We start from the raw sequence: 72,089 nt of genomic DNA, 5'->3' as shown, positions 1-72,089 counted from the left end.
TACAATGAGAAAATGTATTTGGCATGCTAATAAATAAGCCTGTTATATATCCTAATGAGGTCTATTTGACCTGATTACCGAGTTGATCTGAGAAAACAATACTGATTTGCTGTGCTGGCTAGCAACCACTTTCTCTGAGCATGTGATCTGCTGAACAAACATAAAAATGTAGTGAAAATAAGAATTATGCAAAATCTGAAAATAAAACCTAGCTTGAATATTTACGCATGTAATAATGTTGAATTACGTCAGCCAAGATAAGGTTGAGAAATATTGCAGCACAATGTTTTTGGGCAATAAAAATGACCAGAATCCTCAAAACATGTTTTTCGGAGAGGCAGCTGTGCCTCTGTTCTTATAGGATAGAATGGGATGAAAGTCTGGGTCCTGGAACAGCAAAGACTGAGGAAGAAAAATAAACTTGGATCTTGCCAAATATTTGAGCACTTTGTTATCATAATGCAACAACCTCCCTTTATCACCACTATTAGAAAGCTAATGAAAATGAAATGATGAGTAAAAATATGGCTCGCCTTCCCATAATAGTCATTTAATAATGAATTGATGAATTATATATATAGTTTCTTTTATGTTTGCTGGTGATTTATGGTGATTTATGGTCACATGGTATACCTTAGATTGGCCCACTATATCTGCTGGTCATGACATGGCCATTCGTTATACACTCTGTCTAGCAATAGGGGGAGATTATTGATTTCAAAACTATAATATGGTTAATTGACCTATTTTTGCATTATTATCCATGTCATATTGGTAGGTTACATAAAGTTGTGGTCAAGACAATGTAGTAAACACAATTAAAGTGTAATAACTTAAATTAAAATGTAAAGTAACAATGTAAAGTAAGCAATTGTTATTACATGGTAATTACTTAAGCAGTAGTGTAATTTGTATTTATTAAGTAACATTAAGGCAGTTATCTACAATTTAAAATCGTACATTTCATAAAACTTTTCACAACACATTGTCTGCCCTCAAGCCACTAAGCTACTCTCCTACCACATATCTACAATACAAAATCTATGTGTCCATGTGTGTAAAGTGTGTTACTACAATGCTGCTTCACACAGTTATAGGAACAATTTAATGTGTTACTAACATATCTATCTACTGAACATACCTGCTGATTCCTTGTTTTGCATTTTGCAACATGGCCACATTTAGTTTTTATTTTCACTTTCTGCTTTGAATTATGGTATGCAAATGCCCTGTGTCAATCACAAATACAAAACAAATCTTTGTACTCACTTGATGTCTTCCCACACGTCTTCGCCATAATTTCGTAATACAAGTAGTTCCAAGGCGTGATTGACAAAACCATACTAAAAACGGATATAAAACAGAAATGGAGAAACATAAATCAGAAAATACAAGTATGTCAAAAATGTAGAGTGATGATAGTGTTATGATTCCACTGTAAATTGGAATGACTTGTTCAACAGCAAATAATGTTTTCATTGATGCAACATGAATATTAGAACGATAAAATCACACTCGCATCACGAATTTCAGTGTTAATTTACAGTGAACAGATATTGTAGCCATAGGCTGATAGCTCGTTCTCATACGGAAAACGCACCACTACACATCAAAATAACCATGGCAATCAAATGTCGCAGTGAAATCTAATATGTTGATGTTTACATACAATTTTTACGACCAGTTCTTCACGATTCCTTATCAATGTAAACTGTTATGTCTAAATCAACACGGCACCTTCACAGTTTGCAGATGTTACGTTGTGGCTCCATTCTTGAAAACATTCCTCATCAAATTTACATCGAATGTGTCCAATGGGAGCTCAAGGACAAAAATACTCACTCGGCAACTGACCACTGAGAAATGAAGAAATGAAGAAATGAGGGTTGCTCGCTGAAGACAGTGTTGTTAATGAAAACAGTGTAAAAGAAAGACTACACAACGAAACCAACCTATTTAAATGCCACAATCAAATGATATAAACAAATCCTAGGTAGAATAGATTATAAACTGGGTGGTTCGAGCCCTGAATGCTGATTGGCTGTATATCAGACCGTATACCACAGGTATGACAAAACATGTATTTTTACTGCTCTAATTACGCTGGTAACCAGTTTATAAGGCACCTCGGGGGTTTGCGATATATAGCCAATATACCACGGCTAAAAGCTTTATCCAGGCACTCCGCGTTGCGTCGTGCTGGGAACAGCCCTTAGCCGTGGTATATTGGACATATACCACACCCCTGAGGTGCCTTATTGCTTAACTATATCATGGCATTGTTGAATACTCGTTTCTGATTGTCTTGCAGGGAATTATAGGGCGTGCATTATTTCCCTATAATGCACAGTATACTCGAGAATCACGTAATAAGGAATTCTCCTCAACCACACCCACTAAATACATTTTCTTTCTTATTGACCCCAATTGTAAAAGAGCCAACTCTTTTACAATGATTAATAGTTATACAGAAATAACAAAACATGCCGAAAAGCTACTGTGTTGTTCAATGTACATGTAACCAGGTCAGAAATCCCGACCTACGGTTCACAATGTTCCCAAGTAGGGAAATAGAGCCTGCAAGAAGAGCTCTGTGGATTCATGCTATTCAAATCAAATTGTATTGGTCACATACACATGGTTAGCAGATGTTATTGCGAGTGTAGTGAAATGTTTATGCTTCTAGATCCGACAGTGCAGCAGTACCAAACAGGTAATATATAATAATTCCACAACAAAACCTAATATCTAACAAATTCCACAACAAAACCTAATACACACAATGTAGTAAAGGAATGGGATGAGAATATGTCAGTATAAAATACAGTGCCTTGCGAAAGTATTCGGCCCCCTTGAACTTTGCGACCTTTTGCCACATTTCAGGCCTCAAACATAAAGATATAAAACTGTATTTTTTTGTGAAGAATCAACAACAAGTGGGACACAATCATGAAGTGGAACGACATTTATTGGATATTTCAAACTTTATTAACAAATCAAAAACAGAAAAATTGGGCGTGCAAAATTATTCAGCCCCCTTAAGTTAATACTTTGTAGCGCCACCTTTTGCTGCGATTACAGCTGTAAGTCGCTTGGGGTATGTCTCTATCAGTTTTGCACATCGAGAGACCGACATTTTTTCCCATTCCTCCTTGCAAAACAGCTCGAGCTCAGTGAGGTTGGATGGAGAGCATTTGTGAACAGCAGTTTTCAGTTCTTTCCACAGATTCTCGATTGGATTCAGGTCTGGACTTTGACTTGGCCATTCTAACACCTGGATATGTTTATTTTTGAACCATTCCATTGTAGATTTTGCTTTATGTTTTGGATCATTGTCTTGTTGGAAGACAAATCTCCGTCCCAGTCTCAGGTCTTTTGCAGACTCCATCAGGTTTTCTTCCAGAATGGTCCTGTATTTGGCTCCATCCATCTTCCCATCAATTTTAACCATCTTCCCTGTCCCTGCTGAAGAAAAGCAGGCCCAAACCATGATGCTGCCACCACCATGTTTGACAGTGGGGATGGTGTGTTCAGAGTGATGAGCTGTGTTGCTTTTACGCCAAACATAACGTTTTGCATTGTTGCCAAAAAGTTCAATTTTGGTTTCATCTGACCAGAGCACCTTCTTCCATATGTTTGGTGTGTCTCCCAGGTGGCTTGTGGCAAACTTTAAACGACACTTTTTATGGATATCTTTAAGAAATGGCTTTCTTCTTGCCACTCTTCCATAAAGGCCAGATTTGTGCAATATACGACTGATTGTTGTCCTATGGACAGAGTCTCCCACCTCAGCTGTAGATCTCTGCAGTTCATCCAGAGTGATCATGGGCCTCTTGGCTGCATCTCTGATCAGTCTTCTCCTTGTATGAGCTGAAAGTTTAGAGGGACGGCCAGGTCTTGGTAGATTTGCAGTGGTCTGATACTCCTTCCATTTCAATATTATCGCTTGCACAGTACTTCTTGGGATGTTTAAAGGTTGGGAAATCTTTTTGTATCCAAATCCGGCTTTAAACTTCTTCACAACAGTATCTCGGACCTGCCTGGTGTGTTCCTTGTTCTGCAAGATGCTCTCTGCGCTTTTAACGGACCTCTGAGACTATCACAGTGCAGGTGCATTTATACGGAGACTTGATTACACACAGGTGGATTGTATTTATCATCATTAGTCATTTAGGTCAACATTGGATCATTCAGAGATCCTCACTGAACTTCTGGAGAGAGTTTGCTGCACTGAAAGTAAAGGGGCTGAATAATTTTGCACGCCCAATTTTTCAGTTTTTGATTTGTTAAAAAAGTTTGAAATATCCAATAAATGTCGTTCCATTTCATGATTGTGTCCCACTTGTTGTTGATTCTTCACAAAAAAATACAGTTTTATATCTTTATGTTTGAAGCCTGAAATGTGGCAAAAGGTCGTAAAGTTCAAGTCTAATCAAGTCATTGTCTAGTTTGTCTATGTCTGGCCTGATATGGTTCTCAATCAGAGGCAGGTGTTAGTCATTGTCTCTGATTGGGAACCATATTTAGGTAGCCTGGGTTTCACTGTGTGTTTTTGGGTGATTGTTCCTGTCTTTATGTTTGCACCAGATATAGGCTGTTTCGGTTTTCGTTACGTTCATTACGTTCTTTGTTTTAGTAGTGTTTGTATTGATTCGTGTTTTACGTTTGTTTATTAAACATGGATCGCAATCTACACGCCGCATTTTGGTCCGACTCTCCTTCACCACAAGAGAACCGTTACAGAGAATGATATATTTAAGCTTTTATTTATTTAATCACATTTCCAGTGGGTCAGAAATGTACATATACTAATTGAGTGTTTGGTAGCATTGCCTTTAAATTGTTCAACTTGGGTCAAACATTTTGGGCAGACTTCCACAAGCTTCCAACAATGAGTTGAATTTTGTCCCATTCCTCCTGACAGAGCTGGTGTAACTGAGTCAGGTTTGTAGGCCTCCTTGCTCGCACACGCTTTTTCAGTTTTGCCCACAAATTATCTATAGGATTGAGGTCAGGGCTTTTTGATGGCCACTCCAATACCTGGACTTTGTTGTCCTAAGCCATTTTGCCACAACTTTGGAAGTATGCATGGGGTCATTATCCATTTGGAGACCCATTTACGACCAAGCTTTAACTTCCTGACTGATGTCTAGAGATGTTGCTTCAATATATCCACAATTTTCCTATCTCATGATGCTATCAATTTTGTGAAGTGCACCAGTCCCTCCTGCAGCAAAGCAGCCCCACAGCATGATGCTGCCACCCCCGTGCTTCACTGTTGGGATGGTGTTCTTCAGCTTGCAAGCTTCCCCCTTTTTCCTCTATGGCCAAACAGTTTAATCAGACCAGAGAATATTTCTCTAAAAAGTATGATCTTTGCCCCCATGTGCAATTGCAAACCGTAATCAGGCTTTGTTATGGCAGTTTTGAAACTGAGCGGCCTTTCAGGTTATGTCGATATAGGACTAATTTTACTGTGGATATAGATACTTTTGTACCCATTTCCTCCAGCATCTTTGCAAGGTCCTTTGCTGTTGTTCTGGGATTGATTTGCACTTTTCGCACCAAAGTACGTTCGTCTCTAGGAGACAGAACGCTTCTCCTTCCTGAGCTTTATGATGCTGCATGGTCCCATGGTGTTTATACTTGCATACTATTGTTTGTACAGATGAAAGTGGTACCTTCAGGTGTTTGGAAATTGCTCCCAAGTATGAACCAGACTTGTGGAGGTCTACAAAACCAGGTCTTGGCTGATTTCTTTTGATTTTCCCATGATGTCAAGCAAAGAGGCACTGAGTTTGAAGGTAGTCCATGAAATTAGCCTATCAGAAGCTTCTAAAGCCATAATTTTCTGGAATATTCCAAGCTGTTTAAAGGCACAGTCAACTTAGTGTATGTAAACTTCTGACCCACTGGAATTGTGATACAGTGAGTTATAAGTGAAATAATCTGTCTGTAAACAATTGTTGGAAAAATTATTTGTGTCATGCACAAAGTAGATGTTTGAGCCGCTGAATTGCAACTCCACTTTGTCCCTATAATGACACTTTGCTTGCCTTATTGGTGTCACGAATCCCGCTTCCTGAGTCTGTGTTTGCCTGTGTTTCTGTCCTGGAGTGTGTTTCCGGTGTCCTGGAACGAACCCTGTCTGTTTCACGGGCGAATTAGCTTGTTGGGAGATCGTTGTTCATCCGCACCTGTATCCCATCAGTAATCTGCACACCTGTCCTGATCATCACCTCTCCCCTTCAAAAGCTCTGACCTGACATCCATTCCCTGCCGGATCGTTAGCCATGAACAGTATGTAGTGCCATAGTATCAGCCTCAAGTTGGATAGAATTTGTTTTGTTGTTTTTTACGTATTGTTTGCCTTAAACTTACCTCCGTTTGTTCTGTCTTCAGTTACTCACCCGGACCATTTACCCCATTCCCGCCTGGTCGGAGGATTCCGCTAATCCCATTGGATCCACCTATTTACTCCCATAAACTCACCACCGCTGCCCCTTACGCCACCTGGATATATCTACCCATTCACATTCACTTGTAAATAAATACTCACCTTCTTCCTACTCTCCTTGTCCTGGTCTGCTTCTGGGTTCGATTTTGAAAGAACTTGACAATTGGAGGGAATAGCTACACTGTATTCGGTCATGTTTCCAGTTGCCTTGCCATGATTAAATGCGGTGGTACGTGCTTTCAGTTTTGCATGAATGCTGCCATCAATCCACGGTTTCTGGTTAGGGAAGGTTTTAATAGTCACAGTGGGTACAACATCTCCTTGTAAACTCGCTCACCGAGTCAGCGTATATGTCAATATTATTGTCTAGGCTACCCGGAACATATCCCAGTCCACATGATCAAAGCAATCTTGTAGCGTGGAATCTGATTGGTCAGACCAGCATTGGATAGACCTAAGCACGGGCACTTCCTATTTTAGTTTCTGCCTATAGGAGGGGAGCAACAAGATGGAGTCATGGTCATATTTGCTAGAAGGAGGGCGGGGGAGGGCCTTGTGTGTGCCGCGGAAGTTAGAGTAGCAGTGGTCGAGTGTGTTACTCGCTCGTGTACTACAATCGATATGCTGATAAAATGTAGATAGCCTTGTTCTCAGATTAGCTTTGTTAAAATTCCCAGCTACAATAAATGCAGGCTCAGGATATATGGTTTCCAGTTTGCATAAAGTCCAGTGAAGTTCCTTGATGGCCGTCTTGGTATCCACTTGCAGGGGGATATACACGGCTGTGACGATAACCGAGGGGAGTTCTCTTGGGAGATAATACGGTCGGCATTTGTTTGTGAGGAATTCTAGGTCAGGTGAACAAAATTACTTGAGTTCTTGTGTTGATACAATTACACCATGAGTCGTTAATCATGAAACATACACCCCCAACCCCACCCACTGAAAATCCCGTTGGCCGTATGGACTCCGACAGCATGTGCCCAGCTAGCCATGTCTCCGTGAAATAGAGTATGTAATAGAGTATGTTACAATCCCGGATATCTCTTTGGAAATCACCTCTTGACCTAATTCTGTCAACTTTCTTAACTAGGAACTGGACATTAGCGAGTAGTATACTCGGAAGCCGTGTGTGGTGTGCGCACATCCGAAACCTCACTAGAAGACCGCTCCGGCACCCTCTCTTCCGACGGCGTTGTTTTGGGGCCGGCCTCTGGAATCATTTTAAATGCCCTGGGAGGTGCAGACAAAGGATTTGCCTTGGGAAAGTCGTATTCCTGGTCGCACTGCTGGTAAATTGACGTCTCTCTGATATCCAATAGTTCTTCCCGGCTGTATGTAATTACACTTAAGGTTTTCTGGGCTAACAATGAGAAATAATAAATAAATAACACAAAATAGTGCACAGTTGCCTTAGGACTATAAGCGAAGCTGCCATCTCTATCAGCGCCATCTTAAATTGAATTCAAAATAATTTGTACTTTTAATACTTATTCGGCGTGGGAGAGTGGCTATGTGTGTGGAACATTTAACTTGTTTAGTATAATCCGTTTGTAACTCCACTCATTACTTGAAGCTGTATAGTCCATTTGTTTGTGTTGTTGGTCTTGGCTAGCTTAACGTTCTGGTTACTAGCTAGCTAACACCCACTCACTTGGTTGCTAGCTCCAGCATGAAAAGGGCAATGGTGGAAAAAGTATCGAATTGGCATACTTCAGTAAAAGTAAAGATGCCTTAACAGAAAATGACTCAAGTAAAAGTCACTCAGTAAAATACTGCTCGAGTAAAGTCCAAAAGTATTTGGTTTTAAATATACTTAAGTATCACAAGTATAAATGATAAATTCCTTGTATTAAGCAAACCAGACAGCACCATTTTCTTGTTATTTACGGTAGCCAGGGGCATACTCGAACATTCAGACATAATTTACAAACAAATAATATTGTGTTTAGTGAGTCCATCAGATCGGAAGTTGAAGTCGGAAGTTTACATACACTTCCAGAAAATGGAAGAAAATGTCATGGCTTTAGAAGGTTCTGATAGGCTAATTGACATCATTTGAGTCAATTGGATTTGTACCTGTTAATGTATTTCAAGGCCTACGTTCAAACTCAGTGCCTCTTTGCATGACATCATTGGAATATCAAGACCTCAGAAAAAAATTGTAGACCTCCACAAGTCTGGTTCATCCTTGGGAGCAATTTCCGAATGCCTGAAGGTACCACGTTCATCTGTACAAACAATAGTATGCACGTATAAACACCATGGGACCACGCAGCCGTCATACCGCTCAGGAAGGAGACACATTTTTTCTGCTAGAGGCTAATGTATTTTGGTGTGAAAAGTGCAAATCAATCCCAGAACAACAGCAAAGGACCTTGGGAAGATGCTGGAGAATGTTACGGCTTTCTTCCGTTGAAAGAGAGTCGGACCAAAATGCAGCGTGGTAAGTTAGATACATATTTAATGATGAAGAAAAAACGAACAAAACAACAAACGTAACGTGAAAACCTAAACAGTCTAATCTTGTGCTAACACACACAGAGACATGAACAATCACCCACAAACACACAGTGAAACCCGGGCTACCTAAATATGGTTCCCAATCAGAGACAACGATAATTACCTGACTCTGATTGAGAACTGCCTCAGGCAGCCATAGACTTTACTAGACAACCCTACTCAGCCACAATCCCAATACCTACTAAAAAGGTACAAAAGTATCTATATCCACAGTAAAACGAGTCCAATATCGACATAACCTGGAAGGCCGCTCAGCAAGGTAGAAACCACTGCTCCAGAACCGCCATTAAAAAGCCAGACAACGTTTAGCAACTGCACTTGGGGGCAAAGATCGTACTTTTTGGAGAAAGGTCCTCTGGTCTGATGAAAAATATATAACTGTTTAGCCATAATGACCATCGTTATGTTTGGAGGAAACGGGGAGGCTTGCAAGCCGAAGAACACCATCCTAACCGTGAAGCACGGGGGTGGCAGCATCATGTTGTGTGGGTCCTTTGCTGCAGGAGGGACTGGTGCACTTCACAAAATAGATAGAATCATGAGGCAGGACAATTATGTGGATATATTGAAGCAACATCTCAAGACATCAGTCAGGAAGTTAAAGCTTGGTCGCAAATGGGTCTTGCTGACCCCAAGCATACTTCCAAAGTTGGGGCAAAATGGCTTAAGGACAACAAAGTCAAGGTATTGGAGTGGCCATCACAAAGCCCTGTACCTCAATCCTATAGAAATGTTGTGGGTAGAACTGAAAAAGAGTATGCGAGCAAGGAGGCCTACAAACCTGACTCAGTTACACCAGCTCTGTCAGGAGGAATGGCCCAAAATTCACCCAACTTATTGTGGGAAGCTTGTGGAAGGCAACCCAAAACGTTTGACACAAGTTAAACAATTTAAAGGCAATACTACTAAATACAAATTGAGTGTATGTAAACTTCTGACCACTGGGAATGTGATGAAATAAATCAAAGCTGAAATAAATCATACTCTCTACTATTATTCTGAAATTTTACATTCTTAAAATAAAGTGGTGATCCAAACTGACCTAAAACAATTTTTAGGTAGTAACCAAAAGTGTTAAATCAAAATATATTTTATGCTTGAGATTCTTCAAAGTAGCCTCCCTTTTCCTTGATGACAGCTTTGCATACTTCTGGCATTCTCTCAACCAGCTTCATGAGGTAGTCACCTGGAATGCATTTCAATTAACAGGTGTGCCTTGTTAAATGTTCATTTGTGGAATTTCTTTCCTTAATGCATTTGAGCCAATCAGCTGTGTTGTGACAAGGTAGGGGTGGTATACAGAAGATAACTCTATTTGGTAAAAGTCCAGCTGAAATAAGCAAAGAGAAATGACAGTCCATCATTACTTTAAGACATGAAGGTCAGTCAATCCGGAAAATGTAAAGAACTTTGAAAGGTTCAAGTGGAGTCGTATAACCATCCAGCTCTATGATGGAACTGGCTCTCATGAGGACCGTCACCGAAAAGGAAAACCTAGAGTTACCTCTGCTGCAGAGGATACATTCATTTGAGTTACCAGCCTCAGAAATTGCCGCGTTCAAGTAACAGACACATCTCAACATCAACTGTTCAGAGAACTCTGCGTGAATCAGACCTTCATGGTCAAATTACTGCAAAAGAAACCACTACTAAAAAGGACACAAATAAGAAGAAGAGACTTGCTTTTGGCCAAAAGAACATGAGCAATGGACATTTGACCGGTGGAAATCTATCCTTTGGTCTGATTAATCTAAATTTGAGATTTTTGGTTCCAACTGTCTTTGTGAGATGCAGAGTAGGTGTGAACCACCACCACGAAGCATGGAGGAGGTGTGATGTGTGGGGGTGCTTTGCTGGTGACACTGTCTTTGATTTATTTAGAATTCAAGGCACACTTAACCAGCATGGCTACCACAGCATTCTGCAGCGGTACGCCATCCCATCCGGTTTGCATTTAATGGAACTATCATTTGTTTTTCCACATGAAAATGACCCAACACACCTCCAGGCTGTGTATGGGCTATTTGTCCAGGAAGGAGAGTGATGAGTGCTGAATCAAATGACCTGGCCTCCACAATCACCCAACCTCAACCCAATTGAGATGGTTTGTGATGAGTTGGATCGGGTGTGCCGTAGGCACACCATAGGGTGTGCCGCCCTATGGGAGTCCCATAGGGCGGCACACAATTGGCCCAGCGTCGTCTGGGTTTGGTCGTGGTAGGCCGTCATTGTAAATAAGAATTTGTTCTTAACGGACTTGCCTAGTTCAATAAATATTTGTCTAATAAATATTTGTCTAAATATTTGTCTAAAGGTTCAATAAATATTTGTCTAATGTTTAGATATAAGCCTATACTTATCATGTCACATGTCCTCTTTGAAGCAAACATTTGATCAAATGTCCACTAATAAAAGCATTTATTACTGTTTTTAGATCGATTGTAGATCTCTTAAGATGTTCCAAAAAGGACAAAGAAAGAACACAATCGCCGTCGTTTAGTCAAAGCTGCTCTGCTGTTGCACTGGTTTTGACTCACAGGTCAACTTGGATGGGCCTTGTATTTTCAGTACACTGCACAAAACTAGTGCTCTATATAGGTAACCGGGTGCTGTTAGGGACGGAATCAGTGTTTCTGTTGCTTTTAAAAAAAAATAGGGGTGGACAAGTTTTACCTCCTGTTTACTGATCCATGTTTTGTGTGCAGTTGTGCAGCCTATAATGACCGAGGGCTACATGATTGTAATAATAGAACATAACAAAATAAATGTTGTCTTCTTCCTTACCTGACCCCATTCCACTTTCCTAATTGCATCTGATCTCCTCCTTTAGGCCTACCATCACATCTGTCACAATCAAGTCGGTGTCTGAAATGGCATTCTGTTCTCTATGTATTGTAGTGCACAACTTTTGACCAGGGTCACTAATGGCAGGTAGCCTGGCAGGTAGCCTAGCAGTTAGGAGCATTTGGCCAGTAACTGAAAGGTCTCTGGTTCGAATCCCTGAGCTGGCAAAGTGGAAAAATCTGCTGTTCTGCCCTTAAGGAAGGCAGCTAACTAACCCCCAACAACAACTGCTCACTGTCAATTAAGGCAGATAATTAATTGCACCCACCTGCTGTCCCAGATCTATATCAGTCCCTGATTAAAGGGGTTAGAATGAAAAAACTGGCTTTGAGGTCCAGAGGGAATAGAGTGCAATTTTGAACATAATTTCCTTTGTGTGAAAATACAAAACAAACTTTGAGCAAATGTTAGATCCTCGCAGTGTAATATCAAACTACAGGTAACTGCCAAAATAATGAAAACACTTGAGTAAATAAGGGATACAAAGTATATTGAAAGCAGCTGCTTCCACACAAGTGTGGTTCCTGAGTTAGGTAAGCAGTTAACATCCCATCACGCTTAAGATCATGTATAAAAATGCTGGGCAGGCCATTATTTTGGCTACCATGGCTATGCCACATAGGATGACAATGCCTCCATTCACAGGGTAGGACTAGTCACTGAATGGTTTGATGAGCATGAAAACTATGTAAACCATATGCTCAGTCACCGGATCTCAACCCAATTGAACACTTAAGGAGCGGCGCCTGAGACAATGTTTTCCACCACCTTCAACAAAACATCAAATGATCAAATGTATCATGAAAGAATGGTGTTGCATCCCTCCGATAGTTTCCAGACACTTATATAATCCATGCCAAGGTGCACTGACGATATTCTGGCTCGTGGTGGCCCAACACCCTATTAAGGCATTTTATGTTAGTGTTTCAATTATTTGGGCAGTTACCTGTTCTATAACTATGCTCGCAGGAAAACTGAAAATATATTCCAAACATCAGAGTAGTAGAACAAAACTGTTAATCACAATATTTATTGTCGCTTGGACAATACAAAACTAATCACAGTAATAAATATTAATTGGAATGGAAGCACATTCATTGTGTTCTAGCATTGCCGTGACATTAGTTAATGTGTAATTCTCTTTAAAGAGATAGTTCAACCCAATTCCAAAATTACATATTGGTTTCCTTGGCACTTAGCCTGTATGCAGTCTAAAATCAAGATGAGAGGCGAAAAATGCAGGGATATTGACTTGCATTTGGAGACCAGTTAATCCAAATTAAAGCATGGATTGCTTTCTTAATTTGTCCATAGACTGCTTATAGGGTAAGGAAACCAATATGTAATTTTGTAATTTGGGTGACTATCCCAATGTGTGATTAATACCTGTATGTATTTACATGGTAGTTACATAGGCAGTTGTAGTATAATTACAGTTTTAAGAAATGACGTGAATCTGGTGAGGTGAATAAACCAGTGAAAGCATACAAAATGTACATCTAGCGATTTTGTAAGAGAATAATCAACATTTCTACATCCCCTAAAGAAATCTACAATAACGGGTGCTAGCTGTATTTAGACCTGGATACAAATATTAGTTTTCTTTCAAATACTCTACTCGAGTGAGCTTGCATGGCACGATGGAACCAATGGAATATTGCTAAAAGTGCAAACTCTGCCAATTTGGCGCTCCAGGCAGGCTCAATCAAACGTTCAAAGATTTCAAATATTAATTGAACCCAGGTGTGGCTGTGTCTCATCATCTATCTATGTTTTCTCAACCATGAAGTTTGTATTGCTGTAGCATGGTTCAGCAGTCTCACAGTCACTTGTGGTTTTGCCCGACCATTGATCAAAATCCTCCAAGAAGTAACAAACACCAGGAATATCCGGCGGAAAGTTTGGCGGAAGATCCTGTCTGGTCCGGGGAATGAAGACGAACTCTGGACAATCTTTCAGCAATCTGGAAACCCAAAAGAACAAATGAACCATTATGAATGTAAATATAACGTTTTAGTGTGTGCTGCAGATAGAAATGGGGGCTACGGGGCTCTCTATTCAATCAACATTGGATCCTGTTTCCTGTGCAAGACCACATAAACTATTTATCTTGTACTGTGAGAATGTGTGTATGAATGTATTGTATAACACTGTTGCTGTCTGAAACCAAAAAGCAACTCAACTGGATAGGAAGTTATACACGTTCTCTTGAAACACACGAACAATGTTGTTTTGCCTTTCTTACCAAAAATATATAGTAACATATCAACCAATTACACTGTAATTACACTGTAATTACACTAGTTACACTAATTACACTATAACATCTTGTTACAGCTTACTTTAGTAACTGCATTATAATAATAAAGAGCACCACAGTTAATATTAATATATGTTGTTAATGTAGTAATTACAGTGCTACCAAATACCCAGGTAATGTTTGGACACACTTTTTAGAGGCCCCAATGCCAGGGCTATTCTATTACAGTCCGAGAGAACAACCATACGCCTTCTGGTTTTCATTCTTTCCTTTCAATCGGGGACAGATTCAGACTTGGGAATGCAGGTGGGTGAACTTTCTGGCCAATCAAGTGTTTTGTGAAACTGTTTTCAACTGTGTCCCTAAAGAGACCACACTGAACATCCAATAATGTTTGTAGTAAAGACCTTGGCTTTAGTGACTATGACAAATGTTGGGCAGCCAAATTAGGGTTCAAATTCTATGACCAAATAGTACAGATTCAGGCAAGACCTGTAGCCAACATAGGGTTTAATGATCTATCGTCTGATGAATGCCAGTACATCTTTTATTATCACAGTGAGTCAGGTAGTTTGTCATTTGAAGAGCACCACACAAAACATCATTTACTGTGTGACTTTTGTGATATACAGTATGATTAAACATTAAAATATTAAAATAATACATTATAAATACATACATGCTAATGACAAGTCCAATGATGCATTATAACCACATCATAATGATACATGTGATCATCAATGCAAAGTGTAAACACAAGACTTTTCAAAATATAATATTTTTTAAATAAAAAACATTAGCTAGTGGCTGAGCTTACGGAGGTCTGGCAGTGAAATTAACTATAACATATTTGTCACACCCTGACCATAGTTTGCTTTGTATGTTTCTATGTTTTGGTTGGTCAAGGTGTGAGCTGAGTGGGCATTCTATGTTTCATGTCTAGTTTGTCTATTTCTATGTCTGTCCTGATATGGTTCTCAATCAGAGGCAGGTGTTAGTCATTTTGTCTCTGATTGGGAACCATATTTAGGTAGCCTGGGTTTCACTGTGTGTTTGTGGGTGATTGTTCCTGTCTCTGTGTTTGCACCAGATAGGACTGTTTCGGTTTTCACATTTTCATTATTTTGGTAGTTTATTCATGTATAGGTTTTCCTTTATTACAATAACATGAATCATCACAACGCTGCATTTTGGTCTGACTCTCCTTCACACCAAGAGAATCGTTACAATATTTTGGAATTGCAGAAGTTTTAAGTCACCTGTGGGTTGTGGGGCTAGCGTTGATTCTTCCAGGTACGCTACAGGACTCAAACTTATTTGCCAATGTGACGTTGTTGCCAAACAGACAGTAGCGCGGCATCATCACGCCAACAACACCGGCCAGAACTGAGCCAGTGTGCAGGCCAATTCGCATCTGTAAATAAAAATATATAATTTGTGCTGAGGGGAAAAACTACAACATTAAATCAAAGCTTCATTGATTATATTAAGTTTTCCTTTGAAGTGACAGCTATAAGGTGAAATCAACTAAAATCCAATATAAATATTTGTATATTCGAAAAGTAAGATTTCCATAACACTCTTTAAAGAACAATCAAGTCATTGCAACTCATATCTTTTCGGGAAATCACATTTTGACCGTAATAAATATAATTGAAATGTAATTTGTGATAATAATTCAAGAACATTTCCCTTGCTGTGATGCTTTATGTGAAATAACCTTATCCACATGTCCTACTTCTGAATGGATTATTTTGCCAAATTATTATTTAGATTTATTGATTGAATTTATATAGCAATTCTCCAGATGCTCAAAGCGCTTTCATAGTAGGGAGGAAACTCACCTCATCCACTCATGTGCTCAGGTGCTCATGTGGCACCCACTTTGGTCATGCAAGGCAACCATTTGTGCCGGAAGGCTCAGCACCCATCAGAAAGCATGGTGTAGAGGTGAGGAGTGACATATGCCAATTAGGAATGACAGGGATGGTTAGGTGGCCATGATGGAAATTGGGTCAGGACACCCCTACTCTTATGAGTGAAATTGTAATGACCGTAGAGTCAAGATATCCGTTTAACATCCTCTCCGAAGGAGTAGGGCAGTCCCATGACAGACAGCAGAGAGCGATGGATTCGAACCCATGCTTGCAGCGTTATATATATATGTGTGTGTTCTGTATGTGTGTTCGAGAGGCAGTGGCTTTAGACCACTTGACCACCCAGGGCACAAAGTTGTGTTTTAGAAGTTACTTGAATGTGATTTAGGCCTGCTTTTTGGAGCATGCTAACCAAAGGGGTATACAAAGTAGAGGTCGAACGATTATGATACCAATTCCGATACCGATTATTGGAGGACCAAAAAAGGCCGATAATGATTAATCGGCCAATTTGTTTTGTTGTTGTTGTAATAATTACACCAATATTGAATGAACACTTAGTTTAGCTTAATATAATACACCAATAAAATCAATTTAGCCTCAAATAAATAATGAAACATATTCAATTTGGTTGAAATAATGCAAAAACAAAGTGTTGGAGAAGAAAGTAAAAGTGCCATATGTGCCATGTAAGAAAGCTAACGTTTATGTTCCTTGCTCAGAACATGAGAACATATGAAAGCTGGTGGTTCCTTTTAATATGAGTCTTCAATATTTCCAGGTACGAAGTTTTCGAGTTGTAGTTATTATAGGAATTATAGGACTATTTCTCTCTATACCATTTGTATTTCATTAATCTTTGACTATTGGATGTTCTTATAGGCACTTTAGTATTTATTGCCAGTGTAACAGTATAGCTTCCGTCCCTCTCCTCACCCATACCTGGGTTCGAACCAGGAACACATCAACAACAGCCACCCTCGAAGCATCGTTACACATCGCTCCACAAAAGAGCCCTTGCAGGGCAAGCGGAACAACTACTTCAAGGTCTCAGAGCGAGTGACGTTTGAAACGCTATTAGCGCGCACCCCTCTAACTAGCTAGCCATTTCACATCGGTTACACCAGCCTAATCTCGGGAGTTGATAGGCTTGAAGTCATAAACAGCAGAGCTGCTGGCAAAACGCACGAAAGTGCTGTTTGAATGAATGCTTACGAGGCTGCTGGTGCCTACCATCGCTCAGTCAGACTACTCTATCAAATCATAGACTTAGTTATAACATAATAACACACAGAAATACGAGCCTTAGGTCATTAATATGGTCGAATCTGGAAACTATCATTTCGAAAACAAGATGTTTATTCTTTCAGTGAAATACGGAACCGTTCCGTATTTTATCTAACGGGTGGCATCCATAAGTCCAAATATTCCTGTTACATTGCACAACCTTTAATGGTATGTCATAATTACGTAAAATTCTGGCAAATTAGGTGGCCCAAACTGTTGAATATACACTGCCTCTGCGTGCAATGAACGCAAGAGAAGTGACACAATTTCACCTAGTTAATATTGCCTGCTAACCTGGATTTCTTTTAGATAAATATGCAGGTTTAAAAATATATACTTGTGTGTATTGATTTTAAGAAAGGCATTGATGTTTATGTTTAGGTACACATTGGAGCAACGATACACACCGCATTGATTATATGCAATGCAGGACACGCTAGATAAACTAGTAATATCATCAACCATGTGTAGTTAACTAGTGATTATGATTGATTGATTCTTTTTTATAAGATAAGTTTAATGCTAGCTAGCAACTTACCTTGGCTTACTGCATTCGCGTAACAGGCAGGCTCCTCGTGGAGTGCAATGTAATCAGGTGGTTAGAGTGTTGGACTAGTTAACTGTAAGGTTGCAAGATTGAATCCCCCGAGCTGACAAGGTAAAAATCTGTCATTCTGCCCCTGAACGAGGCAGTTAACCCACCGTTCCTAGGCTGTCATTGAAAATAAGAATGTGTTCTTAACTGACTTGCTTAGTTAAATAAAGATTAAATAAAGGTGTAAAAAAAAAATACAAAAAGAAATTGCCAAATCGGTGTCCAAAAATACCGATTTGCTATTGTTATGAAAACTTGAAATCGGCCCTGATTAATCGGCCATTCCGGTTAATCGGTCATCATCTATGAGTTAGCCAGCTACTTTGGATAAACAACCAGAAATAACTATTGATTTTCTAGTTCATTAGGAAAGCTAAACTTCTCCTAAAGACCTGGCTAACTCCTTGATCCTGCTTTGTAGTGTACCCCTTGTTTTTTGTTCAATGACACTAATGATTAACTGTAGCAAAGTCAACGAATCCAATTCATGGATCACTGACTCTTTGGGTCCATAATCTGTGTTCTATGTATTCATAAGATGGGGTCAACTACCTCTAAGTTTTCAATGTAATGTAAAATGCCAAATAATATATCAAAATACTGAAAGACAGGAACAGCTGCAGCTTTCTCATTGTAATCTCCAAATTTGAGATGTTGATGAGCCACTGTCAGTTTGCTAGGGAGGTTACTTAGCCGGCCTGACATCTGCCCATCCTCTTGACTCTGCAGGTAACACAATACACAGTCTCCCGCAGCATCTCTGTCTCTGCCCATCAACAACATTTATATAATGAATGATAATAATAGCAAATCATTTCCAATTCGCGATTGTTTATAATGATCTAAAATTATGAGAAATATGCGATGTTTTAGGCAAGAAACAAGCTGTAAAATGCCAGAGGAAAACAACTCTGATGCCAATGGAATATCTTTTGTATGGCTCTGATATTCAGAAGCTGAGCTACAACCTTCTAAAGTCGAAGAGTCAAATAAATTGGACTTTGCTTGAGAAGTCATCTTTTTTTACCCCTTTTTATCCCCAATTTCGTGGTATCCAATTGGTAGTTACAGTCTTGTCTCATCGAAACACTGTACACTGCAATGGGACAAGGACATCCCTGCCAGCCAAACCCTCCCCTAACCCAGACAACGCTGGGCCAATTGTGCTCCGCCCCATGGGTCTCCCTGTCACAGCCAGCTGCAACAGAGCCTGGACTCAAACGCAGAATCTCTAGTGGCCACTGCGCCACTTGGGGGGCTGGGAAGTCATCTTATACAATGTGTGACTCTATCGCGATCAATTGATCTAATCAATTTCTGAAAAAGACAATATGTATAATTAAATTGAGAGTTTATATAAATTGTCATAATAAAACATATTTGGTAGCGGAAGAACCTTTGGGGAAATCGAGCCTAGAGTTCCACATGCATTATTATTATTATTATTATTATTATTATTATTATTAAATAGTCTACCTAAAAGATGTGATGAGTTCTGTCAAGGTCTGTCAAGTTAAACAAAATAATAAAATCAATTATAAAAGCTGGTGGTGTATTTAATATAGGCTATCTCAATAAACAATAACTAATCAAATGTAAAAAGGGGGGCCCTAGGGGAAAATGTTGGGAACCCTTATTGTATTGTGTACATTGTATCCATTACCTCTATTTCTCCTGTTTCAGAACCATTACCATTCTTCAGCCCCATGTACATCTCTGTCTGTGTGTGTGAATAAAATTACTCTGAGGTTGCCTCATTCCCCTCTTAATGGGGCAGGTGCTAGCGTGTCATAGATCAGCCCAAATGGAGAGTTGCTCACTTTCAGATGAACAATATTGTCATTCTTGATATAAATAAAAAACAGCTACCAGGGAACAACTTTGTCTACATTTTGAGCAAATGGCATAACAGTAGAAAAGCCTGAAAATCTGTTTTGTGTACAAAACTGTCCAGGCAACTTCCGGTGCTACTCAGTACCGTTTTGAAAGGGGCTTTCCATTGATGGTTTCACACTGTGAAGAAGGTAAGCCGTAACACTCACCTTGATTGGCTCGCCAGTGGGCGTCCTGACCTCATCGGACAGCTCCATCATCTTCAGCGCCATGAGGGCAATCTGCACTGCGTGAGTCTCGCTCTCCTTGTGCAAGCCACCAGCCACACAGTACGCATCACCGATAGTCTCCACCTAGATACAGTAGAATAGAATAGTTTAATATCCTATAGGCAAACTACATGACATACAGTTGACTTCATTATCACAAGATAATATCTTGTTTAATACTATTAAACTTTTTTTATTTAAGACCTGCCCCCATGGTCTACAGACCCTGTTCTTAATTTATACATTGACTGTATAGAGAGAGAATAATAGTTGTATGGTGTATGCATAGTACTTTATGTTGAAGGATTGTTTTTTTAGCCCTTTTAATTCCTTGATTTGTGCGTTAGACCATTCCAATTCATAACCTCCTAATGAGAAGCACAAGTAATGGAAAACATGTCAAATCAAGTGAGCAAAAACTACTGTACCTATTTTAATTTGTCACAGTCGGGTAGAGATGTTGACACATTCGAACACAAACACATTAAAACAATCAACAGGTCCAATTTAATCAGTGTGAATTAGCATCAAAATAGTTCTTCTGGGAGGTGTTTATGTTTTACTCTGGAGCAGGAGAGCACCCGACAGTTGTGTGGTAGTGGTTGAGGTGAACAACGTGAGGTAAAAGTCGATGTCCCAAATGGCATTCTATACAGTGAATTGTAGTGCAATATAAAGGGAATAGAGTGCCATTTGGAAAGCAGACAAAATCTATTTTTGGATCGGGAATGGAAACAGAGGTCCTAAAGGAACCTCTGACTTCCCAGTACTTTACGAAAGATCCGTCAGACATGCTGCTCTCCTCTGTTATACTTCAGTGACACACTGATTACATTAACCAAACTCCCCGCAGATTACAAGACAGTTGGCTGAGAGCAAGCAAGTTTGGCCATGAGACAAGTACAGTCTGTTCTTTAAGAAATAATAAACCCAAATAAAATGGTGGAATTGTGTCATTTTTGTCCAATACTTGTGGAATCTATGAGAGAACACAACGAAAATAACTTTTCTACCATGAACTTAAAGTACTTTTGTGCCTAAATCACATAAGTCTCATTCTGACAAGGTCAAAAACAACCATGATCTTTCCCCTTTTTGGAGCCTGTACATCTGTTTTATATGGACCCTACTCTTATTTTGGAGTAGACCTTTTAATTATTGATGACTTAAGAATACACAACTATTATTCTCTCTAAATTGCTTTGGTCAAGACATAACTGTTGAGTATTGTCTATATTAATACATTGATGAATTATTGCTAAATTATGCAAAAGCATGAGGTAGACAACTCTCAAATGATTCATATCAGTAAACACATTCCAATGAAACGCTATCGAAGAGCAACATGAAGCATATCTTACCTTAACACCTCCATGGCTAATTCAATTCAAATGAAGCTGTATTCATGATGGGATCAACATAATATGGGAATGCCAGTAAGGGTCTGTAGTCAACAACATAAATAGTTGTTCTAAAAATAAACTGTTGATATTAACATAAGATTATATAGAGGGCCTTATTAATTCAATCCAAAACTGGCAACAGGGGTTGTGGAATAAGACTATAGCAACATTTGGGCACATTTGGAGTCCATTTCTCAAAAATGTCAATTTTAGCTGTATAAAAAACCTAATCTTGCTTTCTTACACTGTAAGGCAATTTTTGCTGTTCCATTTTAACTGCTGTTTTACTGAGTATTATATTATATTATAACCTGGTACTTTCTGGTACTTAATTGGGAGGAATTCCACACACTACATTGTACCACTACATTGTACCAAATGGTGGGTGGTGCGTAGTGTTTCAATTAATTCAATCTATCCCCATAAACAAATGTATTCTGTGGTTATTATTATGAATTTAATTTCACCTTCATCATTCCATGTAATTACCAGGCACTTGGTAAAATAAAGCATAACCACAATGTTTAGTTGTATCCGGTAAATCTGATTTTGATTGAGAAGTTCCCTGAGTTTCCTTGGGCCTTGCTGTAACACACCTTGTATACATCCAGCTCCCCGCAGTGGTGGTCAAAGCGTGTGTACAGCTCATTGAGCATAGTGACCACCTGCATAGGTGTGCAGCGTGAACACACGGCCGTGAAGCCTACGATGTCCGAGAACAGCATGGTGACATGCTCAAACTCCCTGGCATCCACCGTGTGGCCTTGCCAAAGTTCCTGGGCCACCGTCCCCGGGAAAATGGTGAAAAGAAGATCCACCGTCCTCTTCTTCTCTTCCTCCAGGGCGAGGTGAGCGTGCTCCAGGGCCGCCTTGGCCTTGCCTAGGCGCTTCTTCAAGCCATCCTGGGCCTTGGCCTGCTCGCCCACCAGGACCACGTCGCGCAGGGCGTTGTGGATGGGGATGTCAGACAGGTAGAGGCCACGGCCAGTCAGCTCCTCCAGCTTGTCTACGCACGGCGAGCCCAAGAAGAGGATGGCATTGGACTCTGAGATGCAGATCATCTGGCCTTTCAGGTCCATGAGCTAGAAGAGAGGGAAACAAGACAAGAGATAAATGGCTTTGTCCGGGTACTCCATGCTAAATGGTACATACACAGTCATGTCCAAAATTATTGGCACACTTGATAAAGATTAGCAAAAAAGACTGTATAAAATAAATAATACAAATAGTGAGCTACATTGTATTCTAAAATACAATTGTTCAGAGAAAGAGATTTTGTTTAACAAGTAATTAAAAAATATATATTGGCACCCCTTGTTTTCAAAACTCTACCACCCTCCCCTTGCGAGGATAACGGCACAGAGCTTTTATCTAAAATGTTTTATGAGACTGGAGAACACACTGGAAGGGATCTTAGTCCATTCCTCCATACAGAATCTTTCCAGATCCTTGATATCCTTCATCTGCTCTTATGGACTGATATTTTCAAGTCAATGCCCTCTTCAATTCAAACCACAGGTTTTCAATGGGGTTCAAGTGTGGAGACTGAGATGGCCTTTGCAAAATGTTGATTTTGTGGTCAGTTAACCATTTCTTTGTGGATTTTAATGTGTGCTGGAAGATCCACTTGCGGCCAAGTTTCAGCCTCCTGACAGAGGCAACCAAGTTTTTGGTCAAAATGTCCTGATACTTGGTAAAGTGGGCCCAAGGACCAATGGAAGAAAAATAGCTTTGCTAACCAGTATTGGCACTTGAATTGGAACCAGTGCTATGGTCAGATGACATGAAAATAGAGCTATTTTGACACTCACCAGTGGTGGGTTTAGCATCAAAAGAACGAATCATTTGTAGAAAATAACCTCATTCCTACTGCAAAATATTGTGGTGGATCTTTGATGTTATGGGGATATTTTGCTTCCACTAGTTCTGGGGCCATTGTCAAAGTCAATGGCATCATGAACTATCAAGTACCAGGACATTTTAGCCAAAAACCTGGTTGCCTCTGCCAGGAGGCAGAGGACTGTTAAGAATACAAGATCAAGTGGATCTTCCAGCAAGACAGTAATCTCTAGCAGCACATCAAAATCCCAAAATCAACAGCCTGATCAACTCTATGCAAAGGACATGTGTTGCGCTGCATGAGGCGAATGGTCACACCTAATTCATTTATTTCTGTTGACAGATTTTCTTTGTAGTTCTACGAATGGTCTGACTCACTGGAAGAAATAAAGTGTTAAATAACTATGAAGCTTTCAGAGATTCCCACCCTGTGAAAAGTTAACTTTGTACATGTTTTGACCTGACCTGACTTTCTTTTTACTGCTCTCAATAGTTGACCATAAATAGAGATTGTTACACAATTATATCAGCATCCTCGTGAGAGATTTTGATGGGTGAACTGATTTGACATAGTGCCTCCAATTCAACCTGGTCTCAGAGCATTTCATATTATTCTGAACGTAAATCCAAGACACATTTAATATGTTATGTTTAGTATGGTATATATTCATTTTTGGATGTCCATCACCCATTTTGTATGACATATTATGAATTACAATTCATATTATATGTTACGAATTTGCAAATGTCCTTTTTGTTACGAATTTGCAAAACGTATGACATGTTACGAATTCTAGCTAGGTGGCTAACATTTGCTGGCTGGCTAACATTAACTAGGCTAGGGGGTTAAGGTTAGAGTTACGTTTAGGAGTTAGGTTAAAAGGTTAAGGTTAGGGTTAGCTATAATAATTATGGTTAGAGAAATGGTTAGATAAAAGGGTTAAGGTTAGGGTTAGGGGAAGTGTTAGCAAATATTCTAAGTAGTTGCAAAGTAGCTAAAATTAGTACCTAGTTGAAAAGTTGCTAATTAGCCAATGTTGTCTGTGATGAGATTTGAACTCGCAACCTTTGGGATGCTAGATGTTTGCGTTATACGCCTACCCATTCACCCTGACCAACCTCCCTACTTTTTTTTTGCCTTAAGTAACCATCCGTCTTATGTAACCATACCAAAATAACCATACCATACCAAAATTAATATCATATTAATTTTAGTGTCCCGGATTTAGATTTACTATGTTACGTCTAGTCTATGAGACCCGGCTGTCCAATTCCATCGTGGGCTTATATTGTTCTCTACCTCAGGGGGAGCATTCCGCTAATTAGCACATACTAATTAACAACTTGGCATTTTGCCTTTCTGAAGGGCTATTTTTAAAATCAAACCTGCATTTAGACAACCTTCAATACCTTGTTAGGCATTCGTCTCAACTCCAAGGGGTCATATCCAGCAGACCTGAGTTCAAATGGTTTTGCAAATCAAAGACTTTGAGTGTTTGCTTTGAGCCCACTCTGTGGAGTCAACAGAAAGTGAATGTTTCAAGGGATACAGTATTTTCCACCTAACTTTCCACTGAAAAACAATAGTGGGACCTCCACTCAGGGGTCTTTCTATGGCTGCTATGTTAGGTTAGCTTGAGCCTGCCTGGACTGCCGAATAGGTGGATTTGCACTTGGTTCCATTGAACCAGGCGAGCTCAATGAAGCATCACTCAAGACTTCAAATACTATTTGAACCCAGGTCTGATATCCAGTCAAAATAGGGTCATTACCCTCCCTGTGTCATCGGCCATGGAGCCCCCTTGGTGCTTTATCCGAATGATGAACTGTGTGTTCAGCATAGTCAAGATGCCTTGGAAGGTGCACCTGATCCGGGGCGTGACGATGGCAAAGTGCTCCTGGAAGGCAGCAGGCCGCCTCAGGCCATCCTTCCGGCTAAGCCTCTTCCGTAGGCCGTCACCGATTTGCAACAGGCCCAGGTCCTGATCCAGAAAGAGGTGGAAAGGGAAGGTGGAGGAGAAGAGTGAGGTGGGCATGGTCCCAACCGACGTGGCCCTCATGGGACTGGGGCTCAGGCTCTTGGCATCCTTCACCACCACCGAGTAGAGCAGGCTGGGCTGCCGGGGCCCAGCTTGGAACTGCAAGGGGCCTACGCTCTCCTTGGTGCCTCCTTGAAGGTCCATCTCGATCTCCATGTCCATGAACACCTCCACGGTGGTGTCGTAGAGCAGGCGGGCGGCCGCCTTGATGACACCAGGGAAGAAGCACTCCGTGGTCTGCCCGGGGTTGAAGTAGTAGACGGTGTGCAGACCCAGATCCTTGTCCAGGCACAGTACCGACGTTGATTCGTTGTTTACATTATCTGTTATTCTGTCTAGGTTGGCTTGCAGAGCGGCTGGTTCTGGCGGGTTTGGGACGATGCCCTGTTTCAACAGGACATTGAAGCTGTTCAGGAAGTCACTGAGGGCTCCCCCCACCACCTGCAGAATATGGCTGTCCTCGTCGAAGCACGTTTGGAACAGCTCCTCGCCAAGGGAGACTTTCAAAGCGTCCATGTGAATACCTGGTCGTAAAAGGAGAGCAAATGTAATAGAATAGAATAACATGATGTAAATAAAAAATACAATACAATACTGTAGATTAGAATAGAAAACAATAGAATATAATATTTTTATTGTCCACACAAGGTAAAAATGTGTCTTTTGTTTCACAGAGGCATGCATATAACAGATGTTAAAAACACCCACAACGGAATAAAAGCAACTCATGTTCAGTGTTGTTTGAATTTGATCAGCTTCACAATACCTGTTTTGAGAGAATAATTCTTCATGATCTCCAGTAAATGCTCTGGTCGATCAAAGGTCCTATCTTGACAGATGTCTGCATAACACACGGAAGGGCTGTGGACAGAAATGACATCAGTGTTATATTAGTAAGCACTGCACTCACCACATGAATGAATGGGTTTAGATATCCTATTCCATGAAATCCCATGTATGTTATGAAAAACTGTTTCTTAACCAAAGTTTTGACTATTTTTCCTATTCCTTGTATACTCTTCAAAGCCATCTTGCTGATTGATCATATACAGGTCGTTATGCATGGGGCATCCATGCATGGCACGCAGTCAATAGGTATTCAATAAGAATAATAGCTGACCGCATTCAATTGAACACAACTGAACATTGTCATTTCTTATAATCATGACCTTTGACAATAATTTAATATCAGGGCAGCATAGTTTAAATCGTTAATTTCGCCAGCATTTATTGGACTTAGATCTTACCATTTCTTGTCTAACGTATGCTGTTTCATCATTTGCAGAAAGGCAGCATGCAGTCTTTGAAACTGGAAAACAACAAGTCCAGAAGTTGATTGACAGTATATGCGTATAAGAAATCTTATAGTTTGGCCCATTGCAATCACATTAACACAACAGCAAACAAATAATTTGGTTCGAGATTAGTTCCGTTAGGTTACTGTACATGTTCCACGGTGTAAACTGCTCTCTTCTGAGACGACACTCAACAACAGTGCACAACAGTCAATTCTGATTATATTTTTTAAAAATTGATTTATTGTAGCACAATCTCAATTTACCTCGGGACATGCTAACTTGCGGATGCTCTCCCCTAATGAATGAAGATTTACTCTAGTCTTGCTTGTCTTCCTTTGAGGTAGCACCTCCGATACATGTCCATACACATCCTTGGAAATTGCCAGTACATCCCCGGTATGGTCACTTGTACGTTCCTCAAAGTCTCCGGGTTCGTCCACACGACCAATACCCGCGAATGGACATTCTCCAGAGATTTTCAGGTCTTTCAATTTTGTGCAAAACATTCTTAGTGGTTTATCCTCATCTCTTGGTTACATGCAAATGTCTACATTTTGGACACGCAACTCCTGTCTCAGTTAGAAATTCCATTCCCACATCATGGCATTCGCAAGGGAGCGAGGAGAAAAAATAGATTATTTTATGCGCATCCTCTCGTCTGGACAACTGTCTTTCTCCACTTCGTATGTTATAAATGATCCGCACCTACGCCAGCAACCACACACAATATTCATAGGAAATTACTTGGCAAAACATGAGTGAAATACTATTACCACAAACCAATGAAAACCGACAGAAGAGTCCACCTGGCCAATCGATGCGCGAGTAGGTTGAGCTCTTAAAAAATAGATTAGTATGCAATACCTTGTAGGCTGCTGCGACGTTATAAATCAATAACTAATTCACTGTTTGTCACATAAACATCAAACTAGATATTATTTATTCTATAAATGTCTAGTATACTTTTACAACCTTTGCCTTGAATAGAAATTCCAGTTTTGATTTGACAGAAATACATAAAATCTCAAACATTGCATTTAAAGATGAAGAAATCTAATTCAGTGATTGTCTGAGAAAAAAAGTGAAAATATGCATTTATTTGCAATAACTTTAAAGAAATGTTAATTTCAAGTGCAATTTGCTCTATCTGAAGTTAGACAATGTTTACATACAGTTGTACAAGGTTTACAATCTTAAATTGTATACCAAATCACTGTTTGCATTTTTTGTGCAGCAGGTACACATTTAAAGTAGTTACAAGGTACAACAGTAATTTATTTAAACGTCTCTAATTTAACAGCAAAGAGGCCCCTTCCAATCATTTTTTATTTTGCCTTTGTTGAAGTCCTTCTTTGTCATCCCCAGACAAGCTGAATGGTACCATCTCTGGCACTCAGAGTATTCTATCTGCAGTGTTAAAAACATAAAACAGGGTTATGTTTATTTACATGCAAATTACAGTTCTGGAATACCCAAATTCTGTTACATGCTTTTGCAATAAGGAACATTTTCAAAATGAATTGGATTTTTGTTCAATTGCTCAATGGACTTTAAATGACATGCATTTGACCACAACCTTGACAGAAGCACACATAACTGTGGTGTTAATCATCGTTGAGTATTCAGGCATATAAATAATATCGTAATAAAGGCATACATTTGCAAAAAATGTATACGTTGATAAAAAAGGTTTCAAAATCAACATGCCAGAGGATCTACCCATTGGACGTAGGCTCGGTTGGGAGTTTATCATCGTTGGAATTTTATATTCTGCTTTACCACTAAAATCATAATAAACACTGACACCTGAAATATTGTGTTATTGTTGTTATTGTTATGCTTATTATTATAAAACATAGGGGAAGGGGAAGTTAAAAAATGTACCCAAAAAGGTTCTTCAAAAGGTTATTCGAGGATCCATTGAAAGGGGTCCTTTGATGAACCATTTTATAGGGTTCTTCGGAGAACTTAGAGAGGTTCCCCCACAGTTTTATTTTGAAGAACTCCTAAAGGATACTCTAGGAACCTTTTCTTTTTAGAGTGTAGGAAGAGTCTTGGTGGTTCCAAACTTCTTCCATTTAAGAATGATGGAGGCCACTGTGTTCTTGGGGACCTTCAATGCTGCAGACATTTTTTGGTACCCTTCCCCAGGTCTGTGCCTCGACACAATCCTGTCTCGGAGCTCTACGGAATATTCCTTCAACCTCATGGCTTGGTGTTTGGCATGACATGCACTGTCAACTATGAGTCCTTATATAGACAGGTGTGTGCCTTTCCAAATCATGTCCAATCAATTGAATTTACCATAAGTGGACTCCAATCAAGTTGTAGAAACATGTCAAGGATGATTAATGGAAACAGAATGCACCTGAGCTCAATTTTCGAGCCTCATAGAAAAAGGTCTGAATACTTATGGAAATAAGGTATTTCTGTTTTACTTTTTTAACACATTTGCCAAGATTTCTAAAAACCTGTTTTCGCTTTGTCAATACGGGCTATTGCGTGTAGATTGATGAGGAAAACATTGGATTTAATCCATTTTTGATTAAGGCTGTAATGTTACAAAATGTGGAAAAAGGGATCTGAATATGCTGTACCTGTCTGCACTAACAGTACTTTGACATAGTGCATCACGTCCTAATTATTGTTTCCAGGTGCATCCCAACCCTCAAAACAAGACACACCTGGAGACAAAAAAAACTGTTTGAAAACCTTGTGAAGACTTACAGAAAACGTTTGACCTCTGTCATTGCCAACAAAGAGTATATAACAAAGTATTGAGATAAACTTTTGTTATTGACCAAATACTTATTTTCCACCATAATTTGCAAATAAATTCATTTGAAAATCTTACAATGTGATTTTCTGGATTTTTTTTTTTCATTTTGTCTGTCATAGTTGAAGTGTACCTATGATGAAAATTACAGGCCTCTCTCATCTTTTTAAGTGGGAGAATTTGCACAATTGGTGGCTGACTAAATACTTTTTTGCCCCACTGTATGTAGGCTATAATGAAGTGTCAGTCACCATTAGTGTTCTGCATGTGTATGCCGCCAACTTGTATTGGCAGCGCAGTGACAACTCCCCATTTTCTAATGGAAAGCCCCTCAGACCATCTCCCCATCCTAATCACACTTCTTATCTCCACTGCCAAGACTGCCAAGTCACAGGCGTACTCGCACACGCGCGCACACACCTCGACTCCCTAGCCAAGCCTGCCCCCTCCCCCTCATCATATGCCCTTCTTGCACGTCCACTTCCATGGCCAAAATCTGATTTAGAATCCCACAGCTATAGCCGAAAAACTCCCACACACTATAGGCTGATTTTCTGAACCAGATTACTCTTGGAGTAAGAAGTATGTTCTCCATAGAAAGTGATTTTTAATCCAGGACTTGGCTCTATATGTTTCCAGTGAATGGGACTTCATGGCCAATACATTGATTCGTTCACTTATGCTATTGGAACAGAGCCAATACTGATACGTCTTGCACATGCTTGACCAACTGGACTGGTCAATATACTTTTTATGTGAAGTTTGCTAAGGAATCAGAAATGTAATGTAGCCCACACCACATTCCAGTGTGTTTACACAGAGTAGGCTATGTCCTACTGTTTCAACCATTACCAGACTCAAACACTCCAGCAGACATGAGTGGTTGTGGGGTCCTGAAAATAGAGTTTAACTTCAATAATTTAATCACAATTTTACTTACTGTATACCACGGTTACCTTACCAATGCTGTCACAAGCCCATACTTTTAAGATTACTGATGTCAAACTAAACGCTTATCATCTTAACGTTATGCTTATTTTGTATAAGATTTGAGTGTCTAAACTGATCAAATAAAGGTTGAATGATAATAATGATGGGGCTGCGGTTCTGAATTCTCTGGAAGCCTCTTCTCTATAGCTAAAAATCCGTAGCTTGTGCACATGTATGGTATTCCCTACTTTACAGACTGAAGAATGTGAAGGGAATGTGTCCATAAAAATATGTGAGTAAAGTAGAGGTAACGCCTCGATCACACCAACAGCGTCATTGCACAAAATGGTATACATCATCATCTGGATATGTGTGCAACAAAAGGTCAACATCACATTCTGCTACCATTTCGGTCAAGAGGTTTACGCACATGTTCAACAAATACAATGTATACACCACACAGAACGCACTGCACTGCCTCTGCAATCCAATGCTGCAAGGCAAACGTAGCTTTCCATTGGAAATGAATGTACTTATGGTGTACTAAACTGCAATGACACTGTTGGTGTGATCGAGGCGTAAAGAAATGCATGCACAGAATGTGATACAGATTTTTTGCTTTGGGGAAAAGGTTTTCATGGGCAAAATAGGGGTTATGTACGGAATCGCAGCCTCCACATAATAATAATCATAAATTAGTTCTCACATTTTAAAATGTCAAACTATATCACTGCTTTACTGACGAACCACCTTTTCCATGTATTTCATAACTTAAGTCTGTATTTACAACATATCCTCGTAAAATGGACACTGACCAGTGGAAGGTTGTGGGATCCCATAAATATCTTTCTCTACTACAGAGTCAAAATCATCACTCACTCAAAAACAAACAATGTGTCGACTAGCCTACCACGCTAGCACATGGTCAAGATGATAAACAAACATATCCGCAGTGTAGAATAGTCCAAATAAAGCCAAAGAACAGCTCCTTGACTCATGCACTTGTGTTTACATAAAGCCAGCTGTGAAAAGTTGTGATATTCTAAAATGTCTTTAAATCTCAAAGTTTGTCTGGCACATATTTGTTGAAATTCACCAATCCTAGCTTTAATTTGAAAATGCATGTGTGCTGCTGCACTCAGTCCGCCACATGAAGGTGAATATAATTCAAAATTAGTCGGAATAGATTTTTGAGTTTAGTAGGGCCAAATCTCTCCTCTCCTCTCCTTTACAAGAAAAATATGGAATTGATTGAGGAAAGTATCTGGCTTCAATATTGTGCTTCCCAACTCTGATTAGATTTTGCTGGTGACTCCCTAAATTAAGCTTGTGTTGAGAAAACACAGAGGTATTGCTATATGTATGTCAAATGAAATAGCCTGGCATTGTCACTTAAAAAGCACTCTCACTTACTCTGAAATAGTTTTTCCCCTAAGACTCCAGCAATATGAGTGAGAGTCGTCTGTCTGTCTGTCTGTCTGTCTGTCTGTCTGTCTGTCTGTCTGTCTGTCTGTCTGTCTGTCTGTCTGTCTGTCTGTCTGTCTGTCTGTCTGTCTGTCTGTCTGTCTGTCTGTCTGTTTGTGCATGAATAAGCGTTTGCATGTCTGTTTCCCTCAGCAAATAATCTGCATATAATTTTCCCTATGTGCATAAAGACATTGATTTTACAGTGAAGGTCATTCAATGGCATCATTGGTGAATAACCATCACAAAACTACAGAAACCCATTAGGTCTTAACTTGTGACACAACAACCGAGTCACTCTGAAAACCACATAGCTATCTTGACCTTAACGTTTCATCAAAGCAGCTGGCCTCTGTTCTGTCATTCTGTCCTTGTCCATGCCAGGGTTTGTTCTGAGCATATCACAGTTGTGTACTGGGCCCGTGATCAAACAGAACGGTAACCTTTTCCGTTCTGTACCAAGGCCCCTGCACTCTGTATGCCCAAGTCATGCCTTGTTCCAGCTTCCAAATTGAACTTGAAAGATTAAGCCCAATCAGAACAACCGAAGAATCATTTCTAATTGCCCAGATTTAAGAAGGAGGAGACTGAAGTGATTTGTTTCCAGGTGAATGGACCCAATTAGTATATGGATGATGTCAGAGAAAATGGATGCCGTGTGGGGGCCAATTTCTCAGAGTCCTTGACCTAGACTGAAAGAGCCAAACAAATCCCTAAATAGGAGATTTTGTGCTGAACACCACCAAGGCAGAATCCCCTGTCTCTCCAGCATTTATCCTGCTTCATTTAGGCTCAACATTTTAGGGATATGATCCTGTACACTGCAGCTAGGAATTTGGTGTGTGTGTGTGTGTGTGTGTGTGTGTGTGTGTGTGTGTGTGTGTGTGTGTGTGTGTGTGTGTGTGTGTGTGTGTGTGTGTGTGTGTGTGTGTGTGTGTGTGTGTGTGTGTGTGTGTGTGTGTGTGTGTGTGTGTGTGTTTGTCCACAATTATTCACAGCTGAACACCATAGCTATACACCATCCATAGGGAATAACATTTACCGATGTCCATAAAGCTTTGGCTCTGCATCTCAATTTTGAAATAACGAAAACCTTTTTTTCTGCGGTGCTGTGCCAGTCTATTCCTTCAGGCTAAAGGATTTAATGCTAAAACAGAACAAAAATCAGGGTCAATATAGTGCAAAGTATTAGTTTATATTATTTTTCCAGTATACTATGCTCCTGAATGTTTTCATACAATTTTCATGATATAAAATCAATGGTGAAACCAGTGCTGGTGCCAGAAGGAATCAGTTGGATGGGGATTTGATTACTATTGTTGTGGGTCTGTTTTTTTTACGAGACCTCCTGTGGGTGTTATAATAAAGACCATAGGCAGCTCGTGCATTTCAAGTTTAGGGAAACGTACAATTTATCCTACCATTTCGTGTGCCTGTTATGACTATTTTTATATACGCATTTTCGTGGAACAGCTTAATTTCAATAATAACGTTTTATTGTCACGTGGCATAAAAATATGAATTAAAATGGTAAAAAATATGAAATGTTAAGTTCAACTAATGCAAGAGCACCAGCCTTCGCCATGTGGACACATTGATAGCCCACACTGTGATCCATTGGCAGCTAAAGAAATTAGCGCACGAAACTCAGAGATAGCCTACAGGCCAATGCAGCAGCCTATAACTTCCATCATCAACTAAATAAAATACAAAGCTAAAGCCGACAAAAAAAAACGGTAAAAAATATCCTGATAAAAATACAGTTTCTTTCAATCACATTAATCTCTCTGCTCCGTTTGTCTGCCTCCCTTTATATTTTTTTATATATTTTTTTATTTATTTAACCAGGTAGGCTAGTTACGTAAGAACAAGTTCTGATTTACAACTACGACTTGGCCAAGATAAAGCAAAGCAGTGCAACAAAATCAACAACACAGAGTTACACATAAACAAAGGTAAAGTCAATAACACAATAGAAAAATCTATGTACAGTGTGTGCAAATGTAGACGAGTAGGGAGGTAAGGCAATAAATAGGCCACAGAGGTGAAATAATTACAATTTAGCATTAACACTGGAGTGATAGATGTGTAGAGATACTGGGGTGAAAAAGAGCAAGAGGATACGTAACAATATAGGGATGAGGTAGTTGGGTGTGCTATTTACAGATTTGCTGTGTACAGGTAAAGTGATCGGTAATGATGCTTAAAGTTAGAGAGGGAGATAAGACTCCAGCTTCAGCGATTTTTGCAATTCGTTCCAGTCATTGACAGGAGAGAACTGGAAGGAAAGGCGGCCAAAGTAAGTGTTGGCTTTGGGGATGACCAGTGAAATATACCTGCTGGAGCGCGTGCTATGGGTGGGTGTTGCTATGGTGACCAGTGAGCTGAGATAAGGCGGGGCTTTACCTAGCATAGACTTATAGATGACCTAGAGCCAGTGGGTTTGGTGATGAATATGTAGTGAGGGCCAGCCAACGAGAGCATACAGGTCGCAGTGGTGGGTAGTATATGGGGCTTTGGTGACAAAACAGATGGCACTGACTACATCCAGTTTGCAGTGGAGAGTGCTGGAGGCTATTTTGTAAATGACATCGCCGAAGTCAAGGATCTATAGGGTAGTCAGTTTTACCAGGGTATGTTTGGCAGCATGAGTGAAGGAGGCTTTGTTGCAAAATAGCAAGCTGATTCTAGATTTAATTTTGGATTGGAGATGCTAATGTGAGTCTGGAAGGAGAGTTATCAGTCTAGCCAGACAGCTAGGTATTTGTAGTTGTCCACGTATTCTAAGTCAGAGCCGTCCAGAGTAGTGATGCTGGACTGGCGAGCAGGTGCGGGCAGTGATCAGTTGAATAGCATGCATTTAGTTTTACTTGCATTTAAGAGAAGTTGGAGGCCACGGAAGGAGTGTTGTATGGCATTGAAGCTCGTCTGGAGGTTAGTTAACACAGTGTCCAATGAGGGGCCATAAGTATACAGAATTGTGTCGTCTGCGTAGAGGTGTATCAGAGAATCACCAGCAGCAAGAGCAACATCATTGATGTATACAGAGAAGAGAGTCGGCCCGAGGATTGAACCCTGTGGCACCCTCATAGAGACTGCCCGATGTCTGGACAACAGGTCCTCCGATTTGACACACTGAACTCTGTCTGAGAAGTAGTTGGTAAACCAGGCGAGGCAATCATTTGAGAAACCAAGGCAGTCGAGTCTGCCAATAAGAATGTGGTGATTGACAGAGTCAAAAGCCTTGGCCAGGTCGATGAATATGGCTGCACAGTAATGTCTCTTATTGATGGCGGTTATGATGTCGTTTAGAACCTTGAGCGTGGCTGAGGTGCACCCATGACCAGCTCTGAAACCAGATAGCATAGCAGAGAAGGTACGATGGGATTCGAAATGGTCGGTGATCTGTTTGTTAACTTGGCTTTCGAAGACCTTAGAAAGACAGGGTAGGATAGATATAGGTCTGTAGCAGTTTGGGTCTAGAGTGTCACCCCCTTTGAAGAGGGGGATGACCGTGGCAGCAGGGGTTGCAACAATTTCGGCAGATAATTTTAGAAAGAGACGGTTCAGATTGTCTAGCCCGGTTGATTTGTAGGGGTCCAGATTTTGCAGCTCTTTCAGAACATCAGCTATCTGGATTTGGGTGAAGGAGAAATGGTGGGGGCGTTAGCGGATTGCTGTGGAGTGTGCCAGGCAGTTGACCAGGGTAGCCAGATGGAAAGCATGGCCAGCCGTAGAGAAATGCTTATTGAAATTCTCAATTAAAGTGTATTTATCGGTGGTGACAGTGTTTCCTAGCCTCAGAGCAGTGGGCAGCTGGGAGGAGGTGCTCTTATTCTCCATGGACTTTACAGTGTCCCAGAACTTTTTTGAGTTAGTACTACAGGATGCACATTTCTGTTTGAAAAAGCTAGCCTTAACTTTCCTAACTGAGAATATGGGTTCCTAACTTCCCTGAAAAGTTGCATATCACGGGGGCTGTTTGATGCTAATGCAGAACTCCACTGGATGTTTTTGTGCTGGTCAAGGGCAGTCAAGTCTGGGGTGAACCAAGGGCTACATATGTTCTATGTTCAATAGTTTTTGAATGGGCATGCTTATTTAAGATGGTGAGGAAAGCACTTTTAAAGAGCAACCAGGCATCCTCTACTGACGGGAAGAGGTCAATATCCTTCCAGGATACCCGGGCCAGGTCGATTAGAAAGGTCTGCTCGCTGAAGTGTTTTCGGGAGCGTTTGACAGTGGACCCATTACGCACCAGGCAATGAGGCAATGAGGCAATGATCGCTGAGATCCTGGTTGAAGACAGCATAGGTGTATTTAGAGGGCAAGTTGGTCAGGATGATATCTAAGAGGGTGCCCATGGTTACAGATTTAGGGTTGTACCTGGTAGGTTCCTTGATAATTTGAGTGAGATTGAGGGCATCTAGCTTAGATTGTAGGATGGCTGGGGTCTTAAGCATGTCCCAGTTTAGGTCACCTAACAATACAAACTCTGAAGATAGATGGGGGGTAAACAATTCACATATGCTTCAAAACGATCGTAGTATGTTTTCAGTACCTTTGATTCAGCCACTGTAAGTGTCCATGGGTTGTTTATATCTCTGCCTTTTTCACCGATCCAGAGGAGCAGGTAGCTGCATTTTTCCTCTTCTCAAAATCAAATCAAATCAAATTTTATTTGTCACATACACATGGTTAGCAGATGTTAGTGCGAGTGTAGCGAAATGCTTGTGCCTCTAGTTCCGACAATGCAGTAATAACCAACAAGTAATCCAGCTAACAATTCCAAAACTACTACCTTATAGACACAAGTGTAAGGGGATAAAGAATATGTACATAAAGATATATGAATGAGTGATGGTACAGAGCGGCATAGGCAAGATGCAGTAGATGGTATTGAGTGCAGTATATACATATGAGATGAGTATGTAAACAAAGTGGCATAGTTAAAGTGGCTAGTGATACATGTATTACATAAGGATGCAGTAGATGATATAGAGTACAGTATATAAGTATACATATGAGATGAATAATGTAGGGAACATTATATTAGGTAGCATTGTTTAAAGTGGGTAGTGATATATTTTACATCATTTCCCATCAATTCCCATTATTAAAGTGGCTGGAGTTGAGTCAGTGTGTTGGCAGCAGCCACTCAATGTTAGTGGTGGCTGTTTAACAGTCTGATGGCCTTGAGATAGAAGCTGTTTTTCAGTCTCTCTGTCCCAGCTTTGATGCACCTGTACTGACCTCGCCTTCTGGATGATAGCGGGGTGAACAGGCAGTGGCTCGGGTTGTTGCTGTCCTTGATGATCTTTATGGCCTTACTGTGACATCGGGTGGTGTAGGTGTCCTGGAGGGCAGGTAGTTTGCCCCCGGTGATGCGTTGTGCAGACCTCACTACCCTCTGGAGAGCCTTACGGTTGTGGGCGGAGCAGTTGCCTTACCAGGCGGTGATACAGCCCGACAGGATGCTCTCGATTGTGCATCTGTAGAAGTTTGTGAGTGCTTTTGGTGATAAGCCGAATTTCTTCAGCCTCCTGAGGTTGAAGAGGCGCTGCTGCGCCTTCTTCATGATGCTGTCTGTGTGGGTGGACCAATTCAGTTTGTCTGTGATGTGTACGCCGAGGAACTTAAAACTTACTACCCTCTCCACTACTGTTCCATCGATGTGGATAGGGGGGTGTTCCCTCTGCTGTTTCCTGAAGTCCACAATCATCTCCTTAGTTTTGTTGACGAGTGTGAGTTTATTTTCCTGACACCACACTCCGAGGGCCCTCACCTCCTCCCTGTAGGCCGTCTCGTCGTTGTTGGTAATCAAGCCTACCACTGTTGTGTCGTCCGCAAACTTGATGATTGAGATGGAGGCGTGCGTGGCCACGCAGTCGTGGGTGAACAGGGAGTACAGGAGAGGGCTCAGAACGCACCCTTGTGGGGCCCCAGTGTTGAGGATCAGTGGGGTGGAGATGTTGTTGCCTACCCTCACCACCTGTCCTTCAGAGGACCCGTGGACATTAGGTCCACATGTACTTACGCCATGCATCGGGTAAGTTTGTAGACTCCCAGTCCATTCGAGGTGAAGGAACTCCAGAAAAATCCATCTTGTAAGACCTTTTCTTCTGACACTATGTCTTGTTTTGCACTCTTTGTACAAAATAATACAATGTAGTACTACAGGATATTTCTTAACGTAGCTCTTTATTAGCTAGCTATAACTGGCATGTTCGCGTATCGCCAACCAGGATCAAACTGACCATGACCTAACCATTTGGGTGGTCTTTACCAATCATAGCACAGTATGATATGGTGGTAAAATGCATCCAATTACAATTCAGTATGTTTACACATATGAATATTACATATTTGTTTTATCAGTGACAGCACCAGTAGAGACATACAATGTACTGGAGGAGTTTGCTGATGTTTTTACAGGAATAGGATTATTCCCAGGAGAATGTACCATTCACCTTGACCCAGACGCAACCCCTGTGGTCTACCCACCGAAAAAGATTCTCCATAATCTCGAACTCTTTCTTCAGACGGGCACAGAGAGCAAGGGGAATACTTCTTGGTGGGTTGACCACAGGGGTTGCGTCTGGGTCAAGGTGAATGGTACATTCTTCTGGGAATAATCCTATTTTGCACACTTTATACAGGGCATAGCAGGTGGCTGACGGGTGTCCAGGGCATAGAAGGTGTCCAGGGCATAGCAGGTGGCTGACGGCGGTCTAGAACAAGCAGCAACGGTGAGAGATTTGTTTCTGGAAAGGTGGATTCAGACACAGCTAGGACATCTGGGTTGGCGGAGAGTGCTAAAACAGTGAATATAACAAACTTAGGGAGGAGGTTTTTAATGTTTTTAATGTTTTCTAATGTTAACTTGGCCATTACGGTTACAGAAGTCAACAAATGAAAGCTCCTGGGGAATGGAGATAGGGGCTGCAGGGCCTGGGTTAACCTCTACATCACCAAAGGAACAGAGGAGGAGTGGGATAAGGGTACAGCTAAAGGCTGTAAGACCTGGTCGTCTAGTGCGTTCGGAACAGAGAGTAAAAGGAGCAGATTTCTGGGCGGAGAAGAATAGATTTAAGACATAATGTACAGACAAGGGTAGGATGTGAATACAGTGGAGGTAAACCTAGGCATTGAGTGAAGATGATAGAGTTTTGTCTCTAGAGGCACCATTTAAGCCAGGTGAGGTCACCGCATGTGTGAGGGGTGGAACAAAAGGGCTAGCTAAGACATATTGAGCAGGGCTGGAGGCTCTACAGTGAAATAAGACAATAATCCCTAACCAAAACAGCAATAGATAAGGCACATTGACATTAGGGAGAGGTATGTGAAGCCAAGTGATCATAAGGTCCAGTGAGTAGCTAGGCGAGCTGGAGACACGCCGATTCAGACAGCTAGCGGGCCGGTGCTAGCAGGCTAGAAGATGGGCCTCCGAGGGATGTCGCAATGGAAGAGCCTGTTGAAACCCCCTCGGACGGTTACGTCGGCAGACCAGTCATGATGGATCGGCGGGGCTCCTTGTCGGCAGTAAAAGGGTCCAGGCCAATTGGCAAAATAGGTATTGTAGCCCAATAATTGGCTGATTGACCACTTTAGCTAGCCGGGAGATGGGCCTAGCTCCAGGCTAGCTCCAGGCTAACTGGTGCTTGCTTCGGGACAGAGACATTAGCCAGGAGTAGCCACTCAGACAGAAGCTAGCCAGCTGCGATGATCCGGTGTAAAGGTTCAGAGCTTGCTGTAGGAATCCGGAGATGTGGTAAAGAAAAAGCAGTCCGATATGCTCTGGGTTGATATCGCACTGTGCAGGAATTGACCAGGCTGAGGTTGGCTCATGTCCGAGTTAACGGTGATGACAGCTAGCAGTGGTTAAAACTTCTTGCGACGAGCAATCCCGGATCCGAGAGCGTAATCATAGCCTCAAACGAATTAGCATAACGCAGTGGACATAAATACCCCTAGAAAATGTTCCTATTCATGAAAATCACAAATGAAATATATTGAGACACAGCTTAGCCTTTTGTTAATCACACTGTCATCTCAGATTTTCAAAATATGCGTTACAGCCAACAAGCATTTGTGTAAGTTTATCATGGCATAATGCTATGCTAGGCTCTGCTGGCAGCAGGCAACATTTTCACGAAAATAAGAAAAGCAATCAAATTAAATCATTTACCTTTGAAGAACTTTGGATGTTTTCACTCAGGAGACTCCCAGTTAGATAGCAAATGTACCTTTTTTCCAAAAATATTATTTTTGTAGGCGAAATAGCTCCTGTTCATCATGCTTGGCTGAGAAATCGACCGGAAAATGCTATCACTACAACGCTTAACTTAACTTAACCAAATTAGCTCCATAATATCGACAAAAACATGGCAAACGCTGTTTAGAATCAATCCTCAAGGTGTTTTTAACATATATATTCGATAATATATCCGTCGAGGCAATTGGTTTCTCATAAGAAGCGATTGGAAAAATGGCAACCTCAGTATTTTACGCAAGATTTTCTGCGGGAGACACCATGTGACCACTTGCTAAATGTGGTCCCTTACGGCCTTTCTTCAACAGAAATGCGTAAAAAGACGTCACAGTGCTGTAGACACCTTGGGGAATACGTAGAAAACGTAAGCTCATTCGTAGCTCATTCACAGCCATATAAGGAGTCATTGGCATGAGGCGGTTTCAAAAAATGCGGCACTTCCTGATTGGATTTTTATCTGGGTTTCGCCTGTAGCATCAGTTCTGTTGCACTCACAGACAAAATCTTTGCTGTTTTGGAAACGTCAGAGTGTTTTCTTTCCAAAGCTGTCAATTATATGCATAGTCGAGCATCTTTTCGTGACAAAATATATTTTTTTAAACGGGAATGTTTTTCATCCAAAAATTTAAATATCGCCTCCTGTAAAAGGTTCTGACTACTAGCTGGTAGCTAGTTAGCTGGCTAGCTCCTGATGGGGGGTCCGGTTCTAAAGTGTAAAAAATAGCAAATCCGTACCACATTGGGTGAGAGTATGTTCAGTCCGTAGATGGAAATTGAGATTAAAAATATATACTAAATATATACGAAGAAAACAATATAAACATGGGATGGGACAGGACAAGACAAACGGACGTCCAACTACTACGCCATGGAACTATATCTGTCTTGACTTGATTTATCACTAGTGATGTGCAACATTGTATCAACTCAGCAGGTTGGTGTGCTTAGGCTCAACATTTTCAACATTATCAGGACAGAGAAACCACACACATGCCATTGCTCACATGGAACACTTCACTCCATAGCGGATGATATTACCACTCCTATTTGCCATATCTTCAATTTAAGCCTACTAGAAAGTGGTTGCCCTCAGGCCTGGAGGGTAGCAAAAGTTATTCCTCTACCTAAGAATAGTAAAGCACTCTTTACTGGCTCAAATAGCCAATGAATCATCCTGTTACCAACCCTTTAGTAAACCTTAGTAAACAAATTGACACCGGACTTTCAGCACACTTATAGGGAATGACATTCAACAAGCACAGCACTTACACAAATGACTGATGATTTGCTGAGAAAAATTGATGATACAAATATTGTGGGGACTGTTTTGTTAAGACTTCAGTGCGACTTTTGATATTATCGATCATAGTCTGCTGCTGGAAAGACGTATGTGTTATGGCTTTACACCCCCTGCTACATTGTGGATAAAGAGTTGCCTGTCTAACAGAACACAGAGGATGGTATTTAATGGAATCCTCTCCAACATAATCCAGGTAGAATCAGGAATTCCTGAGGCCCATTACTTTTTTCAATCTTTACTAACGACATGCCATGCTAAACTTTTGTTATTGACCAAATACTTATTTTCCACCATAATTTGCAAATAAATTCATTAAAAATCCTACAATGTGATTTTCTGGAATTTTTTCTCATTTTGTCTGTCATAGTTGAAATGTACCTATGATGAAAATTACAGGCCCCTCTCATCTTTTTAAGTGGGAGAACTTGCACAATTGGTAGCTGACTAAATACTTTTTTTGCCCCACTGTATGCATTATAAACACACATACTCATGGATTTTGTGTTGATTATGTGGTTGTAGAATAGTGGCCTGAGGGAACAGACTTAATATGTTGTGAAATCTGTTGTGAATGTATTTAACGTTGTAAAAATGGTATAACTGCCTTAATTTTGCTGGATTCCAGGAAGAGTAGCTGCTGCCTTGGTAGCTGCCTTGCTAAATACAAATACAAATATAAGACATTGACAAAACTCCTTAATGATGATTATGAAATAAACACACATTTGTTTCTCACAAGTGTAGCAGGTTTTGAACTCTGAGAATGGTAAATGACTGTAATACATGCATTATACATGCATTATTAAAATAAATTCATGTAACCAAATTCCAGGGTTTAATGACACATTTACTAGGCCTACTGGTTACACATCTAATGGGGAATTGATACAAATATGTAATAATCAAAAGTATACATACCTTAATAGAAAGTTACTCAAGTGGGAAGACCACTCACCATGTCAACGTGTGACTCCAAGTTTACTTTGATATGGTGGTTGTTATATCAATATTTGTGTATAAAGGCGTTTACACCACCATTTCTTGCATAATATATTTTACAGACACACCATGTCGGAAAAACAAATGATCTTTCGGCATGTATTAAACTGTAGCGAAACTTCCTGTTTCCATCACAGCTGTCATGATAATTTTTTATAAAGGTGAAATGGAAAATGTAATTAAAAAATATATTTTTTATACAGTGACTTTTCTCACATAAAATCTGTGAATGGAGATGTGGTTAGAGTCTATGATTAACTGCTCCAGTCTTCACTGTTAATCTTACCCAGAAAGATTCATTTTTATCAGCCAGGTATGTATGCTGCTTCTCCTATATCAGCACAAGCTTTGGTAAAATCCACACCTTTATTGCTGTCAGAAAGTAGAATTGGTTTTCTTAAAAAAGTGAGGACTCTTGTGCATGGCACTAGAATCCTATGATGTGGATCCTTACCACATCTTTACCAGACTTACCTCGGGCCTCAGAAGTAATATTATATAATATATGTTGATGAATGCAAACAATTCAGTTTGTAAGAAGTTCTCAATGGATCCTTTGACTCCCAGAATAACTGATTTTTTTTGCTGGGTTGACTATCTTGGCTACATATTTTATGAATTGAATTGAACTAAATTGTATAGAAGAAAGCAACAAGTTAAGGCCCATAATATTTTGATGACAGTGGTCCTATACAGCTCTCATTATTTTGCACTAATTGATAATGCTAAATGGTGAATAGACATTACTCAATGTAGTCATGCTTTAGTTTTGCAGACTCTTAGGGTCCATCGATGACTTGGACCACATCATATTCAATACTGTAGTCGTAAAACCCTAATACGTACTTTCAGATTTTCCTAACTTAATTGTTACATTTCTTTTTTTTCTCTTCTTTAAAAAAATTGAGATCAATGTAATTTGGTGACAAAAGGAAGGTGACTTCTTTCTTAAAATGAAAATTACCTGCTCTGTCAAATCTTCACAATTATAGCAAATACTTGTCATCAGTGGCCCATGAGTCACTGTGGAAGCTTGGATTTAAATGGCCTAGAGACAATTCCATTGGAGCAGCCATTTTAAAATCTGACATAAAGCACGTTCAGAGTTTAAATAATAAACAAGCAGGGAAGGAGGGGCCGGCACTTGAAATTTTTCCCATCTCTCCTTGGGAAAGGAAGCATTTGGACGGCATCCTTTGTTTCTCCTCATAACAAATACAGAAGCCAGGGAAACTGTTTTGGGACTCTTTTTTCTATTTCAACTTCACTCACAAAGCCTCCAAATAAGCCAAACAATCAATTTGAATTATTGAAGCATCCGTTGGCTGATGCTGCACACTCTATTTTTGGAAACAATGGGACCTTAGATTAAAGAAGGCCTCCTGGGTATTTTAGCTAACATGTTCATGAACAAAGACAGACATCTATTTCATTATACCACTTTTGCTTTTGTTCGTTTCCAAATCCTAATATGTAGAGCATTTAAGAGTTCAGCCTGTTATAGGTGTGCTCATGTATGTGTAGCGGAGGTGGTTGAGTAAATGATGATGAGAAACCTTGCCTGAGACATAAAGATTTGCGTAAGCTCCCCGAGCTAATACCCTATAAGCTTTAGCTCAGGGGCCTAACACAATCTGGTGGCGCAGGCTAACTATCTGCACTGATCCCCAGATATTGTAGCTTTACTGAAGTACATAAACAGAACAAGTCCAAGACTTCAAAGCACAACTAATTAAGATAATAAAAGAGCATCAATTACATTGTGAAACCCTATCTTGCGCCTTATCTTTCTTGTCCTGATCAAATGCAAGGCATTAATTGTATTAAGAGAGTCTGTGGACTAAAGCATCATCTGTTGGGGGTAGGCCTAATTAATAGTCAACAAAACTCTGTTTTCTTTCGCCTCAAGGATTCTATCCCAGATTAAACAAGATCTAGACGATAAAGGAAATAGGATAAATCACTATAATGTTGGGAGGTTATCAGTAGGTTAAAAAATATTTCATATGGTGTCAAATGGAAACTGAGGGTCATAGTTTGGTTGTTGTTTAGGCAGCCTGGTCTCATAGACTAGACATAACATAGTAAATGTAAATCCAGGACACAACATTTGTATGATATGTTATGTTTGGTATGGTTACATAAGACAGATGGTTACTTAAGGCAAAAATGAAAATAGGGTGGTTGGGTAGGTGTATAACACGAACGTCTAGCAACCCAAGGGTTGTGACTTCAAATCTCATCACAGACAACTTTAGCGTGAAGTTAGATGGCTAAGTAGCTAACATTAGCCAGCTAGCTAATGTTAGCTACTTAGCAATCTAACTTCACGTACAGAATCAGATGAAATGCTCTAAGACCAGGTTGGTTTAGGGGGAAGATTATTCCAAATCCCTGACTGTCCTCAAAAGGCTTTTTTGAGGCCTCTGTGATGTTAATGGCATAGGCTACAGTAGACTATTCATGTGATACCACAAAGGTAAAAGTACAACAAATGGACTTTTATATATACATTTTTATCTTCCCTGCGGCAAGTCCTACCTCAGGAGAATTCCTATTCACCCACCTACTGTAGGGGAATGTAGCATGTTTTTACAGTACACCAAGGTCCATGTTATGAATTGACATAAGGTTTTCATGTTTTTCTTAGTGACAATAGGGGAGGATAAGTTGATCGAAAGGAAACTAAAATGGGGTGAATCTCAAATGTTTCTTGATTCCTCGAATCCTTGATTAATTGCCTCTTCCTCAAAACACATTTGAGGAAAAGATCCAAGTGGTGGAACCTAGAATCTTCTCCTCAAATGCGTTTTGAGAAAGACACTATCAGTGGTGGAAAAGTACCCAATTGTCATACTTGAGTAAAAGTAAATATACCTTAATAGAACATTACTCAAATAACAGTGAAAGTCATGTAAAACCCTACTTGAGTAAAAGTCTAAAAGTATTTGGTTTAAAATATACTTAAGTTTCAAAAGTAAATGGAATTGCTAAAATATAACTAAAAGTAAAAGTATAAAAATGTCAAATTCCTTATATAAAGCAAACTAGACAGCATCATTTTATTGTTTTTTTTAAACATTTACGGATAGCCAGGGGCATGCTCCGACATAACACTCAGACATCATTTACAAACAAAGCATGTGTTTAGTGAGTCTGCCAGATCAGTGGCAGTCGGGATGCCCAGGGATGTTCTCTTGATTTGTATGGGAATTAGGCAATGTCCTGCTAAGTATTCAAAATGTAACGAGTACTTTTAGGTGTCTGGGAAAATGTATGGAGTAAAAAGTACAACATTTTCTTTAGGAATGTTGTGAAAAGTTGTCAAAAAAATAAATTGTGAAGCCAAGTACAGACAAGTCCTGTAAAATCCTACTCAAGTAGAACTACTGTTACTTTAATGAAATTGTAATCAAGTAGAGGTAAAAGTACAAGTGTAAAAAAAAACTACTAAAGTAAAAGTAAAAAGTAGCACATTTAAAAAGTACTCAAGAGTAAATGTTACTACTTCTAAAATAATTTGCTATTTCAATTTTGATGTTTATTTTTTTTCTCCTTTTACAAGAATGGAAGTTCATGTGAAAAGGGTGTGCCAATTGAATGCAAGCTTCACAAACAAATGAATATCAACATTTTTTATATATTTTTTTATATTTTTCTATATACTACTGTATATGTAATATCATTTACATATAATGCTTGACAGGGTAAATGTTCCATAAAACACCAGAAAATAACCAACAAGATAAGATCCAGCACAGCTGATTTTAATATTACATCTTCAACTTTACATACACAAAGGTTCAAATGAATATTCAAAAGGCATATCGAACACTTAACTCACTTCACTTCTCTCTGAAGTTGCCATTCAGTTTCAGTAGGAGCTGATTTTCTAATTTAATTGAGTCTATCCTGGCCCGCTTTGCAGTGTAGACTATTCCAGCACAGCTGAAAAGACGTTCACAGGCGGCAGATGCAGGCAGGCCTGTGTTGAGTTTGAGGGACAACTTCTTTATGTACGGAAACAAAAAAAAGTAAATACATTTTGTCCGATGGAATAGCAAGACACCCATCCAGCTCCCCTGTACCTTCTGACCGATTGTTTGTCAGTGATGAGAAGAAATCCTCTTCATCAGATGAATGCTGCCTTAGATGCTCAGTCTCGTCCTGTGTGATTGTGTCAAGATAATTCTTCGGGTACGCAAAACCTGTACATTGGAAAGAACACAACATTCACATATTCAGTGTTTCAGGAAACTCTGTTGTATGTGGCTGGCAACACAATCATATTATTGACATTGCAATAGCTCTAACACAGACTTCCACACTTGTTATTCTCAGATACTGAAATTGATTGTTGATCAAATACATTCAGACCTAACAAATTCTTTAATGTTGAGGTGAGCCCATGTCTGGTTGTACCCACACATAGTTACAGTTGAAGTCAGAAGTGTACATATACTTAGGTTGGACTCATTAAAACTCGTTTTTCAACCACTCCACAAATGTTTTTGTTAACAAACTATAGTTTTGGCAAGTCAGATAGGACATCTACTTTGTGCATGACACAAGTAATTTTTCCAACAATTGTTTACAGACAGATTATTTCACGTATAATTCACTGTATCACAATTCCAGTGGGTCAGAAGTTTACATACACTAAGTTGACTGTGCCTTTAAACAGCTTGGAAAATTCCAGAAAAGGATGTCATGGCTTTAGAATCTTCTGATAGGCTAATTGACATCATTTGAGTCAATTGGAGGTATACCTGTGGATGTATTTCAAGACCTACCTTCAAACTCAGTACCTCTTTACTTGACATCATGGGAAAATCAAAAGAAATCACCCAAGACCTCAGGAAAAAAATGGTCTGGTTCATCCTTGGGAGCAATTTCCAAACGCCTGAAGGTACCACTTTCATCTGTACAAACAATAGTACGCAAGTATAAACACCATGGAACCATGCAGCCATCATACCGCTCAGGAACGAGACGCATTCTGTCTCCTAGAGATGAAGGTACTTTGGTGCAAAAAGTGCAAATCAATCCCAGAACAACAGCAAAGGACATTGTGAAGATGCTGGAGGACAGAGGTACAAAAGTATCTATATCCACAGTAAATTGAGTCCTATATCGACATAACCTGTAAGGCTGCTCAGCAAGGAAGAAGCCACTGCTCCAAAACTGCTATTAAAAAGCCAGACTACTGTTTGAAACTGCACATGGGGACAAAGATCGTACTTTTCGGAGAAATGTCCCTTTTTGACAACTAACCAGTTCACAAGCTACTGATCATTGTATACATACGCAACACAGACATGATTGTAGTGGTGCCAGAAAATGATCTTAGCTCTCATGCAATTCGTCTTATAATTGGCTTTCAATAAGGGAAAGTTTTAAGAAGGTGTGGTGCCAAATGAATCACAACAGCAGTTCAGGGTTAAGCATCCAACTCTGGTCCCCAGGCCACTCGAGCGCCTGTTTGTTATGCGCTACAGAGACTACAGTCAGTGACATGGCAATTAAACTGGATTGTTTGGGGAAATTATGTGATGATGTGTGAGGCTGTTATTGGCACAAGCCAGCTGGCTCATCGAGAGGGGATGAATATTTCTATTCTGGTCAATCCACTCCAATCTGCCTCCATCTCTCTCATTGTGAGTTAGGCCAGGGTGGCTGCTTGGTGGGAGGGGTGGCTCTATGTTAAATTACAAAGGTAATTTTGATATGGTTAAGCCACTTTTATTTTATTGTTTACCATCTGAGAGATGAATACAGGTCGGTGGCAATATCTTATTGCTCTATTAGAGTTTATTGTCAGTGTGCATTAACACTATGCACAGTACTGACTCTCCTGCACTGTGCTTTCATAAGTATCTTTGATTTGTACTGCAGCATGTCCCAGACGGAGGGAGTTCACACTCACATTTAGGAATCGACAGCCCTGTTCTGTGCACCAAACAACTTATCTGCCAGGTTAACCCTCAGCACTGAACGGGTCAAACTACAAGTTAAACAATTTCTAAATCAAGTATCAACTCCCTTCACCCTGGACACACTGCTGTGCAAATGGTACTTCCAAAAAACGCAGTGCAGAAAATCTACTCTCTGCATTTTAAGGACATCCAGGACTTTCAGTTTTTCATTTATTTCACCAAGCATAAATAATTTATTGGGTTGAATGTACTGCACCATATTACAAAACACTGTCTAGAGTTTGTCCCAGCCCAAAATGGACTTGTGTTCTATCAGCACAGCAAAGCTGCCCTCTGCTGATCAGACCTGTGTTGAAATAGAATTTTCTTGAGCCTGCCTGATGTGCCAGATGGGTGGGGTTTTCACTTACGGGACTATTCTATAGGAAAACCAGTAGCACTTTATTTTACGGTAGATAAATGACCAGGTATTTACTAAAACAATAACATGATAAAATAGTAATTATATATTTGTAATAACCGATACATTTCATTGGGAATAATTAAAACATTTGAATTCCCATTGGGAATAATGGTAAAAAAGTATCATTACATTGGGTCTCTACGTGCTTGCTACTGTTGACTTGAAGATTAAAATATCAGGAGGCATAAAATGTGATGCATTAAATTAAAAGAATTTAGAATTTTAAGCTCAGCAATGTTTGTATTGTATCGGTCTATCAAATAAACAAAATATTATCAAATCAAATCCAATTTTATTTGTCACATACACATGGTTAGCAGATGTTAATGCGAGTGTAGCGAAATGCTTGTGCTTCTAGTTCCGACAATGCAGTAATAACCAACAAGTAATCTAGCTCACAATTCCAAAACTACTACCTTATAGACACAAGAGTAAGGGGATAAAGAATATGTACATAAAGATATATGAATGAGTGATGGTACAGAGCGGTATAGGCAAGATACAGCAGATGGTATTGAGTGCAGTATATACATATGAGATGAGTATGTAAACAAAGTGGCATAGTTAAAGTGGCTAGTGATACATGTATTACATAAAGATGCAGTAGATGATAGAGAGTACAGTATATAAGTATACATATGAGATGAATAATGTAGGGCATGTAAACATTATATTAGGTAGCATTGTTTAAAGTGGCTAGTGATATATTTTACATCATTTCCCATCAATTCCCATTATTAAAGTGGCTGGAGTTGAGTCAGTGTGTTGGCAGCAGCCACTCAATGTTAGTGGTGGCTGTTTAACAGTCTGATGGCCTTGAGATAGAAGCTGTTTTTCAGTCTCTCGGTCCCAGGTATTCAAGCCTACCACTGTTGTGTCGTCCGCAAACTTGATGATTGAGTTGGAGGCGTGCGTGGCCACGCAGTCGTGGGTGAACAGGGAGTACAGGAGAGGGCTCAGAACGCACCCTTGTGGGGCCCCAGTGTTGAGGATCAGCGGGGTGGAGATGTTGTTGCCTACCCTCACCACCTGGGGGCGGCCCGTCAGGAAGTCCAGTACCCAGTTGCACAGGGCGGGGTCGAGACCCAGGGTCTCGAGCTTGATGACGAGCTTGGAGGGCACTATGGTGTTAAATGCCGAGCTGTAGTCGATGAACAGCATTCTCACGTAGGTATTCCTCTTGTCCAGATGGGTTAGGGCAGTGTGCAGTGTGGTTGAGATTGCATCGTCTGTGGACCTATTTGGGCGGTAAGCAAATTGGAGTGGGTCTAGGGTGTCAGGTAGGGTGGAGGTGATATGGTCCTTGACTAGTCTCTCAAAGCACTTCATGATGACGGAAGTGAGTGCTACGGGGCGGTAGTCGTTTAGCTCAGTTACCTTAGCTTTCTTGGGAACAGGAACAATGGTGGCCCTCTTGAAGCATGTGGTAACAACAGACTGGGATAGGGATTGATTGAATATGTCCGTAAACACACCAGCCAGCTGGTCTGCGCATGCTCTGAGGGCGCGGCTGGGGATGCCGTCTGGGCCTGCAGCCTTGCGAGGGTTGACATGTTTAAATGTTTCCCTCACGTCGGCTGCAGTGAAGGAGAGTCCGCATGTTTTGGTTGCAGGCAGTGTCAGTGGCACTGTATTATCCTCAAAGCAGGCAAAAAAGTTATTTAGTCTGCCTGGGAGCAAGACATCCTGGTCCGTGACAGGGCTGGTTTTCTTTTTGTAATCCGTGATTGACTGTAGACCCTGCCACATACCTCTTGTGTCTGAGCCGTTGAATTGAAATTCTACTTTGTCTCTATACTGAGGCTTAGCTTGTTTGATTGCCTTGCGGAGGGAATAGTTACACTGTTTGTATTCGGTCATGTTTCCAGTCACCTTGCCCTGATTAAAAGCAGTGGTTCGCGCTTTCAGTTTCACGCGAATGCTGCCATCAATCCACGGTTTCTGGTTTCGGAATGTTTTAATCGTTGCTATGGGAACGACATCTTCAACGCACGTTCTAATGAACTCGCTCCCCGAATCAGCATATTCGTCAATGTTGTTGTCTGACGCAATACGAAACATATCCCAGTCCACGTGATGGAAGCAGTCTTGGAGTGTGGAATCAGATTGGTCGGACCAGCATTGAACAGACCTCAGAGTGGGAGCTTCTTGTTTTAGTTTCTGTCTGTAGGCAGGGATCAACAAAATGGAGTCGTGGTCAGCTTTTCCGAAAGGAGAGCGGGGCAGGGCCTTATATGCGTCGCGGAAGTTAGAGTAGCAATGATCCAAGGTTTTTCCAGCCCTGGATGCGCAATCGATATGCTGATACAATTTAGGGAGTCTTGTTTTCAGATTAGCCTTGTTAAAATCCCCAGCTACAATGAATGCAGCCTCAGGATATATGGATTCCAGTTTGCAAAGAGTCAAATAAAGTTCGTTCAGAGCCATCGATGTGTCTGCTTGGGGGGGAATATATACGGCTGTGATTATAATCGAAGAGAATTCCCTTGGTAGATAATGCGGTCGACATTTGATTGTGAGGAATTCTAAATCAGGTGAACAGAAGGACTTGAGTTCCTGTATGTTGTTGTGGCCACACCACGTCTCGTTAACCATAAAGCATACGCCCCCGCCTCTCTTCTTACCAGAAAGATGTTTGTTTCTGTCGGCGCGATGCGTGGAGAAACCAGCTGGCTGCACCGACTCCGATAGCGTCTCTCCAGTGAGCCATGTTTCCGTGAAGCAAAGAACGTTACAGTCTCTGATGTCCCTCTGGAATGCTACCCTTGCTTGGATTTCATCAACCTTGTTGTCAAGAGACTGGACATTGGTGAGAAGAATGCTAGGGAGTAGTGCACGATATGCCCGTCTCCGGAGTCTGACCAGAAGACCGCTTCGTTTCCCCTAAGATGACCTGGGGTACCAATGTAAGAAATAACAGGTTAAAAATAAATACAAAAATGCATAGTTTCCTAGGAACGCGAAGTGAGGCGGCCATCTCTGTCGGCTCCGGAAGTAATCACTGTAAACAATAGTGTATGATGCTGAAATGTCATGTTTAAAAAAAAATGTTATACCACATCTGCAGCGTAAGTACAAATATCGTAGATATGTAGTTACTCTACATAGCTTCATCACTAGAAAGCTCCTTGAGCTGCTTTACTGTAGCAGACCATATCTGAAACCATGGGTCCATTTATTCTGCCTGGGTTAGTAAAGTATACTAACCCAGCCATATACAGGCCTGAAGCAAAACTGTGAGGACCGCATACCAGCATGTTTGGACATTCCTTTTCAGCAGTTCTGGCCCAAAATAAGTTCCAGCACTTTTTGTACATAGTCCCTGCATTTTAAGGGACCAAAATTATTGGGACAAATTCACTTATGTGTTAAAGTAGTCAAAAGTTGAATATTTGGTCCTATATCCCTAGCACGCAATGATTACATCAAGCTTGTGACTACAAACTTGAATGCATTTACGGTTTGTTTTGTAAATGAATGGTAAATAATGTATTGTGTCATTTTGGAGTCACTTTTATTGTAAATAAAAATAGAATATGTTTGAACTAAGAACAGATATACCCCTTGGTTCACTCCAGACTTGACTGCCCTTGACCAGCACAAAACACCCTGTGGCGTACTGCACTAGCTTCGAAAAGTCCCTGCGATAGTCCCTTTCAGTGAAGTCAGGAACCAATACACACAGTCAGGTTGGAAAGCAAAGGCTAGCTTTATCAAACAGAAATTTGCATCCTGCAGCACTATTTCCAAAAAGTTTTGGGACACTGTAAAGTCCATGGAGAAACACTGTCACCACCGATAAATCCATGATAATCGAGAATTTCAAGAAGCATTTCTCTACAGCTGGCCATGCTTTCCACCTGGCTACCCCAACCCCGGCCAACAGCTCTGCACCTCCCGCAGCAACTGGCCCAAGCCACCCCCCCCCCTGCTTCTCCTTCACTTAAATCCAGACTGCTGATGTTCTGAAAGAGCTGCAAAATCTGGATCCGTACAAATCAGCTGGGCCAGACAATCTGGATCCTCTCTTCCTAAAATGATCCTCCGACATTGTTGCAACCCCTATTACTAGCCTATTCAACCTCTCTTTTGTATCGTCTGAGATTCTTAAAGATTTGAAGGCGGCCTCGGTCATCCCCCTCCTCAAAGGGGGAGACACTCTAGACCCAAACTGTTACAGACCTATATCCATCCTGCCCTGCCTTTCTAAAGTCTTCGAAAGCCAAGTGAACAAACTGATCACTGACCATTTCGAATCCCACCGTACCTTCTCTGCTATGCACTCTGGTTTCCGAGCTGGTCACGGATGCACCTCAGCCACGCTAAAGGTCCTAAACGATATCATAACTGCCATTGATGAAAGACAGTACTGTGCAGCTGTCTTCATCGACCTGGCCAAGGCTTTCGACTCTGTCAATCACCGTATTCTTATCGGCAGACTCAATAGCCTTGGTTTCTCTAATGACTGCCTCGCCTGGTTCACTAACTACTTTTCAGATAGAGTTCAGTGTGTCAAATTGGAGGGCTTGTTGTCCGGACCTCTGACAGTCTCTATGGGGTGCCACAGGGTTCAATTCTCAGGCCGACTCTTTTCTCTGTATGATGTCGCTCTTGCTGCGGGTGATTCTTCGATCCACCTCTATGCAGACGACACTATTCTGTATACATCTGGCCCTTCTTTGGACACTGTGTTAACAAACCACCAAACGTACTTCAACGCGATACAACACTCCTTCCGTGGCCTCTAACTGCTCTTAAATGCTAGTAAAACTAAATGCATGCTCTTCAACCGATTGCTGCCTGCCCGACTAGCATCACTACTCTGGACGGTTCTGACTTAGAATATGTGGACAACTATAAATACCTAGGTGTCTGGCTAGACTCTAAACTCTCCTTCCAGACTCACATTAAGCATCTCCAAATCAAAGTTAATTCTAGAATCGGCTTCCTATTTCGCAACAAAGCCTCCTTCATTCATGCTGCCAAACATACTCTCGTAAAACGGACTATCCTACCGATCCTTGACTTCGGCGATGTCATTTACAACACCTGTTCTATAGAAAATGTTGTGGCTAGAGTCAAATACTAAGGAAATTAGAAGGGGGGGGGGGGGGGTCGGCAGTCAAGAAAATGGCCTTCGCTGAAACCCACACCACTTCTAATTTCCTTAATTTTGTGGCTAGTCAAATACTTTCTGTGGCACACATCAGAGTCAAGTACTTTCAATAGAACAAACTTCACATCAGGATAGGCAACCGAAATGAATCATTCATGAATGTGTGTTATATTAACTATAGAGGAGGGAGTAAAATGTGGGCAAGCAATAAACATTTCAGAACTACTAGTCGAATAAAACATAGGACAGATGACCAATTTTGGCAAAAACATTTATTTATAGACTAATACACCTTAAACAAATACCAAATCGAAAGCTGCAGTCATTATTAACCGATATAAAAAATCTAATGAAACGCAGCCTAACGTGATCAGAAATCTCAAACTAGCAGGCAAGTCGCAGCAATGAAGAATTGTGTGCGTGCGCGTTCACGCGAAGGGGGGGCGATTCTGTCAGGGGGGCGTTTTTCCGGCACAACACCGGAAAGCTACACTAAAAGAAGACGTTTCTTAGTTACAGTAGCTATTCAACCCACACATATTTAGTCTAGCATCGCATCGTTTCATGTAATGTTAGCAAACTACTTTCAATATGCCATTTAAAGTAACGTTACAGGGAGACTGCTTGGTTATAATGGAATGGACTAAAAAACAAAGCTAGCTAATTAATGTTAAGCAACCGATTTGTATCGAGTCATACATTTAGCGTGCATGCCAGGCAAGGTCGTAAAATAAAACATAGCTAGTGTGCTTTATTGTAGCTAGCTAGTTACGTGGCTGACGTTAGCAGATATTGCTGGTCAAGGATCAGCTGACTTGATACGGTCTTTTGTAGGATACTGACTTGATAGCGTTACAATAAAGTTAACTGTCTGTCTTTATGCTAGCTAACGCTTCCATTTGAGATGTGGATGTTTTACTTGAGCTAGCAAGCTACTACTGGTTTTCCCCATCAATCTAGCCTGCACTGAAGTGTTATATGCAGTGTCTTGTAGTGAAATAAAATAACTTTGCCAGAATGCCTTGGTTACTTTTGGTGCTGACTGTAAAAGTGTCTTTCTACTAGCTAGGTAACTACTAACGTTAGCTAGCTTAACAGTAACTAGCTAACGTTAGTGATATCAAGGAACTTCCACATCTTGTTACCGTACACCCATGGACTGTTTTACTAGCTCTGCCATTAGAAATGTGGATGTTTTACTTGATCAATAAAACCTGCAATTAAGTGCTACTATATATGCATTATCCTGTCGTCAAATAAAATAGCTAAATGCATTTGGCATTGGGTACTGTAAAAGTGCTTTTTAGACTCGGTTTAGACTCACAGTTAGCTAGCTACTGTAGCTAACACTATGTAGGTAGCTAGATTGTAAGAAGCAGTTTGTCAACAAATGCAATTGCATATAGCCTAAACATTGCTAATGCTAGTTTGATTAAATATGTAAATTATTGATGATTGAAGGGTCCCCTATAGGCTACTGTTTTGGAATTTAAATGAAGTATTAACCAGCTGAGAATATCGAATATAAAAAAATGACCCGTTATCTCTCTTCAGTTCTCGACCAGAGTGCTGAAGAAGACACCTGTTATGTACAGCCCCAAAGAACTGGAGGGCGAAGTGGATCACTCGTTTTTCAACAGCGACTGTGATTGTGACAGCATCAGCAAAGAGCGAAAGAAAGAGTGAAATAAGCTCTGAGGCTAGAAAGGAGCCAGACATCCAGCCGGAGGCTCCACAGAGAGCAACGTAGTGGTACAGAGAGGTCCGGTGGTGATACCTCAACCGAGAACCGAGGAGAAGGGTCATGGCTTTGAGGCCGAAGACAGGAGCAGCTGGTCTTCTAGCATATCTTCCATTAAATCAGAGGTAGGCATGATAATGGTGAGGCTATTTGGTGAATGGCTGTAAGAAAGGCATGGTCAATGATAGTCTGATGAAAATAACCACTGTCGTATTTGACCCTTTCTCTTGACTTTTTCCCATCCCTTTACCCAGGTCAAGGTAAAGTCACAAGGAAAGGGCAACGAGTACTTTATTCTTAGGGACTCCCGAGTGGCGCAGCGATCAAAGGCACTGCATCTCAGTGCTAGAACCGTCACTACAGACCCTGGTTTGATTCAGGCTGTTTCACATCCGGCCGTGATTGGGAGTCCCATTGGGTGGCGCACAATTGGCCCAGCGTCGTCCGGGTTAGGGTAGGCCAAGTTAAATATGTATATATTTTTTTAAAGTCTGTGTGGCTTCGTCATTCTACTTTACGCCACTTTGACTCAATACAACTGCCCAGGCTTGGGGTCCTTTGGGATTGAGGCCAAATCAATGTCAAGGAAGCATCATTATTTGAAATTCGAAATAAAGATATATGATTTAATCCTAAAGATGTCCATAAGAATTCCAATTCTTTTTATACAATACAGTACAGATTTAGAACAAACAGTAGTCACATAAAATGTGATCCTCATCATTCATGTTCTTAGTGGCAATCACTTTCAAAAACATGTCCATCAAAGGTTTGAATAGAGTTCCATGACCAGGGAGCTGATTAATAAAAACATGTCTAACCATGGTCTGTTATAATATTTGTAGTAGTTCTAAACTATATTCACTTACCTGTCTAGTCGGTGGTGAATGGGGACAGCGGTGCAAAGGAGGAATCTAGCATCAACTCCAAGAGCTCCAGCGACATCCGCACGGCGTCATTGGCAGAGGAGCAGATAATGATGAAGATGGCTATCACCAGAGCCAAGATGAAAGCGAGGAAGATTCAGGGAGGCCACCGGGTCAAAGGTTCCAAAATTGTATTATTTATTTCCTAATTATTTAGGAATCCTTATCTCAAAATGTAAATGAGCCATACAATTTCTTATCTTCATGTATTTATTATTTTATCTATTTATTATTTATAAATTACCATTGAGATTAAAAATGTATTTTCCAAAGGAGGCCTGGCCAATATACAGTTGAAGTCGGAAGTTTACATACACCTTAGCCAAACACATTTAAATTCAGTTTTTCACAATTCCTGATATTTAATCCTAGTAAAATATTCCCTGTTTTAGATCAGTTAGGATCACCACTTTATTTAAAAATTGTGAAATGTCAGAATAATAGTAGAGAGGATTATTTATTTCAGCTTTTATTTCTTTCATCGCATTCCCAGTGGGTCAAAAGTTTACATACACTCAATTAGTATTTGGTAGCATTGCCTTTAAATTGTCAAACGTTTCGGGTGGCCTTCCACAAGCTTCCAACAATAAGTTGGATGAATTTTGACCCATTCCTCCTGACAGAGCTGGTGTAACTGAGTCAGGTTTGTAGGCCTCCTTGTTCGCACACGCTTTTTCAGTTATGCCCACAAATTTTCTGTAGGGTTGAGGTCAGGGTGTTGTTATGGCCACTCCAATACCTTGACTTTGTTGTCCTTAAGCCATTTTGCCACAACTTTGGAAGTATGCTTGGGGTCATTATCCATTTGGAGGACCCATTTGCGATCAAGCTTTAACTTCCTGACTGATGTCTTGAGATGCTGCTTCAATATATCCACATAATTTCCCATTCTCATGATGACATCTATTTTGTGAAGTGCACCAGTCCCTCCTGCAGCAAAGCACCCCCACAACATGATGCTGCCACCCCCGTGCTTCAAGGTTGGGATGGTGTTCTTCGGCTTGCAAGCGTCCCCCTTTTTCCTCCGAACATAACGATGATCATTATAGCCAAACTGTTCTATTTTTGTTTCGTCAGACCAGAGGACATTTCTCCAAAAAGTACGATCTTTGTCCCCATGTGCAGTTGCAAATTGTAGGCTGGATTTTTTCATAGCAGTTTTGAAGCAGTGGCTTCTTCCTTGCTGAGCTGCCTTTCAGGTTATGTTGATATAGGACTCGTTTTACTGTGGATATAGATACTTTTGTAACTGTTTCCTCCAGCATCTTCACAAGGTCTTTTGCTGTTGTTCTGGGATTGATTTGCACTTTTCGCACCAAATACGTTCATCTCTAGGAAACAGAACGTGTCTCCTTCCTGAGTGGTATGATGGCTGTGTGGTCCCATGGTGTTTATACTTGCGGACTGTTGTTTGTACAGATGAATGTGGTACCTTCAGGCCTTTGGAAATTGTTCCCAAGGAGGATCCAGACTTGTGGATGTCTACAATTTTTTTCTGATGTCTTGGCTGATTTCTTTAGATTTTCCCATGATGTCAAGCATATAGGCACTGAGTTTGAAGGTAGGCCTTGGAATACATCCATAGGTACACCTCAAATTGACTCAAATTATGTCAATTAGCCCATCAGAAGCTTCTAAAGTCATGACACCAATTTCTGGAATTTTCCAAGCTGTTTAAAGCCACAGTCAACTTAGTGTGTGTTAATTTCTGACCCGCTGGAATTGTGATGCAGTGAATTATATGTGAAATAATCTGTCTGTAAACAATATTTAAAAATGTACTTCTGTCATGCACAAAGTAGATGTCTTAACCGTCTTGCCAAAACTATAGTTTGTTAACAAGAAATTTGTGGAGTGGTTGAAAAACAAGTTTTAATGACTCCAACCTAAGTGTATGTGTCACGGCTGGCTGAAGGACTGGACCAAGGTGCAGCATGATAAGCGTACATTCTCTCTTTATTGAAAATGACACCGACAAAACAAAGAACAACGCAAACCGTGAAGCTTTGGGCTATGTGCCCTGAACAAAGACAAAGTTAACTCCCCACAAAACAGGTGGGGGAAAAGGGTACCCTAAGTATGGTTCTCAATCAGAGACAACGATAGACAGCTGTCCCTGATTGAGAACCATACCAGGCCAAGACATAGAAATACAAAACATAGGAAAAAGGACATAGAATGCCCATCCTAGTCACACCCTGGCCTAACCAAAATAGAGAATAAAAAGCCTCTCTATGGCCAGGGCGTGACAGTATGTAAACGTCCGACTTCAACTGTAGCAGCAAACAGGCATGTAACATTATGCAGGGGTGTCAAACTCATTTCAGGTGAGGGGAGTTCTTAACTAATTAGTGACCTTAACTCAATGAGTTCCACTGTCATGCTGGTGCATTTTGGACTTATATCCCCTTTTAAACATTTTGTGTTTGAACTATAGCCTTCTGAGTTTGACCATTGGAAGTGTCTATTTCTTCTGCATCCGAAGATACCAATTCTTAATCAGAGAGGTACGTGGGGCTGCCTTAATCGACATCCACATCATCGGTGCCCGGGGGGCATGTAACTGCTGTTGGAAGGAGAGGACCAAAACGCAGCATGGTACGTGTTCATACTTTATTAGAACTGAACACTGAAATAACAAAAATAACAAAGAGAATGAATGATAACCGAAACAGTCCTGTCAGGTGCAGAAAGACACAAAACAGAAAACAACTACCCAACACACAGGTGGGAAAAGGCTACCTAAGTATGGTTCTCAATCAGAGACAACGATAGACAGCTGCCTCTGATTGAGAACCACACCCGGCCAAACACATAGAAATAGAACACATAGAACCCACAACATAGAATGCCCACCCCAACTCACGCCCTGACCAAACAAAATAGAGACATAAAAAGGATCTCTAAGGTCAGGGCGTGACCAGTTGTTGTTGGGGGTGCCTTGCTCATATGTCTCTGATTAACGGGGGCTGAAGTAGAGCAGCGTTTGTGAGACAAAGGTGGATCCTTAAGGGGACCGGGGCCGGGTCTTTTTACAAAAACGTCTGTGAAGTCTTAATGGTTTGAGATACTAACTATTAAAAGCTATCTACTCTGATACTCTCACAAACATGCACATGTAACATGTTTTACCTTATGATGCTCACAAGCTACACATGAGTTGTTAGAAGGAAATGGGGTCTCCTACATAGAAGATCATAGGATATCCCATAACATAGTGTCTATAATACTGTAATAAGGTCACTTAGTTGCTGTCAAAAACTCCAAACTCTACACAGTTGGATATTAATTTGCCACTGAGACGTATTTATTTATTTTGACATTTGTCAATAAAACTCATGAATGCAACTGTTTATGTCGAATTGTTTTGTGTTCTACTTGTATCCCTGGTTGTCCTGCAAATACAATGGTAAAACACTTAATTGTGAGGCTAATTATAGGGGCTGGACATGCAGATAAATGAAAGTCAGATAAATGGAAAGCCAATTTTTGCTGGGGCTTCAGGGCTGATAGGGTTAATTGATCAATCAAGTATAAGGGAGGAGCGAAAACCTGCAGACACTCGGCCCTCCATGGAATGATTTTGACACCTGTGCATTACAATACATTAAATCAACAGTATAGTGTTCCAATATGCAGGCAAAATAAAAAATCACAAAATACAGACAAAACTAAAGGCATTCACATCCTCTGTTTACCAGGTTGTGTTCTTATCTAGACTGCCATATAATTCAGTTGGATTTTGGAAGCCTTTGTTTCGTGACTTTATCTTGTGTTAACCCAAGGTTGAAACCCGTACCTAATGAGACACGGCAAGAAGCCTGTCAGGAAGCTCCGACACAGGAGCTTGTCCCTGTCTTCTACTTCATCCGAGTCAGAGACGGATGAGCGCTACAGCAGTGGGGAGAGCTGCTCCTCTGAGCCCTCTCACTTTGTGGACATGGTAGGATTACGACTTGTTCTTGTCTAGCTGGCTTAGGCTAGTCGTTCTCAATCCGGCTCCTGGAGAGAGCTTCTGTACTGCCCGGCTTTCTACGCATTCCCAGTGGTTACTTCAAGGAAGAGAGGAAAGAAGAATGCATTTTAAGAGTATTCGGACAGGGTCCAGCTATTTGTCCCAGCTCAGCAGTGAAACACCTGGGTTGAATTCACTACAAACCAAACGGAGGCAAACGGGCTTAAATGAGGCACCTAATAAGAAACACTCGTTACCTCATATCAGTCTCAAAATTATGAATGTCGCATACTCATTGCATCTGCACAAACGGCAGCTTTACTGATCATTCCGTACCACACAAATTGATTTAATTATTTATTTACTAACTAACTAACTAACTAATAACACAGGATACACACCGTATAGGTTATTGATTAGAAACGTAATGTTTTTTTTATTTTTTTTACCCTTATTTAACCAGGCAAGTCAGTTAAGAACAAATTCTTATTTTCAATGACTGCCTAGGAACAGTGGGTTAATGACAGATTTGTACCTTGTCAGCTCGGGGGTTTTGAACTTCCAACCTTCCGGTTACTAGTCCAACGCTCTAACCACTAGGCTACCCTGCCGCCCCGTATATGATGGAAACAGGTCCCTATCGGACTAGCAACAACATGACTGATTGTTTATCAAAAGAGGGAAGAGTAGAGAAGGGAAATGGGAGAAAGAAAGAGAGACAACACTTATACACTTGTAACTACGCTCACGGTAATCCTAATACTTTGCCCCTGAACTGCTGCCTGTTTGGGGTAAGAAATAATTTATGTCTATACGTGTTTGAATATCTTCCTTTGTTGTTTATCTCTGATCGACCCAGGCCTTTGTGAAAAGGGTTCCGTTGGGCCTTCCACCGAGCTCTTAAGTGTAAGGCTCTGATTGTCCACAAGAGGTCACAATGTCCTTCTTAGTTGTCCATGGCTTCAATGCCTTGTACTGTAGTCTAAAGCAGAGCTAACAGGGTGGTGTTTACATTCACTCGTTCTGGAAGAGTGGTCCTCTGAAGACAGCTAATAAGCCGTGTCGGTGATCCCCAGTGGGGTAATGAGAGCAGTGTAGCCGACGATGGTTTGAAGAGAGTAACAGGATGGTCCTACTTAAATTCACTTTCATAGATACAGTTTTTAGAATAGCTACTCAGCCGTAACATTGATTGTTAGAGAGGCTACTTATCGTCTTCACCTCGTGTTGATTTTCAGGGTTATGGAGGCCTAAGCTGCAGCTTGAGTCCTTCGGGTCTGATATGTTAATTATCAACTGATCCTTTATACACTCTGGTAAAAAGGGGCTGTTCAATCATGCTGACACGCTCTCTGACCTCCCTTGGCGGTGGCTACTTACTGGGGCAAAGTATCATCAAAACTATGATCTCGTTAGAAATCTAAAATCACATTCCTATCTTAAAAACAATACTCTAATCATCTTTGATATTTCAGGAAGAAATCCTGACATAAACTGTGTGTCTACTGTTCAAGTTACAATATTTTTGTTATAATATTTTTATACCATTTTTAATTACATCACAAAATAGACATTAGTTACATTCGGATGTTAGGAATATTGATCCAGTGTTCACTTTTGGACGTTAGAGTTTTTCAGTGGCAAAAAGTATCTGTAATAAAGCCACATTCTAATCACCAATACTAAAGACCAAAAGAGTCCTCTGCTGCATACAGTTCACGACCGGGCGTGAGTTGTCCCAAAACCCCCACATCAATCCCTCCTTCTACCAGACACCTCTGCAGGTGAGAGGGGTCTGGTAGAAGCTGATCCATTGTAAACCTGATTTTTGGATCCTCACAGGAGAGTCATGACATGGCTAACTAACAAAATGTTAATCTGCTGTTTCCTCCTCTGTCATCTCTCCCTCCTCTCTCTGAAACCTTCCTTAGTCGCCTGGGGAGTTGCCTGGCCATCATCTGCCCTAGTGGAGGCAGTACCAGGAAGAACTACTCCTTTAGCAACGACGAGGTGCGGCAGACCGACTGGGAGAACCAGAGGCTGCTGCGTCAGTTGTCGCGCCCCTCGACCCACTCGCGACCAGGCAGCACTAGTAGCTCCCGTAGGAGATCCAATGGAGGATGAGGGAGTCCGCCCCCTGTCCGCCTCTACCACAGTGCCCTCAACAGGCAGCGTGAGCAGCAGCGCATCGAGAAGGAGGACCTGGTGTGTGTTCTTCTCTTTTTGTATGTTTAACTTATCTTTTGTCATTGGGTGTTTGGCTTTATTGTTTCAAATGTTACATTGCGTTTATTGGGATTTTTGTTTATTTCAAGCTCAAATGAGTCAAGACTTGCTTCAAAGTGGAAATACAGTGTTGTGAAAAAGTATTTGCCCCTTTTCTGATTTTCTCTATTTTTGCAGCTAACAACCAGTTTTTGAGTGTAAGGGGGCAATTACTTTTTCACACAGGGACATTGGGTGTTGCGTAACTTTGTTTATGAAATTAATGAAATAGGTGTGTAATTGTTGTGTTATTTGTTCACTCAAGTTCCCTTTATCTAATATTAGGTTTTGGTTGAAGATCTGATAACATTCCGTATTAAACATATGCAACAGTAGAGAAAATTAGAAAGTGGGCAAATACTTTTTCACAGTACTGTAGCTTGAAAAAGTTACCCTTTACTGCCTAGAACTCTCCCATGTTATGTACAGACTAAAAGTTATATGTCCTTAAATGAGGCCTTGCTGGCTAAACCCAAAGTCCCAGACAATACTCCAAAGGTCAATATTTATGTGCATTTTCAGGAAAACATATGTAATGGACATTTCGGTTCCATTTTCACACAAACTGCTGTCTGCACACACACTTTTAGTCCAAAAACTATAATCATCTACCTGTGAGGCAGTGGAGGCTCATCAGAGGAGGAAAGGGAGGACCATCCTCCTCATTGAATTTCATAAAAATTAAATGTGTTAAACTTTTAAAAAGTTATCCTTTTTAGGTTAAACTATACTAAATATAATCATGTCAAAAAAGAATTGATTAAAACACACACATGGTGTGGCTGACATGTTGTCCACCCAATCAAAGGATCAGAGAATGAATCTAGTACTGAAAGTATAAGCTACAGCTAGCTAGCACTGCTGTGCATAAAATGTGGTGAGTAGTTGACTCTAAGAGAGAGAAAGACAATAGTTGAACAGTTTTGAACAAATACATTTCTTCCAAACTGAAGGAGAAGCCTGAGAGAAATATACAGTGCATTTGGAAAGTATTCAGACCCCTTCACTTCTTCCACATTTTGTTACGTTACAGCCTTATTCTAAAATGTATTAAATTATTGTTTTCCCCTCATCAATCTACACACAATCCCCCATAATGACAAGGTGAAAAATTTTAGCAAATTTATTACAAATTAAAAAACGGATACATTTGATGAAAACAAGGTTGAACTTTTTGGCCTGAATGCCAAGTGTCACGTCTGGAGGAAACGGCACCATCTACACAATAAAGCATGGTGGTGGCAGCATCATGCTGTGGAGATGTTTTTCAGCAGCACAGATTGGGAGACTAGTCAGGATCGAGGCAAAGATGAACGGAGCAAAGGACAGAGAGATCCTTGATGAAAACCTAGCTCCAGAGCACTCAGGACCTCAGACTGGGGCGACCGTTCGCCTTCCAACAGGACAACGAACCTAAGCACACAGCCAAGACAATACAGGAGTGGCTTCGGGACAAGTCTTTGAATGTCCTTGAGTGGCCCAGCCAGAGCCCGGACTTGAACCCGATCTAACATCTTTGAAGAGACCTGAAAATAGCTGTGCAGCAATGCTCCCCATCCAATCTGACAGACCTTGAAAGGATCTGCAGAGAATAATGGCAGAAACTCCCCAAATACAGATGTTATTTTTTGTTTTATTTATTTAACTAGGCAAGTCAATTAAGAACAAATTCGTATTTACAATGACGGCCTACCCCAGCCTAAACAGGACAACGCTTGGCAAATTGTGCTCCGCACAATGGGACTCCCAATCACAGACAGATGTGATACAGCCTGGATTCAAACCAGGGACTGTAGTGATGCATTTTGCACTGCGATGCAGTGCCTTAGACCACTGTGCCACTCAGGAGCCCTAAAGTGCCAAGCGTGTAGTGTCATACCCAAGAAGACACGAGGCTGTAATCGCTTCCAAAGGTGCTTCAACAAAGTACTGAGTAAAGGGAATGAATACTTATATACATGTAATATTTCAGTTTTTTATTTGTAATACATTTGCTAAAATTTGTAAAAACCTGTTTTTGCTTGTCATTATGGGGTATTGTGTGTACATTGATGAGGGGGAAAAACGATTTGATCAATTTTAAAATAAGGCTGTAACCTAACAAAATGTGGAAAAAGTAAAGGGGTCTCCATACTTTCCGAAGGCACTGAATGTTATATTTAGCTCACATAAATATAAGTGTTTTATTAGATTGTTGAGAAATATATGTATTTAGCCAAATATACATATCAGAATTTAGCCTTACTCAAGTCTCTTTCTAAATCTTATACTATACTTTTAACAACAAAAATTTGTCAAAAGATTAACTAAGATAATTTTGTCTTCCAGTATGTTATTTTCCTTTGTACATTTTCCTGTATCACCATTTTTTTCAAAAGTTCGACTCTGGTGGGACTCGAACCCACAACCTTTGAATCACCTCGCATTCACAAGCCTAGAAGTCCAATGCGCTATCCATTGCGCCACAGAGCCACCTGTTGCACATGTGTGAAACTGAATCTTTTGAATTGTGTGTGTGTGTGTGTGTGTGTGTGTGTGTGTGTGTGTGTGTGTGTGTGTGTGTGTGTGTGTGTGTGTGTGTGTGTGTGTGTGTGTGTGTGTGTGTGTGTGTGTGTGTGTGTGTGTGTGTGTCTGTGTGTGTGTCTGTGTGTGTGTGTGTCTGTGTGTGTGTGTGTGTGCGCGCACGCGCAAGGAGCGAGGGCCTATTCAAGGAGAATTGCCGGGGGTGTGTCTGAGAGCACAGGCCGGTCAGTGAAAGCAGACACGGTATTGGCCACAGAGAGACAGTAGCAGGTGACAGTGGTTGGCAGCTCAGATCAACATTATTTAAAGTTCAAGGCCAACCCCAACCTCTACTCCAACAGCCCGGCACTATGAGAGATAATGGTTTTAACCACTGTAAATGTTTAATGTAATGGTTGTATGGCACAGATGACTATTTTAAAAATAGGTCCCACCTATTCCTTCCTAGCACTCATACAATTTTGGGGTTGGATCTTAAACTGGTTGAGCGCCTAATCTAATGCTCTCCAAACTTTATTTCAAGTATGGAAATATTAAACACAATTACACAGAGATAAAGGCATTCCAGTAAAATAATCATGGCTGAGGTGGTCACCGGTGTTAGCAGTTGATGTTAATCTTTAATAACACAGACCCCAAAGCAAATCAGGGTGAGGAAAATAGGTTTATTCGAAGAGGACAAATCATATGGGGAGGTAACATAAACTAACTCACTTTTGTACATCGTGCTGGTCCGTACAATTATTTTAGCGCCCAATTAACTTCCAGATCAACTGTAATATTAATACCATTGTAAAGCACAATTTCTCCCCTTTCCAACAAAATTAATGACGAGACCTTCATGATGCCCATCTCTACATGATTCAAGAAGGCAATGAGCTCCGTCGGTGGGTGGGGAAGTGAAACCTGTTGCGTGATAGTGAGAAGGAGAGCTGTTGTGTGAGGAAACTGCTTTTTTTCACTCGATCTGTCCAACTGTCCAACTGTGATCTGTGCTACACCTGGTGGAGAGAGGCTGTAAGACGGAATTAGTTGCTTTATGGGTGCTGTACGTTACGCCATGGCACGTCACGATGTAACGTACAGCGTCGGAGGTGTCCGTTTTTTCAACTTTTCTCCAATACTATAGAGCCGTTACCATGTCAATCAACGCAATAATAGAAACGTAGTTTACACCCCAGATTTTGATGTCAACACAGTCGCTATAGTCCCAGTAGTTTTCTTTGCAGCCTCGTTTGAATGTCGCGGTTGCGCACATTTGTATGGAATGGGGTTAGCTTACGTTAGATGGTCATTCTCCCCTGTCCTCAGTGATGCTCTCCCAGTGATTCTCTCCTGTGATTATCTCCCCAGAACAAAGGGACAGGATCTAGTTTTATAACCCAGCCCTAGCCTGTGGTTGACCAATTAGAATTCCTTGCAGTACAGCTGGGCCAATTTCAGGCTCCCTGTATAGACAAATTCCTCCCAAGTAAAAACCTATCTAGTAAACTTCACGTAGGGTGACGTGTCGACGCAGAAAGAGGAATCATTACAATTGCACTGTTCGATACCCCCATATGGACGTGGTATATTTGATGGATTTTAAATTAATCTCAAGTATTGGGAACAGCATAGTCTCTCTTGACTCTAGCACTGCTTTTAAATTGATAGTGAAGCTATTTTACATTTTTAGATACAGAAAGTATTAATACCCCTTGACTTATTCCACATTTTGTTGTGTAACAGTTTGAATTCAAAATGTATTAAATTGTTTTGTTTTTCTCACCCATCTACGCACAATACCCCATAATGACAAAGTGAAAACATGTTTTAAATTATTTAGCTAATTTATTGAAATTTAAATACAAAAATATCTCATTGGCATAATTATTCACAACCCTGGGTCTTTCAGGTATCTTGAGACCTTTGCACACCTAGGTTGTACAATATTCGCCCATTATTCTTTTAAAAATTATTTAAACACTGTCAAATTGGTTGTTGATCATTGCTAGACAACCATTTTCAAGTCTTGCCATAGATTTTCCAGGAGATTTAAGTCAAAACTATAATTCGGCCACTCAGGAACATACAGTCAGGTCCATAAATAATTGGACAGTGACCAAGTTACTATTATTTTAGCTGTCTACCACAGCATATTGGAGTTTAAATTAAATAATGAATATGAGCTGAAAGTGCAGAGGGTATTTACATCCAAATCTGGTGAACGGTGTAGGAATTACAGCACTTTTTAAATGTGCCCCCCCCCCCCCCCCAAAAGTTGCTCAGCTGTTCTGTGGCCAGGTATGTGTTATTCCCTCATTAGTTAATTTACAATTAAGCAGATAAAAGATTTAGAGATGATTTTAAGTGTGGCATTTGCCTTTGGAATCTGTTGCTGTTAACCCTCAATTTGAAGGCCAAAGAACTGTCACTGCCAGTGAAGCAAGCCATCATTAGGTTGAATAATCTAAGCAAACCCATCAGAGAGATAGCAAAAACATTAGTTGTGGCCAAATAAACTATTTGGTACATTCTTAAAAAGAAAGAACACACTGGTGAGCTCAGGAACACCAAAAGGCCCGGAAGACCACAGAAAAACAACTGTGGTGGATGACAGAATCATTTTTTCCCTGGTGAAGAAAAAAAACCATCACAACAGTTGGCCAGATCAAGAACACCCTCCAGGAGGTAGGCATATTTGTGTGTAAAGGCAACAATCAAGAGAAGACTTCACCAGAGTAAATACAGAGGGTTTACCACAAAAACCAATGGTTTTACCAACAACCATTGGTAAGCCTCAAAAATAGGAAGACCAGATCAGAGTTTGCCAAAAAAACATCTAAAAAAGCATATACATTTGTCAGGATGATCTGGGTCTGTACAGATGTTTGATGTATTAGAATAATTGATTATGCTTATGTTATATTAATAAAAGGGGAGGGGTTATAAGACCCCTCCCTCCTTACATTTATAGGGTACTAGACTACATATTAACAATATATATATTCATTGTAGAGGTTTAGTATTCCACAATGGTTTTTTAGTTCTTTCTCTTTCTTATAAAAAGACCCCTCTTATAATGTGTGACTGAGACAGAACTCTGCAGGGGAGTGTGGGAGATAAGAGAGTACTCAGATATTCCACAATAAATCAGCTTTGGGGAGGGGACATTTATTGCCTAGCTTTTAGATACACACTGAAACTCTATGTTTGTATAGCTATGGATGCAGGGTTTTGGTCTCAGGAGTAAAAAGGTAATAGCGTAGTCAGTGACATCACTAAGGCAGGACTTTGGTTTAATAAAACAACTTGAGATCTTTTGTTTGATGCAGAACTTACTCGGAAACATGCGTGCTATGTTCCTGTTTGGCAACTTCTGTCTGCACTTGCATTAATACAGGGTTTTGAATGATTTAATTAAATATATTGTCATAATGCTAATTTCACCAATGATGATACGAAAGAAACGAACCCTAACACAGTTCTGGAAAAACATCCTATGGACAAATGAGGCGGCAGATAGCTTAGTGGTTGCTGGATTGAATCCCTGAGCTGACAAGGTAAAAATCTGTCGTTCTGCCCCTGAACAAGGCACTGTTACCCGGTTTGCCGTCATTGTAAATAAGAATTTGTTCTTAACTGACTTGCCTAGTTAAATTTAAACATTTTTTAGCACTTGGTATTTGGGACAAAATGTTAAATCACTTTGACACTTTGAAAATTGTTTTGCAGTATTACTTTAGTGCCTTGTTGCAAACATGTTTTGGAGTATTTTTTATTTTTTGCAGGCTTCTTTCTTTTCCCTCTGTCAATTAGGTTAGTGTTTTTGGAGTAACTACAATTTTGTTGATCCATCCACAGTTTTCTCCTGTCACAGCCATTCAACTCCAACTGTTTTATAGTCATCATTGGCCTGGTTTCCTTCCTCAATGGTTTCCTTCCTAGGAAGGACGCCTGTATCTTTATAGTAACTGGGTATATTTGTCAGCAGCATACCACCTGGCATACCACTGCTGGCTTGCTTCTGAAGCTAAGCAGGGTTGGTCCTGGTCAGTTCCTGGATGGGAGACCAGGTGCTGCTGGAAGTGGTGTTGGAGGGCCAGTAGGAGGCACTCTTTCCTCTGGTCTAAAACAACAACAAAAAATCCCCCAATATCCCATGGCAGTGATTGGGGTCACTGCCCTGTGTAGGGTGCTGTCTTTCGGATGGGACCTTAAAAGGGTGTCCTGACTCTGAGGTCATTAAAGATCCCATGGCACTTATTGTAGGGGTGTCCTGGTTAAATTCCCAATCTGGCCCTCAAACCGTCACCTAATAACCCCCAGTTTACAATTATCTCATTCATCCCCCTCCTCTCCTCTGTAACTCTTCCCCAGGTCGTTGCTGCAAATCAGAATGTGTTCTCAGTCAACTTACCAGGTAAAGTAACGGATAAATAAAACATTGATACATCATCCAAAGTGTACTTAGTATCTTCACCATGCTTGAAAGGATATTCAAGTCAAATTGTATTTGTCACATGTGCTGAATACAGCAGGTATTCTGTGAAGTGCTTACTCGCAAGCCCTTAACCAACAATGCAGTTCAAGAAATATAGTTAAGAAAATGTTTACTAAAGTAACATTTTTTTTAAATAAAAATGTAGCACAATAAAATAACAATATTGAGGCTATATACAGGGGGTACCGGTACCGAATCAATGTGTGGGAGTACAGATTAGTCGAGGTAATTTGTACATGTAGGGATAAAGGTAATAAAATGCATAGATAATAAATAGCGAGTAGTAGCGGGGGGTCAATGTACATTTTCTGGGTGGCCATTTGATTAATTGTTTAGCAGTTTTATGGCTTGGGGGTAGAAGCTGTTAAGGAGCCTTTTGGACTTAGACTTGGTACTCCGGTACTGCTTGCCGTGCGGTAGCGGAGAGAAAAGTCTATTACTTGGGTGACTGGAGTCTTTGACAATTTCATGGGCCTTCCTCTGACACCGCCTAGGATATAGGTCCTGGATGGCAGGAAGCTTGGCCCCAGTGATGTACTGGGTCGTAAGCACTACCCTCTGTTGCGCCTTACGGTCGGATACTGAGCAGTTGACATAGCAGGTGGTGATGCAACTGCTCAGGATGCTCTCGATGATGCAACTGTAGAATTTTTTGAGGATCTGGGGACCCATGCCAAATATTTTCAGTCTCCTGAGGGGGAAAAGGTGTTGCTGTGCCCTCTTCATGACTGTCTTGGTGTGTTTGGGCCATAATAGTTTGTTGGTGATGTGGACACCAAGGAACAGTCTCAACGTCAACAGTGAAGAGGTGACTCCGGGATGCTGGCATTCTAGGCAGAGTTGCAAAGAAAAAGCCATATCTCAGACTGGCCATTAAAAAGAAAAGATTAAGATGGGCAAAGGACAAAGGAACTCTGCCTAGAAGGCCAGCATCCCGGAGTCGCCTCTTCACTGTTGACATTGAGACTGGTGTTTTGCGGGTACTATTTAATGAAGCTGCCAGTTGAGGACTCGTGAGGCGTCTGTTTCTCAAACTAGACACTAATGTACTTGTCCTCTACCTCACTTGTGCACCGGGGCCTCCCACTCCTCTTTCTTTTCTGGTTAGAGCCAGTTTGAGCTGTTCTGTGAAGGGAGTAGTACACAGCGTTGTACCAGATCTTCAGTTTCTGGTCAATTTCTCGCAGGGAATAGAATAAGAATAAATAGTTTCAGAAGAAAGGACTTTATTTCTGGCCATTTTAAGCCTGTAATCGAACCCACAAATGCTGATACTCCAGATACTCAACTAGTCTAAAGAAGGCCAATTTTATTGCTTCTTTAATCAGAACAACAGTTTTCAGCTGTGCTAACATAATTGCAAAAGGGTTTTCTAATGATCAATTAGCCTTTTAAAATGATAAACTTGGATTAGCTAACACAACTTGCCATTGGAAGTTGCCATTGGAAGAGTGATGGTTGCTGATAATGGGCCTCTGTACACTTATGTAGATATTCCATTTAAAAAATCTGCTGTTTCCAGCTACAATAGTCATTTACAACATTAACAATGTCTACACTGTATTTCTGATCAATTTGATGTTATTTTAATGGACAAAAAATGTGATTTTCTTTCAAAAACAAGGACATTTCTTAGTGACCCCAAACTTTTGAGCGGTGGTGTATATTTTCTTTTCCACCCGTCTACCAATAGGTGCCCTTTGCGAGGCATTGAAAAACCTCCCTGTTCTTTGTGGTTGGATCTGTTTTTGAAATTCACTCCCCGACGGAGGGACTTTACAGATAATTGCATGTGTGGGGTACAAAGATTACGTAGTCATTAAAAAATTATGTAAACCACTATTATTGCACACACAGTGAGACAATGCAACATATTATGTGACTCCTGCTCTTATTTAGGATTGCCATAACAAAGGGATTGAATACTTAATGACTCAAGACATTTCAGCTTTAACTTTGTATTCATTTGTAAAAAGAAATTGGGAATTGATCCCCAAATGCTCGTTGTTTGCAGTGATTAGTAATGTGTCATCCTATATGTCAAAAAGTCACCCTTTTATCTCCAAACCTCCCATTATTATTGTGCAATGAGCAGTCAGTATGCTGGCTGGTACAGGCTGTACAGTACTGTAGCTGTCTTGCAGTGCTCTCTTTCACTCTCTTTCTCTCTCTTGCTCTCGCACTCTTACTCGCCTCCCCCTCTTGAGGAGTTTCCTCTCCTTCACACTCTTGCATATCAAAAAGATAGTTTGACCATCTGTAGATTATAATTTGAGACTATCCAAAGTGTGACCTGAGAGAAATATGAATACCTTGTCCTTACATGGCTCTATGCCAGTTTTATGATATTGTTATACACACTGTCTGAGAGATTGTATTGGTTTACACAAAACATTTTCTATATATTTTCTAGCAA

At 40.6% G+C, this 72,089-nt stretch overlaps 2 protein-coding genes, 2 long non-coding RNA genes and 1 other non-coding gene across 5 annotated transcripts in view; 1 reads left to right on the top strand and 4 right to left on the bottom strand.

Moving 5' to 3' along the window:
* Window positions 1–1,707, bottom strand: part of LOC109894790 (guanylate cyclase soluble subunit beta-1-like) — a 5,858-nt gene extending 4,151 nt beyond the window's left edge. Inside the window, exons 1-2 of the mRNA XM_031828233.1 lie at window positions 1,670–1,707; window positions 1,270–1,343 (exon numbers count right to left, since the gene is read on the bottom strand). The gene's annotated coding sequence lies outside the window, so the exon portion shown is untranslated. The remainder of the gene's footprint in view (window positions 1–1,269; window positions 1,344–1,669) is intronic.
* An 11,131-nt stretch (window positions 1,708–12,838) lies between these two features.
* Window positions 12,839–27,270, bottom strand: LOC109893862 (guanylate cyclase soluble subunit alpha-1-like). The gene is made up of 8 exons (XM_020487064.2): window positions 26,788–27,270; window positions 26,474–26,535; window positions 25,993–26,087; window positions 24,960–25,750; window positions 21,945–22,430; window positions 19,886–20,029; window positions 15,344–15,498; window positions 12,839–13,787 (listed from the first exon to the last, which is right to left on the bottom strand). The coding sequence occupies exons 1-8, from the start codon at window positions 27,028–27,030 to the stop codon at window positions 13,592–13,594; spliced, it is 2,172 nt and encodes a 723-aa protein (XP_020342653.1). The 5' UTR covers window positions 27,031–27,270; the 3' UTR covers window positions 12,839–13,591.
* Window positions 27,271–46,016: 18,746 nt separating this feature from the next.
* Window positions 46,017–55,425, bottom strand: LOC116374675 (uncharacterized). Its single transcript, XR_004210556.1, has 2 exons — window positions 55,318–55,425; window positions 46,017–46,473 (listed from the first exon to the last, which is right to left on the bottom strand). It is a non-coding gene; the product is annotated as an uncharacterized LOC116374675 (long non-coding RNA).
* Window positions 55,426–55,928: 503 nt separating this feature from the next.
* On the top strand, window positions 55,929–62,842 carry LOC109893861 (uncharacterized). The gene is made up of 4 exons (XR_002255791.2): window positions 55,929–55,975; window positions 56,399–56,567; window positions 58,885–59,045; window positions 62,334–62,842. It is a non-coding gene; the product is annotated as an uncharacterized LOC109893861 (long non-coding RNA).
* A 2,205-nt stretch (window positions 62,843–65,047) lies between these two features.
* Window positions 65,048–65,139, bottom strand: trnar-ucu (transfer RNA arginine (anticodon UCU)). Its single transcript is given in 2 exon segments — window positions 65,048–65,083; window positions 65,103–65,139. It is a non-coding gene; the product is annotated as a tRNA-Arg (tRNA).
* Window positions 65,140–72,089: the final 6,950 nt, after the last annotated feature.

Source organism: Oncorhynchus kisutch, linkage group LG7 (assembly GCF_002021735.2).
Source record: "Oncorhynchus kisutch isolate 150728-3 linkage group LG7, Okis_V2, whole genome shotgun sequence".
Taxonomy (NCBI): Eukaryota; Metazoa; Chordata; class Actinopteri; order Salmoniformes; family Salmonidae; genus Oncorhynchus; species Oncorhynchus kisutch.
Note: the sequence above shows the minus strand (reverse complement) of the source record. Positions and strands in the feature narration are given on the sequence as shown.

What these genes read in the sequence shown, in the direction of transcription:
- LOC109893862 (XM_020487064.2), bottom strand. Translation starts at nt 27,030, where the DNA reads ATGTTTTGCACAAAATTGAAAGACCTGAAAATCTCTGGAGAATGTCCA. An exon ending in CATACGTTAGACAAGAAATG is followed by an intron (nt 26,088 to 26,473) that starts GTAAGATCTAAG and finishes TTCTGTCCACAG; the next exon opens with CCCTTCCGTGTGTTATGCAG. An exon ending in CCACTGGCGAGCCAATCAAG is followed by an intron (nt 15,499 to 19,885) that starts GTGAGTGTTACG and finishes TTTTATTTACAG; the next exon opens with ATGCGAATTGGCCTGCACAC.